Source organism: Pteropus medius, unplaced genomic scaffold (assembly GCF_902729225.1).
Source record: "Pteropus medius unplaced genomic scaffold, Ma_sr-lr_union100, whole genome shotgun sequence".
In the NCBI taxonomy this organism is placed as follows: domain Eukaryota; kingdom Metazoa; phylum Chordata; class Mammalia; order Chiroptera; family Pteropodidae; genus Pteropus; species Pteropus medius.
In genome coordinates, this window is record NW_024349797.1 from 1,714,979 (window position 1) to 1,786,279 (window position 71,301).

General features: G+C 43.3%; 3 protein-coding genes, 1 non-coding gene and 1 pseudogene across 11 annotated transcripts in view; 2 read left to right on the plus strand and 3 right to left on the minus strand.

The window, feature by feature from the left end:
- DPF3 (double PHD fingers 3) overlaps positions 1-2,800 on the minus strand; it is a 242,064-nt gene extending 239,264 nt beyond the window's left edge. For all 4 annotated transcript variants that reach the window (XM_039883702.1, XM_039883700.1, XM_039883703.1 and 1 more), the window contains exon 1: positions 2,759-2,800. In XM_039883702.1, coding sequence (XP_039739636.1) covers positions 2,759-2,790 — 32 coding nt within the window. In that variant the 5' untranslated portion in view covers positions 2,791-2,800. The remainder of the gene's footprint in view (positions 1-2,758) is intronic.
- A 3,845-nt stretch (positions 2,801-6,645) lies between these two features.
- LOC120619762 (protein FAM92A-like) lies at positions 6,646-34,216 on the plus strand (annotated as a pseudogene).
- Positions 17,853-17,971, minus strand: LOC120619986 (5S ribosomal RNA). Its single transcript, XR_005657705.1, has one exon. It is a non-coding gene; the product is annotated as a 5S ribosomal RNA (ribosomal RNA).
- Positions 30,432-52,138, plus strand: DCAF4 (DDB1 and CUL4 associated factor 4). Of its 3 annotated transcripts, none has more exons than XM_039883710.1 (14): positions 30,432-30,579; positions 35,922-36,018; positions 37,233-37,333; positions 37,758-37,915; positions 38,655-38,737; positions 40,042-40,144; positions 41,987-42,130; positions 43,014-43,063; positions 46,701-46,780; positions 48,057-48,155; positions 48,285-48,382; positions 49,209-49,382; positions 49,770-49,884; positions 51,129-52,138. In XM_039883710.1, the coding sequence occupies exons 2-14, from the start codon at positions 35,930-35,932 to the stop codon at positions 51,320-51,322; spliced, it is 1,488 nt and encodes a 495-aa protein (XP_039739644.1). In that variant the 5' UTR covers positions 30,432-30,579; positions 35,922-35,929; the 3' UTR covers positions 51,323-52,138. The 3 variants fall into 3 exon arrangements, with proteins under 3 accessions (XP_039739644.1, XP_039739647.1, XP_039739646.1); XM_039883713.1 differs by having other exon boundaries at positions 48,060-48,155; XM_039883712.1 differs by having other exon boundaries at positions 30,452-30,579; positions 35,925-36,018; positions 51,129-51,477.
- Positions 52,139-56,135: 3,997 nt separating this feature from the next.
- The window catches only part of ZFYVE1 (zinc finger FYVE-type containing 1), a 44,832-nt gene continuing 29,666 nt past the window's right edge, over positions 56,136-71,301 (minus strand). For all 3 annotated transcript variants that reach the window (XM_039883708.1, XM_039883707.1, XM_039883709.1), the window contains 8 exons: positions 65,745-65,851; positions 63,664-63,772; positions 63,019-63,116; positions 62,810-62,927; positions 60,865-61,035; positions 59,966-60,146; positions 59,347-59,460; positions 56,136-57,811 (listed from right to left, as the gene is read on the minus strand). In XM_039883708.1, the coding sequence (XP_039739642.1) occupies positions 57,579-57,811; positions 59,347-59,460; positions 59,966-60,146; positions 60,865-61,035; positions 62,810-62,927; positions 63,019-63,116; positions 63,664-63,772; positions 65,745-65,851 (1,131 nt within the window). In that variant the 3' untranslated portion in view covers positions 56,136-57,578. The remainder of the gene's footprint in view (positions 57,812-59,346; positions 59,461-59,965; positions 60,147-60,864; positions 61,036-62,809; positions 62,928-63,018; positions 63,117-63,663; positions 63,773-65,744; positions 65,852-71,301) is intronic.

A 71,301-nucleotide genomic window follows, 5' to 3' on the forward strand; every position in this document is an offset into this window, starting at 1 on the left:
TCCTAGAGGAAACCTTTGTGTGACCAGTTTCTATAGGGGGCGTCGGTGGTGTTGCCTTTTTTCTTTTTTAAGAGATGAGAAAGACTCAGAACCAGAACGCACACAGAGAAAATGCTAATGTCGTTCAGCTCCGTTTCATTGTCAGGAGGGACACATGAGGATAAAAACATAGCTCTGCAAACCATTCTCCGGGCTTCCCTCCTCCCAGCACCACCATCCATCCCTTTGGCTTGATGTGTCTCTGCGCTTTGTTCTAATTTATCCCATGCATAATTTATTCACGTGTGTATTGTTTCTTGATCAGCAACTTTTAAAAACAAATGAAAAAATAAGATATTTTATTAAACAAGTTGTTTTAAAAATAAAGGCAGATGGTGTAGGTCTTCCGATAACAACGTGTGTGCTCGTACCTTAGGAGTTTAAAAACCGTCCAGGACACAGGAGGCTCGGCTGGTCCCGGGTATTGTTTACACCCACCTTACCCCCAGGGAAAAGGGTTGGGGTGCAAAAAGGAGCAGCTAACTACAAAGGACCGCTCAACTTCCACCTAGAAAAAGCCGGCAAGAGTGTTGTGTGTATGCTAATGTGCGAGTGTATGGCGACACAGAACTACAAATACATCACATTGCAACTATTTCTAATTATACAAAGTACAAGTGTAAAAATTCAGAATTCCACTAACTAGACCGCCGCTCTGTCCCTTCCCCCACCTCTAACCCTACCTTACCACAGACACCCTCCCCAAACACGCACCCTCCTGCAGATCAAAAAACAAAAACAAAAACCTGGAGTGAGCAGGGGAACCCTGGAGCGTCGAGATATTGCGATATTGCGTCTGCCCGCGCGTAAGCTGGCTCCAGGGTAACCAGGGTAGCGCTTTCCCAGTAGGAAACAAACCTGGTGCACATGTGAGATTTCTTTAACTTGAGTTTACCAGGTCGCATCAGCCCGATTGTCTGATTTTGGATGGAAATGGGGAAACTGCAAATCAGCTATGGGTTCAGTAGAAACTCATGGCACCAGCTGTGTGGCAGCGCGAGCGGCCGGGAGCGAGGATGCGGCGAAGTTACGCCCATTTATTCTGCCATAAAACGTTTTCTTTCTTGGGTGAAAGACTGTGGCGTTCAAGTGCAGTGTATCCGAGACGCAGAGCGAGAACTGAGCTGGGAGCTGCTCTCTGATCAGCCTTAGCTTCAAATGTCCTCTTAACGGCAGCTCTAATATATGTATGTATATATTTAAAACTTCGAGACCTGTGACATTCTTACCCTATTACTGATGGGAGATAAGCTAACACAAACGCGTTCGATACTCTCGTGCGTTCCTTCGCTTTAGGAATCCTCCTGCGCCCCCCGGCGCGAACCTGGATTTCAACTCCAGGAGGAGCTGGGGGTGCTGACGCCGATGCGCAGAGTTGAAAGAATCTGGGTGGGTATCCGCCACGCACCCGCGAGAATTTGGCACGAAACGCCCCCACTCGCACCTCCCCCACCCCTCGCCCGCGGCTTCCAGCCCAGCTCTGAAGACCGGATTCCCCGGGCGCGGACCCCCACCCACGTCGCGCCGCGATCTGGAGGGAGCTCCCCACTGCCAACATTACTGCCAATAGTACCCCTTTTAAAGCGACGCTAGTTTTCCGAAGCCACCCCCGGCTTCGCGATCGCGAGCGGACTTGGCGGCTTAACAGTTCCACCGACTGGAAGGAAGGAAGGAAGCCAGGATGAAAAGGAGGAGGAAGGCAGGCAGGCAGGAATTGGCTGTCGGACCCAGGGACTGGCCCCCGCGTGTCCTCGCGCAGCCCGCCCCCCTCCGTCCCGGATCTGGGCGTCCGCTCAAAGTCTCCCGGCGGCGGCCAGAGGCACCTGCCCCTCGCTCTGGCCAGGAGCAGACGCTGCCCGCTCAGGGGGGGAGCCCCAAGCTGCCTCTCCGCCCGCCTCGGCTTTTCACCCAGAGGAGGCAAGAACACCATTGATAAGACCTGCAGCTTCCCTGCCTCCAAATCAACCCCAAGTTAACCCGAGTCGTTAATTTACTATACAGCCAGTTCGCCCACAAACGCACACGCAGACACACCGGCGACCGCCCGGAGCGCCGTCACGCTCCGGGGGCTGCCCCGGCAGGAAAGCCCCGGGCAACCACCTGGGCCCCAGGGCTCCGGGGACCCGCTGCTCCCCCTGCGATCCTCTCAACTCCGGAAGGTTTGCACAAACTCCCCGCCAGCCATCGGAAGGCGGAGAGCACCCTGCAAACTCCGGGGCTGCCGCGGTCCGCTCGCCCTGGCGGACTGAGCCGCTCCGCGGGGGCCGCGGGCTCTGAAGGTGCGGGGCTCAGCCAAGTGCACCCAGCCGGCCCCTGCCTCGCGCTCTTCCCGGGTTCGGCCACCCCCAGCACAGCCCTTGCCGCCCCGCGAGGCCGGGCACTCGGGGGACCGTGCTGTCCCCGAGCTGCCCATGACCCCCTCGCTGCAGAGCGCTCGAGCGCCAGGCTCCGCTGCCGATATCCTCTCTCTCTCTCTGTCCTCCAATTAAGCAGAACGCAAATGTAACAATTTTCTTCTTGTTAATTGCATCTCCTGACATTTCTGCGCGTTGAGGGGAAAAAAAGATGAAGAAGTAAGAGCTAAAAGAAAAGAGAGAAGCCCCGCCGCGGCTGCAGGCGCCTGCAAGCTCAGTGCATTGGCAGCGCTCCGCACGCAGAAGGCGCCTTTTTTTTCATATTGAAACCACGCGGAATATGTACATTTTTTAGTCTTACTTACGCTTTCAGGGGGTTGTGAATGACAGTCGCCATTTTGCTACAATGTAACAGAATATTGTCTGTCTCAGAGTTCTAAAGGTTCGCTCAGGGGAAGCGGCGAGCCAATCAGAGCACGGGATACCGGCCCGCCGGCCAATCGGCGCGACTGGTCGCCAGGTGGGCGGGGCCTGCACGGTGGTAGTTATTAGGAGAGCTGTCAAAGCCCAGAGGTCACTCCCTTTTGTAGAACCCGAGAGCGAGCAGGTCTTAAAGGGGCAGTACCGTGAGAGCAGCTCCTTTTTCGATTGGGGAAAGTGGAGTCGCACGGGAAAGTATTCTAATTTGGTTTGAGTCCCTACTTTCTAAATAACTGCAGAGAATTTGCTCTCCTAGACAAAAATGTTGAAGTATTTTTAACAAATCATTGAACTCCATTCATTAGCTTTTGACTTTGCTATTACGTTTTTAATTCCCCAAAGGGCAAATCCCGTTGTTCCCGTGCAAAAGTTGGAAGGCTGCCTTTTCGTCTAACAAACTACTACACGTGCCCAGCCGTTTGCTAATGTTCAGTCCTGCCGCTTCTTAATATTCTCATTCCCGAAGTGTTTTCTTTATCTCGGCCACCTTCCTCTCTCGGTTTCTTGGAACTGCCGTTGCCGTTCCTGGCGACTCCAGGACAGCAGTTCCCCACCCCCTGGAATGTCTCAATGTCAGGCCCCGTCCATCCTGCCGCCAGGGTTTTCGTTACGTAATGCGCGGTGATCACTCCGCGCGGTTTCCCACTACCACCTATTCTATTCCTCACACACACTCCAAAAACTTCTGCGGCAGTCAGATTCCGGGCAACTGGATAGTCGAATGGGACCTGGAGCTCTGACCTGGCTTAGGGTTAGGGGAGGTTTAAGGAAACTTTTGGAAACGTATTTTGCTACTAGGAATGCAAGTAACTAGACAGAAGTTGTAGAACCTAGACTGGGCGTTGCCAGAGCTTCTTTCGGTGTGTGGCATAGGCGATTCTGCCGTCAACTTTCACTACTTAGATAGAAAATGAAAAGAACTTGCTAATGAATAATATGATGTGATCTGAGGGGTTCAGAGTCTCTGCTTCAAGTCTGTGTGAACTCCTCACTGGCGAACCCCTGACAAAATTGGGAGGTTGCTGTGAAGCTAGGCTTCCACTGGGCAGTCGGGAAGCTCCGGGTGGTGAAATCGCACTAAATCCTGAATAGAGGCCTCGTTAGCATACAGAAATCTGGCTACCATCCCAAAGTTGTTTAATCAGGTCAAATAGCTAAGATAATGGGGGAGGGGTGGAAAGGAGGAGAAGAGAGGCCAAGTTACCAGTTCTTCAAAGCTGTGCCCTCTCACTTCCTTTCTCAGAGCTCCTCTCCAGGCAATAAATAAAATTAAAATTTAAAAAGTTCTAGAACTTTCAGAGTTTAACTCCATACACTATTAGAGTCGCAGATAAACAGAACAGGGCTGAATCGGTGTGTTTGTAAGACTCAAAATTTTTAACCCCTTCTCTCTGTCTAGTTTATAGCGGAATGAGCTTGTGTAGATTGCTTCGTAACTTCTGTGTACAGCATCTTGAAGTTTGAACAGTTATTCTCTTTTCTAAAATTAAAGTTTGAAAAATTCCTGTCAAGGACTGGTTCAAAAGTTAGTACCTTATCTGGAATGGGCCTCGACAACATTAAAAAGCAAGCACAGTATTCTGACACAAGAAGTATGAGTTTGAAGTATCAGTCAGAACTCCCACCAGCCTCTTTGCGATACCAAAATTACAGCAATTCAGATTGAAAGACAACAGCCTATTTTAATATATGCAATTTGATAAAGTAAGCAGATATGTAGAGCCTGCTCTGAACAAGGCTTACAATTTAATTGGAGAGGGGAAATAAATTTATATTACATATTAAAGAAAAAACATATACTCTAAGCCTGTGTAATCATTTATTGTGTTAAGGTCCAAATGTAGAAACTGGCATAATTTAGAACCATATGACACCCTGGAATATGGCAGACCAGGTCTGTCTTCACTTTCAGAAATTTTCATCTAGAACTTAAACATTAAAGTTACATTTTATAATGAGTGAACCGAAAAAATAATGACTTAAAGACAGCGTTTTTGGTTTTTTTTAAGTAGGATAGCCTCGCTTTTTATGATCTAATAGAATGTCATTTTAACTCTCTCAATACAGGTATTACTTTTAAATAAACAGGAATCGTGAATTCCTTTTATCAATTCTAAGACATATAAGGGTTATTATTTTAACTTTCGTTTTTTTATATCATAGATTAAGATTTTTTTCTAAGTAAAGCAGCTTCTATCTGTCAATTTACAGATGGTCTGACCCATTGCAATGAGACCAAACTTTGTGGATAAGCCTTAAAATGTATTGATCTCATCCCACAAAAACGCTTTTTTTTTTTTTTTTTTTGCCAGTATGCTCAAAAGCAAGGAGGCTTAGAGTACATGTTAAAAGGAGACAGGAACCTTGATCAGTTTGGAGGAATGTTAAATTTTACATTAATTTTGCAAGGAAATGCTATTTATGGTTAGCAGTGTAGGCTCTGAAATCCACCTGCCTGAGTTCACCATTCGCCAGCTGGGTAATTTTGGGTAAGTTTACTTAGCAACTTGAATGTCTGATATGTTTCCTCATCTGAAATATGGCAATAATCATAGAACCTATTTCATATGGTTCTTTTCAGGACTGAATGAGGTAGCATGTGTCAAATGTCTAGCACATAACAAGCTCTCGATACATGTTGATTATTTTTTATATAGACATTTAATTCTTTCCTGTTGGCATAAAAAATGTAGGAAGTCTAAATAAAATGACATATCAGAAAGTGAAATCATCTATCAGGTTTCATTTTTTAAAACTCGTTAATCCAAGAAAAATTAGCAAAAAACAACTTTGATGAGAACAAAATAATAATTATTTGTTTCAGCTAGAAGTCATATAACTACTTAAACTCCAAAAATGTTCTCTTGCTGATTATGATACCAAGACACTTTTAAAATACCATCCCTAAAGCTCTATAGATATCCATATATTTGAATAGGCTTCATTTCTCCCCGTCTCTTTTATCTTGATTGGATAGGCAGTTTACTTTAGAAGGCAGAGTGGGCCCAGAATAACCATTTCCTCATCCCACCTGGATATTTTAAAGCCGTGCTGTCCAACACGTTGAAATGACAGTATTTTTACTTATTGGGTTAAACATAGAAAGTTATTAAAACTAATTTCACCCGTTTCTTTTAACCTTTTCTTAAAATGGCTACTAGGAAATTAAAAATTGTGGCTCATGTTGTATTTCTATTGAACAGCATTTCTCTAGACAGTGTGCATGACCAGGGAAGGAAGGGCAAGAAATGGAAGGGTAAGGCATTTATCAATCATGTTAATCCATCTTATGCAGCCTTCAGTCTTGATAGCAATTAGCAAAACTTTCTGGTCCAGCTCAAGTAAGTGTTCAGTGCCACCCATCCAAAAGTATATTTGGAGTGTAACCAATGACCCAAGGACTTGAACCACAAGGGGCACCCACAACCGTTTACTTTTAAAAAGTCTGAAGGTTGATTGAGCAGACCATGAATCAGAGCTGTGAAAAGATCCCATCCAGAAGCAGAGAAGAGTGCCATTTCTGTAGCAAGTATCAGCCTTTCCAGATGACTTTTTTAAGACATGTCAAATAAGAGAGAGACAGGAAGGAGATACAGGCCTCACAAACAGCCAAAGTTCATATGAAAGAGAAAATGTGCCACGAAAGCCATCCAAAATAAATGCAGTTCTTAGTGGGCTCTGGGAACTGAAGGAGTTTTAAGCCCTGTGGGTATTTAAAAAACAGGAACAAGCTCCCCCTCAATTCCTCCATTCATCCACAGAACAACCAGCCATGGCCTTGGCAGCTGGTTGGCCATACTGGTTCCCTGAGATCCAGAACCAGTGCTGGTATGTTCTAGGCACTGAGCTGAAGAAGGAGCATCAAAACTGCAAGCTGGTTTTCTCTCTCCTTGAGGATGTGGGTGAATGGGTTCTTAATCCCTTCACAAAATCCCAAAGCGTAGGTGGGGGGAAATCAAACTCTGGGTATGTGAGATGCTCCTAGAGCCAGACCTCCGAAATCTCTTATATCAGGGTAGAATCAAGTAGAGAGCAATGTTTGCTGCCTCCCACTAACTCAGTTCATTCATTCACTCATTCATTGGAGGCTTTCCATGAGGGAGGCATTGTGCTAGGCACAGGTGGTGAAATAAAAATAAACCAGACGTGAAACAATCCTCAAAAAGCAATTCCCATCCATCTGGAGAGAGAATAAATATAGTAGGCCCAAACCTACAAGCAAGCAGAGTAATTAGTTGATATGTCCTGCCCAGCCAGTCTCTCCTTTTTCTGGCATGGTGCCTATAATCTCAATGAACAAATCCTTGGGTACTTACTGAGTACATTCACTCCTTTGGGTTTTCAAGGTTTCATGGTATTGAGATTTTCATAAATTGGTATAAAACAGGGGAGAAGTGATATATACTGAAGAACCTCAGCGGAGGGAGCAAGCATCCCTAGTGTTGGAGGAGGGCAAGTATTCTTGGAAGAGTTCATGTTTTATTTGGGCCTTGGTTGGGAAGATTTTAGAAATCAGCCCGGGAAGGCCTTTGGACACAAAACATAACCTAAGAACAGCTAATTCATACAGTCAATATTTGTAGATTCTGTACTCTGTGCCAGGAGTACCCAACCCCTGGTCCATACCAGTCCATGGACCATTAGGAACTGGGCCGCACAGCAGGAGATGAGCAGAGGGCAAGCAAGCAAAGCTTCATCTGTATTTGCAGCCCCTCCCAACGCTAGCATCACTGCCTCAGCTCCACCTCAGATCATCAGGCATTCGATTCTCATAGGAGCACCGGTCCCTGGTGCCAGAAAGGTTGGGGACCACTGCTCTATGCCACCATGCCTCCTGTCTCCTGGGCCTTGGGGTACAGAGAGAACTAAGACAGTTCTCATCTTTAAAGGACTAATTTTCGAAAGGTAGGGGAGGAGGAAGGTAGGCAGTGACAATGCAGAGCCATGAGGCCAAGGAACGCAGGGCACCATGGGATTGCATGACCACATCAACCAGACAGGAATGTCAGGGTTGTCTTCTTAGAAGAGGTGAGCCTAAGCTGAGTCTCAAATGACCTGTAGGAGGAAAAAATGGCCCCACGGAGGTGGCAGTACATATAAAAGCCTTTAGGGATGTGAGAGACGGCATCATGATTTCAGGGGATCCCTTCGGTAGGAAGGTAATTGCAAGGGGACAAGTGAGACAGGAAAGGCAAGGAGAGGCAAGGAGCAGGTGCCGGCGCTAAGAGATGTGGAGTTCTATCTGGAAGACTATCAGGCAACACTGAAAGATTTTAAGCTAGGGGTGAAAATGAAAAGATTGATGTTTTAGAAAGCTCATTTCAGCAGCAACGTGTCTGTGGATTGGAGAGAGGCTGAGCTGGAGGCCTGGGAATGTGCTAGGAGGCTACAGCATCAGGGTGGAGATAAGGGATAGAATTAGTGATTTTTAAGGAAGTAGAACCTGCAGACTTGGTGGCCAGCTTGCTGTGGGCTTAAGGAAGACAGGAGGGGCCCAGGATGATGCCAGGTTTCTGGTTGCTGAAAATGACATCAGTCAGCTCCACTCGACTGGAGACACATGAAGTCAAAGCCAAGATCTAAATGCTGGAAGCCAATGAAGCCCTGGGACATTCTATTGCGGGAACGGGGTTTGCCTTACTGGAAGACGTTGACCCTCGCAGCCCCCAATATTCCCCCATCATTGATCTAAATCCCTTTCCCTGGGGAAACGTGACCTAGACTGGAATTGTCTTAAGTACCCCCTCTTCTGGCTTTTCCTTTCTCCATGGATTCTATCTTCCATCAAGGGCCTCTTCCAAATCCCTTCCTGCTAATCCCCACTCTTTTGCTCAGGGCATGCCCTGAATTGGCTTAAAGGAGTCTCCCTCCTGGGTCGTTGCATCTTAAGAAGGGATTCTAGGACACCCCAAAACCTTCACAAGAAAGGGATCAAGAATGCATGAGATTCACAGCATGCGCACACGCGCGCGCACGCACACACACACACACACACACACACACACGGAGGCATGCAGAAGCAGTGGCTCGATTAGAATCTCAGGCACCAGGAGAGGCAGCAGATGGGGTATTTTTATACAGGAGCTTTCTCCACTCAGATCACACGGAGTAATCACACAGTCTACTCTGAGGTCTGGCCCCGGCCCCTTTTCTCCCTCACTAACGCTAGACAATCACAAGTAGGCCTTGGATCTTTTTCCTGATAGAGCCACAACTTATTGAGCTCTCAACATGTCTGTTTTTGTTTTTGTTTTTGTTTTTGTTTTTGTTTTTGTTTCGAAGATAGCTAACTCCTCTTTCATATCTTCCTTTACCTGCTGAGACCAAATTTTCCACATCCTCCCTTGGCACATCCACATGGACACCATATCTGAAAGCCTCATAGGTCCTACATCCTAAATCAAAACAACTGGCAAGGTCCTCCTGCAGAGAGGGACAGAATGGAGCAAAGAAGAAAAAACCTTCCACCATCACCACCATGGGGAGTGACTAGCACCATGATTGGACCAAGACATAAAAAAACAATTTTCCTTAAGACTGTATCCATGAGTACAGAAATAAATTCACCCCCTCAGCCGTATCCTGGGTAAAGAAACTTATTTTTATCTGCAAAAGTAGCTGCCCTGAGGGTCCCCAAAGAGGGCTTTCTGCAGGGTATTGCTCCAGCTATGGTGACACTCCAGGACACCCATTTCCCTCACTCACATCGTTTATATGACCTCAAGCTTCTACTCTAGGAGAAGCCAAAGAGCCAAGCACAGGAGGACAAATTATGTCTGGGTGTTCTACAGCTACTTACACCACCATATAAAAATAGGTGTCCACAAGCAGGAGAGATGGACAGAAGCCACAGTACCTAAAATGTCCCACACTCTGGCAAAGAGGAGGACAGAGCCTGAGATGAACTCTGGACTGCATAGCTGCAAAAAGACCTCAACTCCATGTCTATTCTACTCAAGAGGAAAAAGGAAGGTGAGAAAATGTTCCTGAAGCCCACAGAGGTCCCAGTGCTTTTTAAATGCATCTATGCCAACAGAGGCAGTCAGCCTAAGGGTAAATTTCTCTAATGCAGCATTAGGTGTACTGGGACAGAGGCACAGCCCAGAGCATCCGGGATCCCAAAGAAAGTAATGATAGAGGAATCAAGTAGGGGAAATGAGTGAGGTGGACTGCTGGGAGAAGAGACAGAATGTAAGACATTGGTTCTGGTAAAAAGGAAAAGCAAAAGTCCAAAGACATGGGATTATTAAGGTGTAGGCAAGAAACGAGGTTTATTTTGGTACCTGGATTTCCAAAGTCACCAGATGTTCTCTATTTTCACTAATCAACTTATTTTATCCCTGCACAACTGACACCGATTTGTATAGTTGCCATATTGCAATAGTTGGAACTCAATGACAATTCTGAAACCAGGGATATTTTCTAAACATGAGTGGGCTCATGAACAACAACTCTGAAAGCTGTCTTGTTTCTAGAAAGGCTTTTTATAAAGCTGGTATTAAATATTTTAATCTTACCCATTTAGTAGCTTGAATTTAAACTTATGTGAATTAAATGGATCTCAAATAAGTCACTTGCTACTTTTGGCTTTTGCAGAGTTCTATCCAAAGCTGTATTAAAATGCATGTATTTTGGCACATCTCATTTTCTTTTTCTCCACAAGATGTGGAGGGGCAGGTGTGGCACCTTTAAATTTCTAGAGCTTGGCCCAAGGCCTAGGAGATGGTTAATAATTAGTAGTTGAAAGAATAAATAAAAGCACAAATAACTATAGTGATATAAATCCCACGGTCTTAAATAAATCTCAGCTTTACACCCACTAGATGACTATGATCAAAAAGTCAAGTGACAACAAGTGTTGATGAGGATGAGGAGAAATCAGATCCCTCATACATTGCTAGTGGGATTGTAAAATGGTCCAGCTGCTTTGGAAAGCAATGTGGCAGTTCCACAAACAGTTAGACATAGGTTACCACACGACTCAGCAAGTCCACTCCTAGGCATACACCTAAGAGAAGTGAAAACATGTCCACACAGAAACTTGAACATGAATGTTTATAGCAGCATTATTCATACTAGCCAAAAGATAGAAACACTCAATGTCCATCACACAGGTAAATGGATAAACAATGGAATATTACTCAGGCATAAAAAAAGAATAAAGTATTGATACATGCCACAACATGGATGAAGCTTGAAAACATCATACTAAGTAAAAGAAGTTGGTTACAAAAGACATATTAGGATTCCATTCATATTAAGGTCCAGAATAGGGAAATCCATAGAGACAGAAAGTAGATTAGTGGTTACTGAGGACAGGAAGGGGAGGTATAGGGGAATGGGCAGCTGATAGCTGAAAGATACAGGATTTCTTCTAGAGAATGTTCAGAATTGACGGTGGTGCTGGTTACACATATCTGTGACTATACTAAGACCCATTCATTGTACACTTTAAATGGGTGAATTGTATGGCATGTGACTAATATCTCAATAAGGTGTTTTTTTTTAATCTCTACTCATAATAAATGCCAGAAGCCCACTAACTCTATGGCTATTTTCTCCTTTAGAACTGCATCAGACATATAGAAAATGTCTATTGGAGGAACTTCAGTTTTCGACTTGGTGATTCTATATTCATGTTATATTCATCAAGCCTCTTGCTTCATACCAAGTAACACAGAGAGAAATTCCTTACCCCCCCAAAATTTGAAATATTAGAACTATAACTATGACCAAACAAATGAGCTCATTAACAGAGATTCCGAAGGCCTTTGGGTTCCTAGGATGTCTTTCCATAAAGTCAACTCTAACTATTCTAATCTTGTGTATTAGCCACTCCGGGGTGACTTTGAAGGTGACATCTCATAATGCAAGGGCTGAACCAAGAACCTCTTTTACATAATGAACAAAGCTACTCCTATCACAGTTTGATTTCTTTTTAACTCTAAGATATAATGGGGGTAGGAGAGGTGATTTCATCAGAATTGAGGTCCATTTTCATTCTTATAATGCCTTCAGCTAGTTTTTATCATAAATTGTGATTCTCGGTTAAACTTTCATAAGGTAAAACCAAGGAACATGACAAGGAATGATACAACTGAAAACACTGATGACAATACTAAAGAGTCTGAAAGTCTCACTTAAGAAGGACAGTCCAGAAGAAAGCAAAATCAAAAAGCCTTAAAACTGAATCCTGGCTCAACTACTTACGAGATACACAACCTCTGGCAGGTGACTTAATCCTGAACGTCGGTTTATTCATCTGTTAAATGGGGATACTGATAACTTCCTAAAGGTTGTTGTGAGGAATACATGTGATAGTGTGACACCTCCTAAACACTCGAGAAGTGGTTCTCCTGTCTCCTTAGGTCAAGGATGAAAGATTGAGCACTGGTTGGTGCTTAAAAGGTACAAAGAAGGGAAAGAAGGGAAAGAACAGAAGATGAGGAATGGCAGAGTTAGGGGGAGCCAGAGGTTAATAGAATATGGTCCACTAAATGAGCCAAAGCCAGATAATCCTGAGCCAAAATGGGAGGCAAGACTTTCCTGTATTCAAGGGGAAAGGGCATTAGACAAAACAACAAAATGAGAGCCAAATTGGCCTATTGGTGAGTTCTTCGAGTTTATAAAGAAGTTAGTCTTTTCAAAAATTTCTTCTTGGGATGTAATGGAACTATACGTGGATCTGGTGGATGACAATAGGATGTGATTAAGTGTGATATCCAGGATGCACTGTTATTAGCAAGTTACTGTTAACAAGGATATTTCAAAAGCCTGAATTTCAGGGGAGAAAGCCTTAATGAAAACCAACATCTAGTCCACGTTAGAGTGTCTCCTCTTTTGATACCCCATTAGGAGGAGGATGGAGTTGTGCAACTGCTTTTTACTGAAAAAGAATAAAACCACTCTTGAACAAGTACAAAAAGTCCAAGTGCCCAAATTTGTTACTGGCAATTGAGCGCCCTCTAGTGTCAGTTAATGGGGAAGACACTCTTTGAAAGCTGCAAAATTGGGAAACCCCGCCAAATTCAAAGCTCTGGAAGAAACTGCCAAGCACAGCAATTTTTACATGGATACCTTAAAGGCAGAAAAACGTTGAAAAAGCATCACTATGATACAAATGAATCCTTTTGTCATTAAGTTATAGAACATAGTAGGTATTCCCAAGATTTGTGATGAACAGGTGAATGGCCTAGGTCCATGGCAATCTTGGATAAATGCCACATTGGAGCATTGACATGTCATAAATACCACACCTATCAAACCAATGCAGCAAAAGAAGACTTGACTGTTCAGGTTTTAGGATACTTTCTGAGTGACACAATTGAGTAGGTACCATGGCTAGGTCACCTAGTCGAAAAGAAGAAAATTGCTCTACTGGGTCAACCAAAATGTACATGTCATAAAAGCAAGTCATGTTTTCCTCTCTGAGCTTTGGCGAGTTTATCTGCAAAGTTGGGGTAGTGGGGAACATGGGTTGCCTCTGAGTAAAGATTACCCATGCTATTAAAGCAGTAAAACATACTTTATTTATTTATCACCCATGCTGACTCAGGTGGAAAAAAAATGCCCCATTCCATAGCCAAAGCTGTTTTAGCATCAGATCTGTTATTCACTGAGAGGGGAAGAAAAAATAAACCACACAGACTTACCTCAAATTGCTTGCCAGTCCAGTTTCTTTTGTTGCCAGAAACTTATATTCAGTGGATTCAAAAACATATGGATTAATTCCCTGGCTGTTCCAGTTTTACCTAGAAGGACTGCAAGACTCAAGAAGAAAAAAAAGCCAACCCCAGCAGCACTGATCCACTCTGATATGAGTGCCTGGATTGCTGGGATAGCCAGCCATGTGTTGGAACTTGTATTCACCCTGCTTTGAGAACATGGAGAGACACACCCTAGGTCACTTTAGTGCAAATGTATGACATACATCATGCTACTTTCTTTGCTTATAAAACGTACAACACCTTCCTGTTTTTCTCATGCAAATTCCATGTTGTATCTACAACCTATATTTATATCCCCTGAATGGTCGGTTACCTGAAATTGAACATCCAAGAGACTATCCTAAGGTACCCTGCCTTTTTGAAAAGCCCCCAAGGCCACACCTGCTGATGGTCGATGCTTCAGAGGACTATTCGTTTGACCTAGAAGTCACAGACAGATTTATGCGTCAGACACTGGAGAGAGGATCCCAGAGCCTAGACTGTGAAAACTCAAATTATCGTTCTCAGTCTTCTGTCCAGGACCAAGAGAATAAAGGGAGACCAGATGCCTTAAATGCATCAAGGCACATGGTGCTGCTGGGAAAAGAGTACAAATCTGTCCCCCAGACAAAGCCCCTTAGGAGAGGGTGCCAAAACAGCAACAACATTTCCAAAAGCAGGAAGGCAGGTGAGCACTGGGAGCTTTTAAAAACTCAGGCTACCAAATGGCCACCGCGGGCACTGGTTTCTATTTTAAGTAAGGACTACAAGGAATGAGGTTGGAGAGGGGCAGAGTCCTCCGCATTTGCTCTGCACTCACACAATTGTTCTCACACACCAGGGTGCTTTTAAAACCTGGCAGCCCTGCCGGGGGTTTCTTTTGCTGGCTCACTGCAAATGCAGAGGAACGAGGTCTTTTCTTCTCCTGCCTTCTTTTCAGGGCTCGTGATCTCCCACACCAGGAGTGCTCTCCCAGTGGGTGGGTCAAAATAGCTTATCCAGAACTCAGGGGAAGGTGAAGAAGGTACAGAGGGTTAGAAATGGCATTCGAAGACTCTTGCTCTCGAACTAGAGAAGAGGTCATCTAGGTAGTGGGACATTATAACAGGATGAAACAAAACACCAAACCCCAAAGCAAAACCCCTTAATTTATCCTCATCACATGATATTTTTAAAGGTTCTTTTTTTTAATTATTAGAAAAAGACATCTTTGATGAAAACTGCTAGATATCCCTAGGTATTCTATGTGTCCTATCCCAGAGAATCAGGAACACCTGATTTTTATTGAAAATCACATTTATTTAAAGAAATCAAAAGTATTTTTAATATCCTATTAAAACCCTAAGTCTCAGGTGACTATAAGTAACCATTGATTTAATTTTGTCATCAAATAGAATTTAGTGTCCCAAGTTCACAGTGTTGGGTGAAGTATCATAAGCAAAGTAATTCAGACAGTATCTCAGAATCTTAAACAACATCAATACTTTATATTAGAGGCCATTTCTCTCCCTAAATAAGTGTTTCCTGTGTACGCAGTCGAGCTCATCCGATGAGAAAAGATTAGTAATAATACAACACTTATATAGTGCTTTCCAAGATCAGACACTATCCTAAAATGCTTTATCTGTATGAGTCCGTTTAACACTTTCAACAACTCCTTTAAACTCTGAGGATCCTCATTTTACAGGCAAGAAAGATTTCCCTTGTTTCATCAGTCTGTAAAACAATAACTGAGTAAAAGAAAACCCACACTAACTAGAAGCCTCAACTTAAAACTAGATCAACAAATTTCCCAGTCTCTCAACTTCTGTCCAAACGACTCTTCTTTCAAGTCCAAAACACCAAAATAAATTTCACTCTCAGATTTAACATTTGCAGTGCTGGGCTTGTCATCTCACGTAATGTTATTTTCATTAGTTATCCGAAAAGCAAGGAGGAAACTTTCTCTTTTTCAAACATAAAACCACACACCTTCAAAGCAGCAGGCTGAGCCAGTGCCCCGCAACAGCTGGAGAGGTCTCCCCACCTTTTACTTATCTCATTCTTCTCACCCCGCCCCCATGGACTTCCCACCTCTCTAGGTTCTCCCATAAAGAAAAAACGAATACCGAAATATCAAACCTACTAAAAGTTTTTAAAAGTTTACAAAAGGCAGCAAATAATTCTGCTGATACAATGAAACCATCAAAAAGATATGCTGTAACAAATATATGTGGGACTTTAAACATTTTCCCAACTGCCTCATAATTTGCAACCGAGGTAATACTTCAGAGCAGTAAACATTTGCTTTGTTCATTCTTTTCCATCCCTTTTTCAAGTCCGGTCCCCTCAAGCCCACTACAAATAAGAATATGTGTGTGTTACTCAGTCGTATGAGTACTCTGAGTTTGGGGTTTATTTGTTTTTTGTTGTTATTTTATTTTCAAGATGAAAATAACTTCGAATTCTTCCTGGATATAAAAATAATACATGTCCATTATAAAGAATTGGAAACAATACATAAAGAAACAATCATGAAAATAAAAATCCCCTGAAATCTCACCATGCTAGTCAGTAACACTGATGGGAGCTTCCTTCCGTGCGCCTAGGTACACACATATGTATGTGCACACACACCTATGCACTGACACTCCCAGGATCATATCATATTTATTGTTTCATTGTGGGCAACAATCCTCCTCTTTTGCTCCCTCCCCCGACATTAACAACCTAGAGTGTATTCGTCTAGATTTCCTTTTGTTATTATACACGCACATATACATATTTATATATACACAAGAAGGTTTTTTGGTTCTGTTTTTTACAATAATGGAATCATATTGCACTCATTTTGCATCTTGCTTCCACTTAATGGCCATGTAATATTCTATGGAGTAATATATTTTAATTTTTCAGCCATTCCCTGATTAATGGCTATTCACCATGATTCCAGTTCTTGGCAACTACAAACAATGCTACAGTAAACATTCTCGCACACATGTCCTTACAAATTAGCACTTTTATTTTTATGTAATAGATTCCTAGGAGTAGGATTCCGGGGTCCAGGGGAATATGTATTTTTAATTTTAATAGATGTTGCCAGATTGCCTTCAAAAAAGACTGAACGCTTTATGATTCCAGTGTATGAGAGCACATTTTCCCCCACACCCTCGCTGGCAACAGGTATAGCTCTTTTTAAGTTTTTGCCAGTTTGATGGATATAAAGCAATATTGCATTACTAATTTTCATTTCTCTGATTCTGGACCACTGCATTCATTGTGCAGTTTGTGCACAATTTGATGGAGCTGAAATCCAGCCCCAAAATGGCTTGCAAAACCAAGCACCCTTAAATAATAATAAAATAATATTGAATGTCAATTTAATAATAATTATTTTATTATTAAAAATAAGATTTTAATTTTAAAAAAATAAAAATAAGCATCCTGACTCTGTTTAGTGCAGACGAAGGGCCCTGACCTTTTTACAAGAAGCTGGCAATGGCTGTATCCTGTCCACAAAGAAATTTGAGCATCCTTTTGTATGGCAGTTGGATATTTGGACTTGTTCTTCTGTGAATTTTCTCTTCATATCTGTTGCCCATTTTTCTATTGCATTAGTTAGTATTTTCTTGTCAACTTACAAGAATTGAAACTTGTAAAATTAATTTTATAGAAATTAATTTCTGACTACCATCTGTATCACAGATACTGTGTATCATTTACCCATTAACTTTGTTTATGGTACCATTTATAATATAATTGTTAAAATTTTTCTAGTCAGATATGTTCCTCTTTTCTTTTATAACTTCTGGGCTTCCAATCCTGGTTAAAAAGATCTCTTGGATCCTTAGAAAAATACATATAGGTCCCTACTTTATCTTATAAAATATTTATTTTATTTTTTACATTTATGTTTTTTCCATCTGGAATTTGTGTGTTTGAAGAAAGATAAGGGCTCAGATTTACTTTCTTCTAGCAGGATAACCTGTTGAATCAAAATCATTTAAAAAGTAGTTCATCCTTTATCTACTGAGTTCAAATGCTCACTTATTATATATTAACCTTTCACGTGTACCAATTCTGGATTCTCAGTTCTACTCCACCACTCTATCTAATGATTCCTATACCAATAAAATGTTCTGATAACCAATATCCTTTTTTCCATGGTATCTCAGTTATCCTTTGTGTAAAGTTTAAGATTATTTTATCCAATTAAGAAAAACTCTATGAGCACCCTAAGTGGAATTGCATTAAATGTATATATTATTGTGTAGAGAACTGAATTTTTTTTTAAAGCCTACAGCACCTGCTATTCCTAGGTGGCCTCCCATCCAAGTACTAACCAGGCCCAACCCTGCTCAGCTTCCAAGATCAGATGAGATTGGGAGTGTGCAGGGTGGCATGGCTGTAGACAGAATTGAAATTTTAAATATTGTCTCCATATCCAAGAATGTCGTACGCCTTTGCATTTAATCAGATCTTCATTTCTGGTTTTTTAATAATATTTGCAGTTTTCTTTATATAGGTCCTATGTCTTAGATTTTTATCTGAGTATTTTATGATTTTTGTTGTTATTGTGAGAAAAATAATACATATTTAAAATCTATCTCCACTATCAAATTATCTTATTAATTCTGGTAACTTCGTTGTTGTTTTTTTTTTTAGCTAGATTCTCTCGATTTTTCTAAATATGTAATCATATCATCGGGGGAGAAAAAAGATAGCTTTTCTCTTGCTTTCCAATTTGCCAGTCAAATTATAATGGTGATTTTAATGAAAATTGTTTTCATGTTTCACCACATAGGATAATATTTGCTATTGGTTTTCAATAAATAGCTTTTGACACATTTAAGTTGTTTCATTCTACTACTGGTTTTTATTAGAAATGAGATTAATTTTATTAAACACATTTTTAGCTTCTATTGATATGATCTTGTGGTTTTTCTCCTTTATTGAAATCGTGGATTTTATTGAGATATGTCATGATATTGAATCACCTCAATAAAGCTTTTCTAGGGCTGATATATGGGTGGGTGGAGATTGCTGGGTGTTTTGTCGTTGTTGTTTTGCTTGTGTATGTGTTTAATAGGCTATTTTTGCTAGGTTCTATTTGCTATTTTATTTAGAATTTTTGCAAATATATGTTCATTGGTGAGATTGGTCTATAATTCTCTATTTTTGTACTATCTTTATCAGATTTGGGGTTTTAAATTATGCTGGCCTTGTAAAACAAATGAAAAGATTTTGATTTTTTTTTTCTGTAGCTCGGAATATTTTAAATAACTTTGAAATCATTCATTTTTTAAAGGTTAGATAAAATTCCTCTTTGAATCTATCTGGCCCTCTTCTTTAATGATAGATTTCAAATCATTTTCTGATTTCTTCTATGGTAAGTAATCTCTTCTGGTTTTTTATCTCTCCTTGGGCCAAATTCGATAGTTTATATTTTGGCAGGAACTAATGCGTCTTCTCTAGAATTTCAAATTTGCCGTCATAGAGTTGTATGTTGCAGTTTCTCAAAATTCTTTTAACATTTTTCTGTTTTGTAGTATGGTTATGTATTCCTTCTCGTTCCCAGTTTGTTTGTTTTAATTTCTCTTTTTCCTTTCAAGCCCCTCAAGCCAAATGTATACAAGATTCAGGTTACGTGTTTATAGCAGGAATACTACAAAAATGATGCTGTGTTGTTCTCACTGCAACCAATCAGATGGAACCCAATCTAGATTTGTGTCATTACTGGTCATATTAACATTAGTCACCTGATTAAGGTGATGCCTGCCATGTTTCTCTACTGTATAATTACTCTTTCCCTCTTTGTAATTTGCTTTTAGGAGATATTTTGAAATTATGTGTATATCCTTACCTCATCAAACATTTGCCCTCTAGTTTCAGCATTCATTAATGTTTTTTTGCTGAATTAATTATTACTATACTGGCTGCCAAATCGTGATTTTTCTAACCCCATTATCCCTCTCTATTTAATTGTTGACATTCTACTATAAGAAAAACTTTTCTCTTTATTTAGTTAGTTATATCAGTATGAACTCAATGATTTCTACGCCTTGTTTTTTGACTTCCAGCCTCCAAAACTGTGAGAAAATAAATTTCTGTTGTTTAAAGCTACCCAGTCTGTTGTATTTTGTCATGGCAGTTCAAGCAGACTAATACAGATCAACTGCCACCCTCCTCCCCCACCCCTCCACCCCTATCCCAGTGCCTAACTATCAGTGCCCTGCACATCCTCCCAGCCCACCCCTCAACTGAGAACATATACTGCTCACTCCACTATGCTCCAGTACCCCACATGGGTTGACCCTTCTGCTACTAACATCGCTAACATCTCCTCATCCCGTATACACCATCCCCACTCTACTCTGGCTCTGACACTCCACACTGGACCACCACAGCCCCTGCTGCACCCATTCTGCTGTGCCTGTGCCTTTCTTGCCCCCTCAGGTTCTGACACCTGCTGCCAGGCTCCTGACACCCTCATTACACCCTCATTACCTTGCCTAGTCTTACCTAATGACTTTTGGGCTGAATCTCAGCTTCATTCTTACAGGGTATTTTTTTTTTTTTACCTTGTTCAGGCCAGCTTTCTCTAGGTAGCAATGTCAACTAGAAGAACAGGTGAGGCTGCAAGGATCTGTCCAATTTATTACCCATTTTGCCTAGTCTTGAGTCTTTAGGGCAGTCCCGCAGAAATCATTAAGTCCTCGAGCACACAGACCTGATTTCAGTATCTATACAATATAAAAGCCTGTGCTCCTTCTGCTTTCTCTTGCTCCACCCAGGTTCCTGCCTGGCACCACAGTCAGGGTGGTCTGACAGTCCTGGTTCCCTCCACTGTCGTGTTATTATAGTCAGGGGACCTGGATGTTTCTTCCTTCTTATGCCCTGGTGATGCCAATTACAGCCAAGGAGATCTAAATCTTTCTTTATTTTCCTTGAACTCTGGGTTCTACTTTTTTTTTTCTTGGCAGAGGCCTCCTCTCCTAGTTATATCTACTCATTTCTAAAACATAACTAGACCCTTTAGATTTTATTTTACTGCTCATCAGAGTGGGCACAAGGCTGCAGAGATCTGTGTCAAAGGGAATGAGCAGATATGCAGAGAGTAGCAGAGGTGAGAATTCATGAAGCTCTCAAGAGGCAGAGAGAAAGTGACCTGACATTCGGTTCCCAATTCCAGTGCCACCGCCTCCTAGATACCCGAACATAACCTAAAATCCTCCCGCTAAATTTTACTTTGGCTTGTGCCAGCCTGACTGGGTTTCTGGTGCTTTGCACAAAGAGGTGTGACTAGGACGTTCACTTACCTGCAAATCACAGTCCATCTAGCCAAAACATTCTCATCTAAAACCAGCACCTACAAATGCTTTGTGATGGATGGGCCAGCCTTCCATAAGTGACTTCTGAAAGGCGCCCATTTCTGTAGCAATCTCATGTTCATATAAGTTCATATGCTCTGCCATCCTACTGGTCATGTACTATCTCAGTGTATTTGTAAAGGCTGGTTTAGTTAAGGGATTTTGTCACAACATATATTCTGTGCATATTGCACTACAGAGGACCCTATTCATTCCGAAGATCTCCCCTATGGCTTAGCCAACCTGCAGCACTTGCAATGTATATTTACCAAGCATCTGATAGAGTAGGCCTCTACCAGTGAGTGAAATCTCTGACGAGCGAACCAACTCAGAGCTTGTTTTTTAATAGGGCATTGCTCAAATTGCTAACCCCTTAAGAAGTGTGCTTTCAGTTGCACTACCATATTACCTTAACTTATTCAAAATTTCAGAAACCTGAAAAACAACTCTAAATCATAGACCCCAATCCTTTATCTCACCCACTTTCATTCCTCTTGGAATTTATGCCCTGACTTTAAAAGTCTAAATTATTGCTCTAGCTGCCTGCACTGCATGAGCTGGTGGGGGCCGGAAGCACCAGCTGTACTTTTTCTGTCTCTGACACCTCCCCTGGCAATAAACAGAACTCTACCGGGGGCTTCCCTAATGGCTCCTGCAGCAACGGGCAACTCCGCGGCTCATTAGCAGTGACACTATCACCATGGTGCCAGTGGGAATGAATGTTTATTTGGCTCCAGAAAATGAGCCAACCCCACCGTTAGACATTGTCCACAGAGGTGTGCTGAGAGGAAGCCATTTATAGAAAGAAGCTTATTTTGCTGAACCCTCCACTGTAAGATGGAGTGGTTAAAGCTTCTGAAGCAGAAACCCACCATGGCTGACACTTAGCCTTTTCCAAGGAGCTGCCTCTTCAGTGGAGGGGTAAGAATTCACACTCAGGCCTCAGAATGGGAAGACAGATGCCTGGGACACCTCGCCTACAATTCTGGTTTACCTTCCCTGCTCTCTCAAGAGGATCCAGCTAAGATACTGGATTCTTGCTCTGTGGAAGAAGATTACAAAGCAATTTTTTGGGTTCAGTTGCACTGAGTTCTCGAGGGCTCACCATGGGTCAGGCAATGTTTCTAAGTGCTTTGTATGATCCGAGTGCATTTAACTCTCACATCGAGGTTGGTGCCCTTAAGATCCTCACTTTACAGTTGGGGAAACTGAGGCTCAGGGATGTCAAGTAACATGCCCAAGGTCCCACAGCTAAATTATGAAGGAATGGGAATTTGAACACAGGCCAGCTGGCTCCACAGTATAGTGTCTTAACCTCTAGGCTGTATTTCAGGTGATGGTTAAAAATAATAAGCAACATTATTTATAAACTGTCTTCTCTCCAATATACAAAATGCTTTCAAATATGTTCTCATTTATCCATAGTGTAATACTTTTCTAATCTGGAAAGGTGGAGTCACAGTACCTCAAATTACCTCTTTTAATGCATAACAGAGAACTAGGAAGTCAAATTTGGGACAGGACAAGGAAGAAATTAATTTCATGAAAGTGTATAGCTTTCAGTGCTGGTTTATCTGAGAGATAGGGAGGGGACATAATTTGGGGCCGAAGAGGTTCCTTAAATTAGCCTTCTTGGTTTATCTGATTTCCTACATATGTGATCCCAGAAAACTCAACAGAAGAGCTTAGTCCAGTCTCCGTGTCCTCTCCTGGGATCAGGAACAACATGCTTATCAGATTTTTTTAAAAAGCCTCCCCAGGCACGCGCATGTAAACACACACACACGTTTCTTGAGGAATTCAGTTCTGCTTCATCAAGTCCTACTACAGTTTCCCAAGGCTAAACTGAAGCTGAAATCTTCCCCACCCCCTTTGCTTACCTAAAACAAAAAGGCCAAAGTGAGAGACACCAAGTATTCATTTGAGATTCAAAAGAATAGCTATTTAGAAAGCACTGATTTGAGCAGAAATCTCAAGAGTGTTCCAATTAATGGGTGAAGGCAATGGGTTTTTATGAGAAAGAGAAGGGGAATGATAATTACATGAAGAGAAGGAACATACTCTGGTTGTTCTTTGAATAGTATAAATCTTTCGCCTTTTACATGAAGAGAAGGAAAGAATTTTTATTGGTGTTAATAAGTCAAGGAAGGAATTACTACAGGTGCAAATAAGTAAAGTTATTCTTTAGCTACGTGCAGTGGTGCTAATTCTAAAGAACGTCTTTAATCTTCAGTCAGAATGTCTGCTTTCCTATTAGCTTTGCAAACAGTTGTTTGGAATACAATGCTGCTTTAGGTCCAGTCCAAAGGTTATTTTGCCCAGTTCAAACATTCCAAAGGTTTGAGGAGTAAGATATGCAAGGAGGTTCCTCTGGGATGGCAGCTCAGACTTCATTTTGAAGTGGCTCCATTTATATCATTTGTTCACACCTTCCCCTAAAGGCAATCCTCCTATCAGTATTAAACAGATATTCAAATGCAGAAGAAACGGGGAGAGAGGAAGATTTGGAACAATTATATGTCTTAATTTTTTTTTCCTCCTATTATTCTGCAGGATATTTTTCCCTTCTCTCCATCTATAGCTTCTTATGTCTATAAAGCTGTTGACACTGATAAAGCCAGTCATGGGAAACAATGTACATCCTTTTAATGTTCTTCTGTCTTTCTGGGGAAATAACTAATGCTAGCAGAAGCTACAGCAAGGTACTCTTCCTGCAAGCTCTTTCTCATTCTCTAATCTACACCATTCCTGGGAGACAGACCCCCCAGGCTTATAAATGCTAAGCAGAGGGGAGAAAAGGTTTTAAAAATTATTTGAAGAATCTTCTAAATAGAAGCACAGTGCTGGCACCAAGTAGACAAGGTAGTAAAAGAAGGTGGACAAAACAAGATCCTGCAATAGCTTGTGTGTGCAAGGGCTCCTAATGGCTAAGACTCTTTCTTAGGGTGGGGAGTAGAGAAATGCACAGCCGAGGATGAAGCTTGATGAAGAAAATACAGCTCTGTATCATTCAGAAACCAAAAATGGCATTAGTAAGATAATCTGTATTCTGGGGGGTAGAGTCACAACAGGGTACCCCCTTGAAAGCACAGCACACACTAATTGGCCCTCAGGTCAGTGGCAAGACAAGAAGGAAATCTATTCTACATTCAATTCCATAAAGACAAGGCTGGCTAACGTTTTCCTTTTTTAACTGATCAGATTTAGTTTTTGAAAAATCACATTGTATAAGACCGTGGATGAACTTGAAAATAATGGTTCACAATAATTGTTTAAACAAAAAGAGTAATTTCCTCAAAGAGCCTTTTCCTGGAATAGAATGCAACTTGGGTGGTTCAAGAGACTTTAATGAAGGAATTATTAACAAAGGTATAATAAGCAGGGTAAAGGGAAACAAGACCGTTGGGTCACCAATATGTTAGCAACAGTGGGAAGCTATTACCACCTGGGGCTTGAAGGGGCAGGAGGAGGAAATGGAATTTCTGGAGCCTGTTGAGAACTGGACTTGCAGGAGGGGCCACTACCAAAATATACATCCCAAAGCAGGCAGGGATTTTTCTCTCCTCCCACCCACCTATCTCCTACTGTTTGAGCTCAATCAGAAGGCAGGCAGCAGAAGAGCCAGTGTTATGCATTGATATGCACAGAACAGGGCAAAGGAGAATGGGGGGTGGGGCATAAGGAGACTAATCAACATACCGTCAACCCACAGTAGCACCCCAGTCACTTCTTATCACATTATCTTGTTTTATTTTTTCATTGTACTTATCATCACCTGACGTTTCATTTTTATTTCTTTGTTACTCCTCCCCCACCATTAGCATATAAGTTCCTTGAAAGTGAGAATTTTGTCTGTGCAAAACTATATCCCACATGGAGTGTTGCAGCTCAAGAGGAATAAGAAAGACATCCTGTTTGGTGGGGGTGGAGAGTACGGCCCAGCACAGGGCATCTGCACTGAGGACGGGGTGGTGGTAGAGACTCCTGTATTATGGCTACATCTAGAGGGAATGATCAAATAAGTAAGTAAATTAAAGAAAATGGGAATTTTACTGTTGGAGAAGGGAGACACAGATATGGAAAGGGAGGAAAGTTGGATGAGCCCTATGATGATCAGTTAGAATTGGAGGTATTGGTGCGAACTCATGGTTTTCAAGATATTTAAATAGATAGATAGATAGATAGATAGATAGATAGATAGATAGATAGATAGATAGATAGATATTATATAATAGATGTACAAGTAAATATAGCTCTAAATGTGTATATGTGTCTACATTTGTGTGTTGTGTGTGAGAGTATGTGGGTTTATATTCCCAACCATGACCACTGATTGGGCCCTGGAACAGGGACACCCTAATAGCAATGAGTACATTTAGCACTCATATTTTGGTTTTTAAATACCAATCTCCACTAAATGCAACAAGGATTTCTTAGCGAAATGACTCCTTCGAGGCCTGGGACAGGGAAAGTACAAGATATACTTGGAACATCTTTTTCCAGAAAATAAGGAAATGATCAAAGAACGATGAGGACATAGCAAAAGGATCCAGAAATCAATGTGAAGAGGCTTCTACTAGCCAAACTGAAACTATTTGAATAGCAAAATAAATAACAGAGGAACCCAAGAGTCCATGCATTCATTCATTCATTGAATGTTTGATACAGAATGGGATATTTACATAGACTCACAAATACTAACCAAATTACAAAAAGAAAAAGAAAAATATCGAACTATGGTTATGTAAGATAGGAAGCTCAGTGAAGGATGCAGGGACTTCTCTACTAATTTTGCAACTTCCAGTGAGTCTATAATTATTTCAAAATAAAAAAATATATATTTTAATAAAAAAGGAAAAAGTAACTTTACATTGGAGAAGCCCAGCCAATGTCACCTTAATCAAGAAGTGAAAGTTAACATCACCCATAATGGGACAAATCAAGATCATGTGCCACCTGAGAGGCTGCAATGAGAAGAATGCAGTGTCGCTTCTCTGATCTTCTGCTGAAGATGCAGTCTGAATCGAACCATGGGAAAATATCAGACAGACCCAAATTGAGGGCCCAAATTGAGTGACATTCTACAAATTAACTGGCTTATAATCTTCAAATGTCAAGGTCATGAAAATTAAAGAAAGACTGAGGAACTGTTCTAGACTGAAGGAGACTCAAGAGACATAACTAAATACAACATGTGATTTGGAACTGGATCCTTTTGCCATAAAGAAAATTACTGAGACAATGGGTAACACTCGAGTGGGGCTGAGAATTAATTGGCAACGGTGTTATCAGTGTTGATTTCCTGATTCTGATAGTTATATTGTGGAAATGTAGAAGAATGCCCTTGTTTATGGAAAATATAAACTAAAAGTAATCCAATATGAAAGTTCTCTGCACTGTATTTGGAATTTTCTATTAGTTTGTGATTGTTTCAAATAATTTTATTATTATTTTAAAAATACAAATCCCCAGCACCTAGAACAGGAATAGCATTCTGAGTGCTCAGTAAATATTTGTTGAATGAATTAATAGACTATGTAAATAACTATAACAAACATCTGCTTAGAAATAGACATCCAGATATTAAAAGTGGTTTTTGGAGGAACGAATTTAGCAGAGGTAATTCAGGTAGCTGTTTTTTTACTTTTAACTTTTCTATTTCTTAAGTTTTCTGCATCAAGCGTGTATTATTAATTGTTCAATTGGTCAGCTGCTAACTAGCTAAGAATAATATTTTAGAGGTACCACAAGTCTTGTCCTTGAGTTTATGGGTTCCAACAATTGATTATATCAGTATACCCCAGGATATAGAATACCAATACTGTATAAGTTCATTATTACTGGGATATAGAACTTCCCGGCATCTAGAATATTCTTGCCCATTACCCAGGGACCTCTCCCTTCCAGAATCATGGTCACTAGGTAGTAGAATCAGTCATCAGCAGTGCAGTCAACATGTAATTGTACAAAGGGTTTTGGAGAGTTTTGCGGGATATTTAATTCACGTTAGAGAAGGGACTGGAGAATTTTCTGGATTCAGATTTCCAGTGAACAAGATATACGCATCCCTTGGATATTACTGAATAAACATTGACAAATTCTGATTAAAAGGATCCTTTTTCTGAGCTCTGGGTAGACTGTTATCGTATAATGGACATGCTAATTTGATTGTTTCTCTTGTATTGATTATATTTTGGATAATTGTCTCTATGATAGGATTTGACAGGCATCCTAGTTCCTTTAGCAACACATTTACAAAGTCACCTCTTAAAGTAGACAACCTCCGCAGTTGGTTGCTGTCCATAACATGTAGATTTGTTTTAATTAATATTTAAATTTTATATTTTAATAGGTAATATATGCACATAGTCAAAATGCAAAAGGTACAATGAAGTATATGGTGAAAATCTCCTTCATCCCTTTCTCCTAAGTACATGGATCCCCTCTCTAGAAGTAATCAATATTATCAGATTTTTTTATGTATCAGGAAGTTAGTTATACATGAGCATGCATGTCCCTATGTGCACACATACACATTTTTCACTCTATATAATATTTTACACATTGTTCTTCACCTTGATTTTTTTCACCAAGAATCCATCTTGGAGGTAATTTTATATCAGTATATAAAGAGCCTCCTCACTCTCTTTTTTTTTTTTTAGTGCATGATATTTTTATTGAATGAATGTACTATCATTTTCTGAAGTAGTCTCTTACTAATGGACATTAAGATGGCTTCCATATTTTCATTATTATACAATGTTCCATGCACATAAGTCATTTTGCACATAAGCAAATATATTTTTAGGATGAATTTCTAGCAGTATAATTGCTAGGTCAAAGGTACATATATTTTTGATAAATTTTGATATGTTGCCAAATTGCCTCTCTTAGAGATTGTATGAGAGCCTGAGTATTAATAAGTTTCTGGATTTTGCCTAACCAGTTATGAAAAAGGATAAGTCAGAGGAGTTTTAAACTACATTTTCCTTTAAGTGACTGAGGTCAAGCATCCTTTCATGTTTACTTCCTTTTCTGTATAGTTGGTATAGCCACTGCTCCTGTTTCTATTGAGTTTATTTGAAGGAGCACTTTATGTATTAGGAAAATTAGCCCTCTTCTGTGATGAATTATAGATATTTTTACCAAATTGAGTATGTATTTCGACTTTCATTTATGATAGTTTTTGCCTTGAGAGCACAAACTCTCAAAGCAGACTGCCTGGGTTTGAATCCTGGCTCTGCCACTCATCAGCCATGTGACCTTGAACAAGTTACTTAACCTCTCCACGACTCAATTCATCAGCGAAGTACTGATAGTAATAGTACCTACCTCACAGGGTTATAATTAAAAGAATAAATATATGGGAAAAAACTTTAAAAAATATGAGGCATGTGACAAGAACTATAAAAGTATTGCTTATTTTTTTATGTAGTCAAATGTAATGTTGATTCATTTTAGATACCATTTCAAAGAAAAATTTTTATTTGCCTTGCCCTCCAATTCTGGAAATGAAATGGAAAAAAAGGAATTATTTTAACTTTTGTGATAATATACACAATTTAGATATCAAGCCATCCTAGTAAGAGAGGGTGCTCAGTCGAAAGGAGTATAGACCAAGCAGTGAGGTGCTTTACAGTCATCACATTTACTCCTCAGACAATCTTATCATTATCCTCATTTTGCCTGTGAAGAAACTGAGGTTCAGAAATGCCAAAAAGATTTGCCTAAGATTCAACTTCCTTTGTGCATTGATTTGCAAATGTTCTTTTTCTCTCGGTGTGCCTGTTGTAGGTCCCCAAAGCATATCCGGTGCTTATTCCACTGTTCCCTCAATGGAAATTCAATAAGGCCCTGGCTGGCTGTTTGCCATTCATTCACTCAGTAAGCCCCCAGCCAACTCCTGACTTTCTCCAACGACCCTGGATCTTCAGCTTAGAATCCAGTTTGACTCTTCTCACAGAGTTCAAATCTTACAGATTTTCCCTTCACTGAAATGTGTCTCCCATCTACCCCTCCCATCCCAGCTGCCACCACTCTGGTTCAGGCTTGATCACTTTCCACAGGGACTGTTGCTGCAATAAGCTCCTGACAAGTCTCCTAGCTGACTTCCACAATATTTCCTCTCCAACCTTGTCTATAGTGCTGACCGGGTGATTTCCCCGACACTCAACGTTAGTCCCCAACTCTCAAACCTTCAGAGGCTCCCTCTGCCTGCTCCTTTCTCTAACATTTGACCCAACCTACCTTGCTGGTTTTGCTGCCAAGACTCTTATCCCATCCAAACGAACAAACAAACAAACAAACAAAAAGCCACATTATTCCTTGAACAGGCTTCCAATGGGGTTGTTTGTTCAGCTTAGGATTTCTGTCTGCCTTCCCTTTCAGGCTGCTCAAGCTTCATAAAGTTGTCTTTTATTCTGACTATACTCACTTCTCTCATTTCTAGCATCATCTCCCCCACTCCACACCTTGCATTTGTTTGTGAATTCCTGAAGAGTGGAAATCATACCTTTTTTGTTATTGATTAAAATGCTTTCACACACAGGTACAGTTGATAAACCCCACGACCTATTTTCCAGGTACAGTTGATAAACCCTACGACCTATTTTCCAATGGGTCCAGCCACTCACCAGACCTATTTGAGGCAAAAACCAATCCTGGCCTATTTGAACGCAGCTCTCTTCACAAAACTGTCACTTCTGGTCAAGTGCCCATCACAGGTTTCCATTCCCTTTTTAGATCTGATGGCTGTCAGCAGACACCTAAAACAGGCATAGCACATGGAGAATATTCTGGAAATATTGGTTGAATGAACAGACTGTGTGCTGGAAAAAACACCAGAATACTAGATTAACTTCTTTATTTCAACATAAAAAATCAAGGCACAGAAAGGGAAGTGACTTTCCCTAGGTCACACAGCTAGTAGGAAACAGAACTAGATCTAGAAGCAAGGCCTACTGACTGCAATTCTGGGCAAGCTGCTCTGCACCTTGGAGCCACGCAGTCCTAGAGTCAGCAGCCTCAGCTACCTGACGTCACTGTCGAAGACATCACCACCAGTTCACCTGTTTCTTTTTTTCTCCCTCATCTCAGAGCCATCTTTGTCATTCCCATAATACAATCTTTCCTCCTCCCCAAGTCTCGGTTTTGAAGACAGTAGCCCCGAGCGGCGAAAGAACTTCTACAGGTTGGATCAGTCGGCAGCGGATTCAGAAGATAGCCAGTGCTGGATGGGGCAGCCACCGTTTGGGAGGAGGGCGCCTGGGAGCTTCTGGGGTCAGAACGCGGCCTCCGGCCCGCCCCTTCCCCACCTCTTCCCCTCCCCTAGAGCTCCAGGCCACGCCCCCAAATGCGCCCGGCCCAAACACGCCTGCGGACACGCGGCCTTAACGCCAGGCCTGGGCGGAGCCGAAACTCCAAACCCCCGCCCTCTCCGCAAGATGCACCCTATTGGCGCAAATGGTCAGAAGCCGCTTCCAATGAGAAGGAAGGGGCGGCCGCCATGGCCCTATCCGTTGAGACAACACAAAAACGGACGCAGCTAACTGGCGGACGCTAGTTCAGGGTCTTTCCGGGTCCTTCCACGCTTCACCATTGCTTCTGCGGAGCCTGGGCCCGAGGGAGAGCCGGAGTGGACCCTCTAATAGAGTAAGTTTGTGCTAGCTGGGGTGACTATTGGCGTCAATCCGGGGGCTGCTGCTTCTTCCCCTACGGAGCTTGGGGTGGGACATGGGCGTGGGAGGAAGGGGCGGGGAGGGGCCGAGCACGTGTGTCGCCGGCCTGATCGTGGCGTGGGTGGGGGGCTGGGCCGGCGAGCTCCTGGTGTACCGGATTCTTAGGCGCTTGGAGTCCAGTTTGCGCTGTCGGGTCGGTTCTGCAGCCGCAGACACTGGGGGAGGGAAACTGAGTGTTGCTGCTCAGTGTCTGACCCGAAGGAGCGTTTTTTTCTAAACCCTGATGCAGAAGGTACCACTCAACACCTGCCAGTGGCTGGATTGCCGGCCTTTGGCGGCGGTTTCCCAGGAAGTTCAGGTTGTGATTGATTTTTTCAGACAGGTCAGCATAACAGCTAACACAGGTTGAGCGCTTACTGAGTGCTAGCCACTGTGCTATTGCTTTACGAGCATTAATTTTTCGCAGCACTAGCTCTATGAGATAGGTAGGAGATAGTACCTTTGTCAGACGCTGTAAGAGGTCCAGTGAGATTGTCATTTGCCCAAGGTAACGCAAGAACTAGTAAGTGGTGGGTCCTTGGGTTGAACCCAAGCTTTCCAAGTTAATTTCCACACCGAGTTGTGTTAGCCACCTTTTCCATACCAATAGTGGCGTGTCTTGGAAGCCTCTTCATGGTTTCAGAAGCAAAGCGTCTGCCCACTTTGCTTCTGAAACCATGATACCCCCTTCCCCTTGATGGGAGTGGAGTGGTCTGCGGACTTTAATTGTGAATCAAACAGCAAGGGAGAAAGAAAACTGATGCAACAACTTCCTTGAGGAAACAAAATTCCAAAGCCCCAAACTCTAGTTTTAAATAACAGTAGAAATTGTAGTTGAGGGTTGTCCCGTGTGGGTCAGAAAGCCCAGGGGCCAGAGCTGCACAGGTGGAATCCCCTAACCACCACTCATGTGTCTTTCTGGACAGGATGCTTAGCCATCTAAGCCTGTTTCCTCGTTTGTAGAGTTAAAAAATACCAATTCATGGTGGGCATGGCCAGCTCCTTGTAGAGGCCATTTTATATTCTGCTTTACAGTGGCATCAGCATTTTCCACAGTACAGTCTAGTAGTTTCTATAATCTTAATCTTCCTATTGTTGGGTATTTAAGATGTTTCTCACTTTAAATATTATAGTATTGCTGTAGTAAATCGTTTTTGTTTTTGAGATAGAATTCATCATCTTACCGTGTACAATTCGGTGAGTTTTATATTTGCAAGGTTATGCCATCACATGGTATCTCATACTCCAGAACATTTTCATCACCCCAAAAAGAAAACCCGTGGCCTCAATGCAGCTCAGGTGTCTTGGAGCGGCACCTTGTTGGGCTCCAGCCCAAGCCCCTGGCCCTGTGCTAGGCAGGATGTTAAGGACCAGCTGCCCCAGCCACCCATCCTAAGGGGTTGGATGGGGCAAGTGGAGCCTCTGGCCACAGTGAATTTCAGCCCTTGAGGGAGTTCTGGTTCTACTTCCCTGGGCTAAATAAATTAAAGGGACCAAGGAGAGCCTGAGGCTTGGAGGCTACCACCTAAGCTCCCATGCTCTCCCATGCTCTGAAGCCGGGAGGGAGGCTGCCTGCAACTCCCCTTAGCCCAGTGCAGCAGCCCCCACCCTACAAGCCTCTAGGCCTTTTCCTGATCTACACCTTCCTGACTGCTACCAGGTCAGGAATAGTGTCTTGGGGCAGGGGAAGGGCAGGTTATCTGAGAAACTGGAGGACACTCAAAACAAAAGCATTTTGGATATCAGAGCCAAATCTTTGCCGCCCAAACTGTCAGACTGTGAGGCAAAGCCAATCTCCTGGTGAATGAGATCCAGGAGTAGGTCTCTACAGAGACCCCAGATTTGAAGCAAATAATGCTCACGAGTTCCGAACTTCAGGATTATTGACAAGCGGAGGTCGAAAGATTTGCTGCTGAAGGAGTTAAACCTTAGAAAGCTCTTGGAACCATTGTAAAAGTGAAATGGGGTGACCTCAAAGCAACATTAATAGCAAAGAGTGGAGAAGCTAAGCAGCTACTTGAATTAGGAAGGACAAGCCAGCAAATTGACCGACATGTTATTTGATTGACTGAACCCAGTTACAGAGAGCTACAGTGGACGCTACCCAAACAATTCTCATCCAGAAGAAACTGTTGGCAGTTTTGAAAAGCATGAAATAAAGGACATAAAGACTATATTTTCAGAATTTTTCATTATTGAAATGCTATTCACAGCAAAGCTTCAGAGGTATACTCCACTGCCTGCCAAAATATATAAAAGATTGATGGACCAGGAAAAAGATTTAGATGTTTTCAGAACTCTTGGTGTCCAACAATATCAATTTCATTTAGATGTAAGAGCAAATTCAAAGTTGCCTTTTCAGAGAGTACTGTCAGCAAAGAGTGTATTTAGATCAGGACAAGTGTCCAGCTATCGACTAAGAAAAGATCAACAAGCAGGAGATGAAGAGTTTGATGATAAGAAGAAAATTAATTTTCCTCAGTTTACTTGTTTCCATTTTCATCTTGAAATGACTCAGAATCCAGGATTACTATACTGTACTGGCTTGCCGTGTTAAACCTCAAAATGAAATGCTATTGAAAATAGAGAAGAATATTAAAGGACATTTACGTTGACCCAAAATGAAGATTTTAAAAATACTACACACCCAGTCTTTCAACCTTCTTCTTAGTAATATGACCAACTCCCGCTTTTGGATTTTAAGGTATTTCATAGTAAGGTACTGCACCTGGCTGGGAGTGTGATAGAAGTAGTAAGTAGAGGAAGTAAATAACAAAACTAAAAGATCTACCAATTTCACTTAGCTTCTTTTAGGTTGACCCCAGAAAAGGATCTTATCTGTTATCTAGTCATTCTGATTAAATACAGAATGACTTCTGTATTTAAACTTCTGATTCATGAAGCTTTAAGTAAAAAGATAAGTTTTCCATTTTTAAACTTTTACTGAAACATAAAGTATCATCACTTGATCTGTAAATTTACCTTTCAACAAGCGTGTAACAAAACAGAATAAAAGAAATATGACACCGATGTGTATGTTTTACAAATGCATGAAGCATCAATTTTAGTTTAACCCTTTTCTTGTTTGCCTCGAGACTACTCACCGGCGGCACTTGTGGCCGCAGCATTTACCCTAAGATATCTCGTGGATTACAGTCCTAACCTCACCCCCAAAGTCTGCCATGAACTGTCTCGCTTTTATTATTACTTTTGCACTGCTCTAGTATATACATAGTCTTTGGAAACAAATGACATCATTCCGTTTTTAATAGTTCGATCGCTGAAAATGTCAAATCTTAGAAATGTAGCATTTCTATGCATGATGTTAAATAAACGCTGGCATCGAGCTGCACTTTTTTTACCTCAATGGGAAATGGGTTAAATAAAAGTTACATTCACCTGATTCTGGTTTTAAACAAAACTGTCATACTAAAGTATTGTATATGGTACTACAGCTTTTGGAAAGCTAGTAATTTGGTGGAATATTGCTTTCAAAAAAACTAGTCAATGTGGAACATCATAAATCATTTAAAAATTTTATAAAAATTTTACCAAACTGCCACTTAGTTAATGAAAAGGTATAATTAGTCACTCTTATTTCTGAAAATATAAAATAATTTAATCATAGCATTTATCAACTCATTTGGGATAACTGGAAAAAAAAACAATTCTTTAATACAGAAAAATAGACTTTCAAAAAGCTTAAAAAAAAAAAAGGACCCCTGTACCAATTAGTCACTCCTCAGTCTCTACCTCCTCTCGCCCCAGCCCCTGGAAAACACTCGTGTCTCTGTGTGTGTGCCTCTCCCTCTCCCCCTTTCTCTCTCTGGATTTGCCTTTTCTGGAGATTTCATATACACTTAATCATACAATTTTATGTCCAACTTCTTTCAGTTAGTGTAATATTTTCAAGGTTTATCCATATTGTAGCATGTATCTGCTCTTCATTCTTTGTATAGCTGAATACCATTCTCTATGGATGTGCCATGTTTTTATCCATTCATCAACTGATGGAAATACGAGTTGCTTCCACTTTTAGGCAAATATGAATAATGTTGCTATGAATGTTCCTGTTCAGATGTTTTGTATGGCCATATGTTTTCTGCAGGGTTTTGCTGGGTTGTATGGTGACTTGTGTGTTGAATGTTTTGAGGAACTGTGAAACTGTTTCCAAAGTGGCTGCAGCATTTTTCTGTTCCCACCAGCAAATCAAGAAGAATTTGTTATAGAATTTGTGAAATGTTTGGTTAAGTATTATACTCACTAAATTGCTCTTCCTTTTCTTTGTATTGAAGTAGCTTCAGCTCACCGTCTTATAGGTTGACGTGGAAGTGTTAAATAAATGCTCAATTCTGGAATGTAGGTCCAGACCGCTAGTGTTCATTCGATGCTAATTTGGATGTGGCATTCCACATCCAAGAGTGGAAGTTGGGAAATAAAGGCAAATAGATTTCTAATTTTTTCTTTGGTTGCATTCAGCCCTAGATTTTTTTTCTAATTTTGTTGTGGCATTTGAATGTGGTTTTCAAATGTATTTGGTAAGATGTCATTAGTGTCTCCAGTGAGTGGAGGGAAAAAAAATCACCAAGCGTTGAGAAAGCCTAAAACTCACAGCAACTGGTCCGTGGACCATAGTTCAGTCTTTTTAAGAACTGATGTGATTCCCAATGTTAAAACTTGTGATGTTTTGATGATTAAGTGATAGATTCAGGCTATACAAGATAAGATTTGAAAAAGCTACTCAAAATAGTTATTGCAAATCAGTGTCATTGAGAAGCGCTTTAATCTCATTCCTTATGTCAAAAAAACAGCACATGCACATCCTTTAATAGCTAGTGTACTTGAGGAAGCTAAAACGTTCTTTATAAAGCTAGATTGAAAGAAAAATTATTATATGTTCTGGTGTTATAAGGAACAGAAAGAAGAATAACCCAAGACAGTTCCTATGCCAAGCTCAAACTGCTGTCTTAAAGTAATTGTGAGTCCGTCAACACCTCATACAGTGACCCAGGGAATGGAGGTTAGCAGGTTGTCAGGCCAGGTGTCACCTGTGAGGTAAGAGACTGCATGCAGCCAGAGAAGTGGCTACAGACGCACTGGATTTTATCTGTCTCTACCTGAAGGCAGGCAGCCCTTCACAGGTGAGGCTTGGTTTGGCCACTTTGATAATAACCCAGAGTGGGCCAGCCTTTTGCCTACTTCTGAACATGAAGCAACTATCAAGAAGCAAATAGAAAAGTGCATACACATTTGTATGTAATGTTTTTTCTCTTATAGGAGCAGAAATGCATAAAACCAACTGGAAAAGTAGAAGGCCTGGGAGGAGGAGCCAGCGGCAAAACCCTTGGTTCAGACAACATGGCTCTAATGAGAGGCAAGTGCTTTTTCCCGGTGTCATTGTAGCATTGTCCAGCATCCTCACATGCACATGAGTCACTGGCGGCCTCGTCAAAATGCAGAGAGTGAGGTGGGGCCCGACGAGAGAGTCTGCATTCCTAACAGAGTCCCAGACTAGACCAGTATTGTGGAAAGATCAGGACAGTGTCCAGTGTTTGTATGTTTTGAAAGAACCATGGATAGTTCAGGGCCCCAGGCCTTCCCACGAGAGTACAACATGCAGCAAGGCGTGACCTGTGCAAGAAGAGTCTCAACTCAGCTTTGGCAGAGTTGTGTGGAAACGCGCTGGACAGCCACCTTCTGGGCTCTGCGCGGAGAGTGGGGCAGCAGTCCTTGGACTAGTAGTCCTTGGACCAGAAGCAGAGACATTTGTCATGACACTTAATCCTTCCTTTCTCCTGCTGCTGATCACAGATGAGCTACCACAGGAAGCTCTGGGCCATAAAAAGGGAGAATAAATTTTCTCTGAATACATGCATAGTATTTATAGACAAAAGAGGAAGTTTTTTTTTTTTTTATTTTTATTTTTTATTCCTTCAACCTAGTTTTGAAGTTTGTACTCCTTTTGGTGTGGGGAGAGGGAGGTTCTTGATTTTAAAGAGGATTTTTATCAGGATTCTAAAATTCAGTCTTTTGTTGTATCGTTACATCCTTTAGCCATATTTGCCACAGAAGCCACTTGTAGCTTTGTAAAATGAGTGTTTAAACAATGGCTCTACATCAGTATTACTGAGCAGATCACTTCTATGCCCCGACCCCAGTTTCTCTATCTGTAAGATTGGGTAAAATTTAAACTCTTTGTACTGCTGAATTCAATAAAGAATGAAATTCACTTAGCCTTATAACTGCTGTTGAACTGATAAATGAGCCCAGCTGGTAAAATTCTTATTGGCAAAGATTTCTGTTTTCTTTTTTATGAAATGCTTAAGTGAGGAGATAAGAAAAGGGAATTACTGTGACACGCATTCTCTTAAAGATGGGAAACCAAAACCTTGCCCTAACTTTGGTGTATTTGCAGTAGGTAAACTGCCTTCAAAGAAAAGAAGGGTTAGTTCTTCCTAAGTAATCAAAGGTCAAAGGGTCAGGGGTACAGGCTGTGGAACTACCTGACCCGCCCCCTGCCAGGACCCCACAAAGAATGACTGGGACTCAAGCCCTTCACTGCCAGTTACCATGACTGTGTGTCAACAGGTGCGACACGGAGGCACAGCAAAGCCCACAGGATTCCAGCCACAGCGACGAGGAGGCCCCATCGACCTCATCCAGCACAACCGGAAGTTCTTCTGTGCCAGGTAGGGCAGTCTGCTGGATAGGCCTCCTCTGGCCCTGCCTGTGGGGAAAGATGAAACCGACGCCTGCCTCATCATCATCTGGTTATGCCTGTTCTGGCTGCCCTTCCTCCTCAGTCCTTGGTGACTTCACTTGTACGTGGGTATACGCCACGTGTCACATCCCATTCCTGGCTTAGAGGAAATTCTGGGAGCCAGTTGAAACACTAAAGGGAGGAGCTGGATGCATCAAGAACGGTGATCCTGAGGCAAACAGCTCCCCCCAGGACGGAACTGGGCTCCAGATGGTGACCGACAGTGCTAGCCCACCTTCTGCCCCTCAGAAAAGACAGGCAGCTCTGAGGGGTGGTGGACAGGCCACTGGACTCCTTACCAGGTGGGTCAGTTCATAGTGTTTTAAGGTGGATTTTATTTCTTTTGACTAAAGATCTACCAGGGTATTACTTTGACCCTGAAAAGAATCGCTACTTCCGCTTGCTCCCGGGACATAACAACTGCAACCCCCTCACGAAGGAGAGCATCCAGCAGAAGGAAATGGAACACAAGAGGCTGCAGCTGCTAGAGGAGGAGGACAAGCAGAAAAAGGTGGGCTCCACTTTCCTGGGGGCCGCCCTGCCCCTGCACTCCCGCCAGCCTCCATCCACTGCTGAAAGCAGGTGCCAATTAAATGCCCCTCTCAGACTCAGCACAGTGCATTTTAAAGAATGTGGTGTTTTTCTTGACGGGAATCTGAAGAAGAGAATAAGAATATGCAAGAAATCTTCTCCCGCCCCACTTTTTCTATTTGCTAAGTTTCACCAGTAATTCTAACATTTTGTCCTTCTCTGGAGGAATCTTGAAAAGCAGCATGATACAGTTTTAGTAACTGTATATTTTAAATAGAAAATCAGGTCTATGTGGTTTGGATATGAGGGTTTCTTGTATCTCTTCTGGAGATCAGATGCCAGGACATTTTGATGGTTATGGGGGCAACAGAATGGAAAATCCCGGCTGCAGGGTCACCATAGGTTGAACAAAAAGCACGATGCAGATCTGGGCGTCCAGTGCCGTTCCTGCACTCACTAGTTTGGTGGCTTCATCTCCTCAGGTACAAATTGATGGGGGCCTTGGACAGAGGCACTGAGCAGACTTTATAGCTCACACATACTTCTTTGTGATATACTTTTTCTCTTGCCAACGAGAGGAGACAGTCAGATTTTTATGCATATAATTTCTGCCAACTTTGTACCTGTTTCTTCATTGCATCCTGTGGAACTAAAAACATTCTCCATTATCCCATACATAAAATGTCACTAAAACTATCCTTTTTTTTTTTTTAATTTAGAAAATAACCAGGATGGGATTTAATGCATCTTCCTTGATACAAAAAAGCAAGCTGGGTTTTCTCAATGTCACCAGTTATTGCCGGTAAGTCAGCGCCTCATTGTTTCCTTCATGAATGTTCTTTTCCTCTTTTTTATTCCCATGGCCCAAGAATCCAGTCAGGAAACCACATAGGTACTCTGTGAGGAGGAGTATGATTGCAGGACCCCAGCTCACAGTCTGCCTTCTGCTGCTGAAACCAGCCTGAGACAATCATTTGCCCTCTGGAGCAAGTGGGGAGACTCCTGTAGGGGACCAGGGGGAGAGGAGAGGGAATCTAGGCAGAGAAACTGGGCAGAAATTTCTCAGGATGTTCCCTCTGTTACTCATAAACTATGTTTACTTTAGTAGTAGGTCTTATAACTTCATTGCTGTGAGATTTCTGCCTCCTTTCCCCTTATCTAATGGGTTGTCACCAAAAATGGAGCATTAAATGGATGTATGTGTACTAAACTTTAAATACTTGTGATTCCTGATATAATTTTAGCTAAAACCCCGTGAGATAGGTTGATACTTCCCCCAGTTTCCAGAAGAAGAGACTGAGGCTCAGATTGGTGTGATTTTTCTCAAGGTAAAGTGAGAAAGGACGGGATCTGTCTGACTCCAACGCCTGAGCTCCTAACCCTGTGTTCTGTGGCCTCCTGCTATGTGGCGGCAGGTGAAGAAACAACATGAGTTTGGGTGGCTTATAGGTAGGGGACAGTTCTCATCAAGGAGCAGGGCCACGTTCAGGGTGGGCCAGCCATGCAGGAGGGATGAGTCAGGGCAGGTAGGGACATGTCTCTCCATTATTCCCCTAGAAGACTTGTAGGTCAATAATAGAAAATAATACTGAATGTCAACTCTAATTGAAAAATAAAAATATTTTTAAAAAAGAGTTAAAAGTCTGGTTTGAAAGATCTGTTCTTCACCCTTAAAGATGCTTTGTCCTTAGTGGAGCGATAGCATGATGTGGAGAGGGAATGGGCCAGGCAGATGGGCGGCTGCATGCCTCGGCTCTTCCCATTACCTCTGTGTCCTTCGGTGTGTTGTTTGATTTCTCAGGTACCTTCTCTTGGTCTCAAGAGAAAGAGTTGCACTAGATGATTCAAAAACAAATTCCTGTAGTTCTGACTTTCTTCGATCCTGTGAATGGGCTGATTTCTTTGCTTTAGTTTTCCTGAGTTCTAAAATTGAATTTTAGGGGGATCTTGCTCAATTTCATTGCTGAGAAATAATATGGAGAAAGCTGACTGGGGGAGATGGTCTCCAGGGTATGGGACAGGGTAGAACCCCACCCTGAACCTTCCTCGTGGGTATTTCGGTATGGCACCCATGCCCTCCCTGTCCCCTCTCTTTCCCCTCTGCAGTTTAGCCCATGAGCTTCGAGTGAGCTGCATGCAGAGGAAGAAGGTCCAAATTCACAGCTCAGATCCGTCCGCTTTGGCAAACGACCGATTTAACCTCATACTGGTGAGTGACAGGGATCTATCTGTGGGTGCCAGGGGTATGACTGCCATCCCCCGACACTTTGTGGCTTAGCATTGGCTTCCATCAAGCCTGGATGTGTAGATGCTAGTTGCATGATAGTAGATGGAGTCCTCTAGGTTCCATGGTTTTAACAAGCACCTGCTGGCTACCTATTGGCAGGTGCCAAGCTGGCAGGGCAGGCCATGGAGACCATCTTACCCCTACTGCAGCTCAGTCATTTGACATGAGAGCCAGGGCCCACCACACATTGACTGAGAGCTATCACAAAGTAACTTTCCCTCGGATGTGTTGTGTACACAATCGAAAGGGTACACAGTGGACGGGGCTTCTAATCCTTCTTATACTGGGCAGGATTTGGTGGCCAAACCTGAAGCTCCAGTGTCCTCAGTAGTAACAGCATGTTACTCCCTTGCTTGCTGTCCCTGACTTGAGTGGCAGGGGCCTGCAGGCCTGTGTCCCTGGGCCTGCACATTCATCACACCTTCATCACATCATTTGCAGGGAGCAGAATGTCTTCTCTGCTCTTGGTTAGACCCAGGCTGGAAGCCAGGGCCAACTGCTTGAGTCCCAGGGCCAGAGTAATGTTGGCAGAGGGTCCACTGTAAATAGAAGAAGCCGGACCACTCAGATAGACTGGGAACTCGAGGCCGTAGGAGAGCATGGCCTGCCTAGGAAGCCCTGTCCTTCCTAGAGGTCTAGAGAAAGCCGAGGAGGGTGAGAGAGAGACACAAAACAGAGAGCCTCGTTCTAGTCCACTGACAGGCCAGGGGCTGAAGCTACAGAATTAACCCTTACATTTTGCTCCAGGAGACCCTGACAGCATACAGGGAGTTGGGGGTCAGAACTCACCTTCTCTCCTATGGCTTTACTCTTCATATGTGTTTGGGGATGCAGTTTGACCTGAGTACTTTCTTGCTATGGGTTCCCCTCAGGAGCCCTTCCCTGGGCTCTTCGGTAAACTGGGGCACGGAGGTGGAGGTCAGTGTGCACGTGCTGCTTAATATAGGCCGAGCCCCTGGTCCTCACATGGTCTCACACAAGCTGTGGGCAGGCCCATGGAAGACCTTCTGCATCACCCAGAGTTACTGGCTGGCTGGTCTGACCAGAGGGTTGTGCAGGGCGGTTTGCTACCCAGGGATCAGTTTTTCAGATCTGACTCTAGTCTCTGGTAGTGATTCTTCAGGAACGTAACTGTTCTTGCCAAGTAAACTTGCAAAGTGAGTGCGGTTTTACTAGCATCAAAATCGATACGTATATGTGTGTGTATGTTTATAAATATATATAAAACACATATATAGTTTTTGCTTTGGAATAATTATTAACCACATTTTTAAAAGAAAAAAAAAATCTTAAAAATAACCCACAACCCAACACAGCCTTTTCTATTGTAAATTTTTTTTTAGTGCAATTTTTTTTTTTTTGTAATCATGGTGCCTGTGTAATGGGAATGCAATTTTGTATCTTCCTTTTACCCTTGACAATTTAACTGGCATCCACATTGCTGTGTGGCTTTCATGATGGTCACATGTTCTGTCACCACATTTCTCTGGGTGGACATTAGGACTCTTCCAAACCCAGTTCTAAGTGAGGTTCTGTGCAGACCTCTTGGCCACACCCCCCTTACTGCCATCCTCATCCCTGCTCCTGAATTGTGAGATCAGACGCCTGTGCCCAGCGATGGCTATACCAAGAAGGGGCAAGTTAGGTCATCTCCATGCTCCCTCACGGTCAGGAGCTCTCACCTGCGCAGAGCACAGGAGCTGGGAGAGATGGCGGATGGTCTTAGGCCCGGGAGGTCACCTACAATCCACTTTCCCCCTCCAGGCAGATACCAACAGTGACCGGCTCTTCACAGTGAACGATGTCAGAGTTGGAGGCTCCAAGTACGGCATCATCAGCCTGCGTGGGCTGAAGCCCCCCACATTCAGGGTGCATATGCATGAAAACCTCTACTTCACCAACCGAAAGGTACGGCTGCCTTCCCTTTAGCCTTGCAGCTGCTTTGCCTTGGATCTAGGGGCACGGCAGTGGTTGGCCAACTTCAGAGTAGAGGAGAGAAATTTGTGAAGAAGCCAATACTCAGTTACCTCATTTTCAAACCAAGGGGAAAATGGAGTTTTAGATCCTGAGAACCCAAAGGGGAAGAAAAAGGCCTCTAAAGTTTCTTATCTTGGAGGAGAAATGAATTTAGATGGGAGAAGCTTGAAGCAGTGGTTCTTTAACTGGTTGTAAGGACCTTCCCTTCAAGAGGATCGAGTTGATCCGAAGGAGCCCACACCAAGGCAGGTCATGGGAGGCGGGCAGCAGTAGCCTGAGTGGAGAGTCCTCCTGGTTCCTCAGGATGGTGTGTCAGTCACTCAGCCCATCTGTGGCTGACATTGAGCTTTACATAGTATGAGGAGCTTGCTGCCTAAGGGGCAACCTTTAAATGCAGTGGGGTGACAACTGGATTCCTAAGAAGCTGTGACTGTTTTGTTGAGCCACAGGATGGATACAGGTTGAAAATGATTTCTGGGTAAAGTGAGATACAGTTAGGTTTGTTTCTTGCCATTGCAGAAAAGTCATCCCTGCCCTGGAGGGTATACCCAGATGTCGCACTATGAGGCTCTTGCTGATAATGAAGGACCGAGGCCTGGGGGCTACTTCCTCCCTGTCCCTCTTTAAGACTGCCTAATGGGACCGGGAGCTTCCTTGTTTCAGAACGCTTATTCCAGTCCTTTAAAGGAGCGAGACCTAGAAAAAGGTCACGTCTATATCCCCACAAATTACTCTACAGGAAAGCATCTGTCTTTCTCTCCATGAGTTGGCAGTCAAACCAATCTTTCCGTCCTGCTGTGTGCTTCCTCACCAGGTGAACTCTGTTTGCTGGGCCTCGCTGAATCACTTGGATTCTCACATTCTGTATCTTTTGGCAGAGGAAGAGGTTTGGTGGGCAGGCCACACCCTGATGTGGATGGGCGTCTGCAGGATTTGCGAGGTGGCATCTTAGTGGTCAGAGGTCTGGGCCATTTTGTACCCTCTCTTAACCCTTTCACATAGATAGAAAACAAGAATTCCCATGGAGCATAGGGAAGTAGTTGTGCCCTGGGGTGATGTTATGTCACTGTGTGCTGGACACTGTTCTGGAACTTGAGAGTTGATGCTCTAGCAGAGCAATAAAGCAGAAAGGAGCAATAAAGCTTTGGGAAAGAATCCCAAATCCTCTTGAAGCAAAGGAGATACCAAGAGCTGCAGTGGTCCCGGGGTGGGATGGGCCTCCTAGGGGAGGCTGGCTGAGGGCAGGCACCAGAGAAGGGGGTGCCTTTGGCCTGGGACATGAGTCTGTGAACTCTGGGCCTAGGGTCGCTGCCAAAGGGGCCTTCTATAGAGCACTCTTCATTCTAGTCTCTTCCTTCCCAGAGAGCCATCAAGGCTTTTCTGTTGGGAGTAATATAGTGTCAGGGTAGCTGGGCCCTTTCTCTGGATCCCTGGGGCCTCTCGATTATGCACAGGGCAACTGTCCATCATGTGCTTCAGAGGAGAATATTCTTTGACCCAAAGCCAAAGCCACGTGTTCTTGGTTCATATAATAAGTGTGTTCATGAAGCCATGACCACTTGTACCAAACACCTACTTCGTGAGCTGTCACGAGGTTAACACTTAACATCTGTGAATGCACTTAGCACAGTGCTTGGCATGTCATGGGTCCTCAATCAAATGATAGCTGAATTGGAACCTGCTTTTTTTTTTTTAATTTATTCCACAACACTATTTCAAAGGTTTTAAAGCCTAAATTAGATATCTGATTATAAATTTTATGTCAGACAAACACAGAACTGTGTGTTCTGTAAGTTGAAAGTTTTACGAGGCTTCGTTTGGTGGGTTTCAGATGATGGGACGACCTGTTACTGATGATCTTGTCAGAGGACAGAAGAGACTAAGCCTTAAAAGAGAGAGAAAATAACTTCACTCTCGTTGCTGATCGGAAAACAGTATGGCATTTTTTCATTTTTCTGTGGGCTGAGAGGATAGAAATCTTTATAACTGGACTTAAAGAGTATGAAGGATATAGTCTATTGCAGGGGTTCCCAACCCCCAGGCAGCAACTTGTGCTGGTCTGTGGCATATTAGTAACCAGGCTGCACAACAGGAGGTGAGTGGCAGGCGGGTGGGCAAGTGAAGCTTCATCTGTATTTGCAGCCACTCCCCAGTGCTAGCATCACCGCCTCAGATCTGAGCTCTACCACAGATCATCAGGCATTAGATTCTCATGGGAGCACCAGTCCCTGGTGCTAAAAAGGTTTGGGACCGCTGGGCTATTGTAGCTTGATTGGTGGCTTGCCCTCTAGTGGTCATTTCAGGTAATCTTCAGGCTTTTGTGCAGCTGTTACTTCTGCTGAAGACCATGAAACTTTCTTCTTTACAAAAATGGAACCTTATTCAGACCAGACCTCCATTCTGTGTGTTTCTCCCAAAGAGTGGTGGAAGGTTAGACTGGATTCCACACTACTGGGCTCTTCGTTAACCTTTGGCCTATTAAAGGATTAAATCCTCAATACTGGACTGTAAATATCCATTTTGACTATAACCTGGGTTTCAGCTACAGTAATTGAAAGCATACCTGTGTAAAGACTTTCTCCCCACATCCTTGCTCTCCAAACCCAGATGCAAAAGAGATTTATTTAGGAAGGCATTGAGCTGCCCAGCTATAGTGTTCTCATTTATAGTTGTGGCAGCCTCTATGCTAGAGATATTTAACATGGGCTTACCACCCAAGGCAACATGACATGCACACATCACTCATTCAGATTGTCAAGAATGTTGCATGATTGCTTTGCAAATATTTACATTTTTCAGTGAGGGGTGTGTGTATCCATTCCACTCACATCTATTGAACGTATGTAATCCCTGTGCAAAGTGCTGGAGATGAGCAGCTCAACAGGTGATCAGTCTACGCAGTGATGTCTGTGGGGCAGTTCAATGCAAGAGGGATGCAGGGATTTGGGCAGCCTTCCTGGAAGTGATTCCCACATGAGAAGGAAGAGACAGAGCTCCCATCAGAAGGAAGAATCGAGACAGAGCTTGGCACATTGCATAGCATTAAGTAGGGCTTTGCAAGTCGGAGTCCTCAGGGATGTGGGATACCCCTAGAAGATTGTGGTCATGGAGTCATTTCTTATATAGCAATGCGGGTTATAGGCTGGCCAAGGGTGAGACCTCGGACGGAAGGCTAGTGCATGACCAAGTGGGCAGTGGAGAGGGAGCCAACGAACAGGAGGAGAGGAGAGATGTGAGTCTAAGAGGCCTGGAATCTAGACCAGGGAACTCCAAGAGAATGGTGTCGCGGAGGCCCAAGGAGTGTGTAGTTAGAAATTGTGCTGCATGACCACGGGCCAAGACTGGAAGGTGTTCATCAGATTTAGAAACTAAGGGCTCATTGGAGACCTTGGGGAAAACATGTCACTGAAAAGGTAAGTGTCATACCTGGATTTCAGTGGGCTGAAGAGTGAAAGAAAGGCAAGGAAGAGGGGTGGGGGCGGGGCACCAAATCAGTCAGAAGACAAGTCAATAGGAAAGTTGGCAAAGAATATAAAGAGACGGTTTAAAGGAAACCCAAATGACTTAAAAGTCTGATAATGCCAAGATTTGGCAAATGTGGAGAATGGGGAAAACTGCTGGTGTAAGTACGTTGATACAGCCACTTTAAGTTGAAGGTGCATGAACCTTACAACCCCACATTTCCACTCTGAGTATAAACATTGGAGCAGAGTTTTCAAACTTAAGTTGTGACCTGTTAGTGGGGGCCATAAATCAGTTTTTGAGCCATATTTTTAAAATGAAATAGACTAGAAAATATCAAGAGTTTCATACTTAGGAAGGGCAAATATTTTATAAAACTTTTGTTTCCAATATTTTGTGTGTATATAGCATAGTGTGTAAAATTAAATTCTTACCATGGGTTTAAGAAACACTGCCTAGAAAAGCCTCCCACACATGGGAGTGGGAGACAGGAAGGCGCTCATTCCAGCAGCAGAGCAAAAAAAAAGAAAAGAAAACCTAAGTGCCCATCAGCAGGAGACTGGATAAATAGTGATATATTCATACGAAAGAATGCTCCATGGCGAAAATGAAAGAACGGGCTGTAGATGTCAACATAGATGAATCTAGAAGATAGTGGAGATTGAAAAATTGTAAAAGATACTCCACATGATGCCATTTACATATGTTTTTAAAACATAAACAACTGTATTGCTCCTGGCCAAATATCATGTGGTGGAAATATTATAACATGGCCTAGAACTCAGACCAATTTTAGAATAGCTATTTTTTTTCTCTGCGGGGGAGAAGGGAGAATTGGGCTGGGGAGAGGTCAGAGGGCTTTTAACTGTATCTGCGACATTTTTTTCCTTTAAAAACATCTGAAACTAAATATGGAAAATGTAAATGTGTTAAATCTGGCCTTACGGGTGTTATTTTTATAATTTTTTGAAGGGTGCTAATGCCCATTCTCCTCCCCGAGGAGAGCCTTGTACTTGACTGTCCTTAACAGCTTTTCCAGATTGTGCCTCATGGGAATTGCAGAGACTCCAGGCTGCGCCACCCTGCTCCCAGCATCACTGTTCGTCAATAGTCATCCAGGTACCAGGCCCTTTTGCTTTGGATAAGGGGGTGCTCTGACAGGTGTCTGTCCTCTGCCTCCCAGCAGCCAACGACAGCTCTTGGGAGAAGGCTTGGAAAGGAGGGGTGGGAACCAAGGGCTGTGTGAACCCGGGTCACAGCTGGCAGGGGTGACAGTCTGCAGAAGCATCTGTGGGAGGATTCCTTGAACCTGACCCAGGATTCGTACTAGAAGCATGTGCATCTTTACACATGTCCTCCTTTTGGGTCATTTTAGCAGCCAGAACAGTTAAGTGCATGTAACCAATACAAAAGATGAGAATATATATTTGGGCTGCCTGTACAGCTTATTCACGAAAGTGGGACCAGTACTGTCGGGGATACTTACTTCTCTCTGGCTGAAGGCAGTTCAGGATTCTGGACTTCTCCTCCCTGGCAGCATTCTGGATATTAAGTTTCCAGTCTTTCAGAGACTTAGGATCAATTAGACAGGGGTGTTAGAGAAGAGTGCAGGCTTCAGGCAGATCTGGCATGAATCCCAACTTGAACAGACTGCTTAACCACTGTAAAGTGAAGATAATACCTATTCCGTCAAGTTAAACGAAGGATTAAATGAGCTCATGCACACTTAGCGCTGGCGTTTCGTCGTATAGCAAGCTTGTGAGGCAGGAGTACGTATTATCACCAGTTTACAGATGAGGAAACTGAGGCAAAGAGAAGTTCAGAATTTGCCTTAGAAAACTAAAAACTAATCTGTGGTATTGGAAGTCAGAACAGTGGTTCTCTTTGGGGAGGAGTGGGGTTGTAGCAATTGGGAGGGTACTAGAATGTTCTGTTTCTTAACCTGGGTGGTGGTTACGTGGCTATATTTACTTTGTGATAATTTATTAAATTGTATACTTATAATTTATGCCCTTTATGTATGTTTTGTCAATAAAGTTTTTTAAAAATGTTTTGCCTGAGATTACACAGCTAATGGTATGATCTGGGATTGAAACCGTTTAATTTGTAACACCATACTGCCTTCTCAGTAGCTGTTAATATTTTTAATACTTCTACTGGGACGTCAGGAACGATATGCATATTCACTCTCAGAATAACCACTTTTGCACCAGGCACCTCAGCTAAGTGTCTCTTTTTTGCTACCACAAAACCCAGAATAGGGGCCAAGGTATTCCTGAGCAGCTATTCTTGGAGGTTTCCCAAATCTGGTGATCACTGGCCTGGCAGGGTGAAGGGACAGTCTCCCTTCATGCCCTGTTGGGCAGCCAAGATTTACAATCAGTTTTCCTCTCAGCAGGAGACCGACCTGGCATGCTCTGCAGTTTTCGGATCCCCGGGGCCTGGTCTTGTGCGTGGTCCTTGAACATCCAGGCGAATAACTGCTTCAGTACAGGTGAGCCATGGCTGCCACCCTAGGTCACCAAAGTAAAGGATTTATCAGACCTTAAACTCCCGTCAAGCAGTCCCTTTCCCTGGACTGCAAGTAACTCTTGTCTCTCCGCCCCATCTGTGTCTCTGTCAGGCTTATCTCGGTGGGTCCTGGTGACCAACGTGGTGACGGGACACCGGCTGTCATTTGGGACCAGCAGTGATGTCTTGGCCCAGCAGTTTGCTCTTATGGTTGGTTGGATTGGGATGGGCATAATATAAAGTTATCCAAGAGTGGAAATTTTGCTGGATTGAAATTGGATTCTCATGTGGCATTTAGTTCTCCCCCTTTTACAGGGGAAAAAGGGCATTGTTAATGGTTACTCGGTGAATATGCATGCACTGAATGAAAGTTTGCTGATCCAGAAAGGCCTGGCTAAACTTGCTTTAAACAGCTTCCTGTTTAAATGAATTGTTAGCCATTTTTAAGTAGTAACTTTTTTAATATATAGGTTATGTCCCAAATCTTAGCACTTAAAAGTTTCATACACAGCTTTCAAGTTACACATTTTATAAATTTAAAAATCATTATTGCATTTCAAAGATTTGACCCACAGAAAATGCCATTTCTCTTTAAAAATGTAGAGAGGGGAGCGTGTTACCCTGCTTCCAGCAGTAAGCACAGAGTTCATTAATTCAGGTTTCTTCATCTTCCTTCTCTATTTGGGACCCCATGTCTTACCTGGACTGTTGATCTCTCTTCTCCATATTCATTACCCCAGCTTATCATGAATGACCTTGGTAGAGACAGAGTGCCATCACTTGGACTCCAGAGTGAGGCCTAAGGAGCAATGCAATCTTTGGGGAGGGTCCTGGAGGGACGCATGGGGTCCAGTTCTTTTCCTTTTTCATAAGGAACCCTTCCAACTCCACTGTGGTTCAAACCCTGACCAACCCATCTTCACCTGCCCCTGTAACCCAGAGGCTGGGATGGTGGGGGAGAGGCAGGGGTTGTGTTCAGGAGGGCACACCCCTCCCAGCCATAGAGGGAAGTACCAAGCAGTCCCTCTTTCTACAGGCTCCTTTACTGTTTAATGGCTGTCGTTCTGGAGAGATCTTTGCCATTGATCTGCGTTGTCGAAATCAGGGCAAGGGCTGGAAGGCCACGCGCTTATTCCACGACTCAGCAGTGACATCTGTGCAAATCCTCCAAGAAGAGCAATGCCTGATGGCATCCGACATGGCTGGAACGGTAGGGTAGCACTGACTTTCTCAAGCCAGTGGAGCTGGTGGCCCAGCAGAGGTCTGCCAGGTGGAGGGGCTCTGTTAGGGGAAGGGGCTCTGCAGAAGAGACCTGCATGCCAGACAGCAGCAGGGAAAGGCAGCTGGAGACCAGATGAGTTGTGAACTGTGCAAGGCAGCTGCTTTGTTGTCCCCTGGGAGCCAGTCTGGTCTAGACAGCCATGAAACTGGCTCTGGTGCTTTTGATGGACTCTAGGGCTCAGGAGTTTGAGGCTTAGATTTTCCTAACTGGAAGAGTTCTTTAGAGACCACCTCACCCTCCCTGGCTTCTATGCCTGGGTTTCACCAGTGTACCTGCTGGACCCTCCTTAATGGCCCTTTGTGCTTCTTCCCACAGATCAAGCTGTGGGACCTGAGGACCACGAAGTGTATAAGGCAGTATGAAGGTCATGTGAACGAGTACGCCCACTTGCCCCTGCACGTGCACGAGGAAGAAGGAATTGTGGTGGCAGGTACCTGGGGAAGGGGAGAGTCCATCCATCAAATACTATCCCTTAGGGCCCCCAGCATCCTAATCAGCAGAAGAGAACATCCACCAGTTAGACATCCCTTTGTTCTCACACCAGTGGGCAAACATCACTTCAGCAACAGTCAAATTAGGTGCAATAAAACACAGCAGCTTGGGAGACCTGAATGTAGGGTTTAAGCCTGTGCACTAGGTCAGCATTCATTATCTAGTCGTGCAACTGTTATGTTAAAAGCTTGCACTCCCTGTTCTTCATACTTGCATTTCCTCCAGAGAATGCTGAGAAAAGAAATTAAGGTCATTGTAAAGGAACTGATCCCTGGTCCTTTTAACACCATCCCTCTGTATCCACAGTCTGTAGAATAGGAGCAGAGCTGGCTAGCCACTAAACCCCCTGAAAGGAGTTACAAGATCATACTGTTTCTGGGCTATAGAATACTCTGATAGCGTGAAAGTTCAGTGGTTTGACAAATAAAATAGTAGGCCTTTGACACTAAAGACTATGTTCTCTGTCTTCACGATGTTCAGTGAACTGTGCTACTTGAATTCGTCCACAGCTGAGGTAGCACCTGTGGTCATGGTCACTCAGCTGGTCAAAAGCACAAACGTGAAATCCTTGAACACCTAAGATCTGCCCTTCTCTTTCCTCTGAAGATCTCTAGTAGCATATATCATGTGTCTGGGCTACTGTAACCAATGGTATTAGGTGTCACGTTCGTCACAACTCTAGCCCTGAAGACTATCTGCTCTTATGAACTGAGCCGTTAAACCAGAAAGAGCTCTGGGGAGAGTCGACACCTGGTGGGCTGCCAGGATGTGACAAAGTTATGAGATCGTCCTGGTTACTACTTGATAAAAAGGAAATCAATTGCATGTCATCTAGACCCAGTGGATTGGGCTGCCTCTTGACTAACCGTTGACACCAAGAGAAGCAGAATGCCCACCTGTTAGCCAGGATGCCCAGTGAACCATCCAGGGTGTCACACAGCCAGTGCATCTTGTCACTTTGAATACCTGCAACTAGTTATGGTTCTAGAGCACCAGAGTAACTAAAAACTTTGATTTTCAAAACCACGTTACCAGTAGAAAAAAGTTCCATCTATGACTTTGCGTTTTGGCTCACATGGAATCACGTTTAGCCCTTAGGAATCATGAGAAGCCATGTGTGCATGTCCGCAAGTTCTTGTCTGCATGCTCTCACTAACCTGCCACGTGTCTTCCCTCTCTTAGTGGGCCAGGACTGCTACACGAGAATCTGGAGCCTCCATGATGCCCACCTGCTCAGAACCATACCCTCTCCACACCCCACCTCCAGGACCAACGTTCCCAGCGTGGCCTTCTCTTCCCGGCTTGGGGGCTTCCGGGGAGCACCGGGGCTGCTCATGGCTGTCCAGCAGGACCTTTACTGTTTCTCCTACAGCTGATTCGGCAGGGTGCAGCCTGAAGGATGTGGAATTTACTTAAGGAAGTAAAGAGTAGCCATGGTTCTGCCATAACTGCTGTTTCCAATGAGCGCATTTTAAATGGATGCTCTACGAACACAGATCCTCATCCATCTAACTGCTGGGGAGAAGGTGCTATGTTTTATGTGGAGACACTTTAGTAAAGTTATTTCAGTTAAGTTGTGAGCTCAGAGAGCTTAAAAGTCCTTTTCATAAAAGGTACCTATTTCCTTTGGTTGAAGTCCTTAGAATAGTCCCTTCTTCTTTTTTAAACAATTTTTTCTAAGGGATGAAGATTGGCAATAACTAAATTAAAGCTACTTTCACCAAAAGCCCTTTCGTGAAGCCTAATGAGACTGGGTGAGACTTCAGGTAGTCGGTGCCTGAACCGCAGAAAGACATGTATCTATACTTGAGAAAGCCAGTCGAGAGAGAGAAAGAAGGCTTTTCTTTGAGTATCTAGAGGAAGGTTTACAGCTGGAGTTCAGAGTCATCGAACTAGCCACCTTATACTCCATATCAGTAGCAGGTCTCTGGGACTTTCCTTTTATTACCATTCAGAGGCATTAGAAGGAAAGATGGATCTTTTGAGGTGCTAGATGCCTTTGTCAAGGCACCTTCAGAATGTTAGGTGCAGCAGCTCTTATTTTTATCATGATGACTTGAACGTCAGATTCAAGGGCCCCGTCTCAAAGAAAACTGGCTTTGACTTTTTATAACCTATGGGAAACAATTTGTGAGATATTTATAGTGTTAAAGAACTTGTCTACCAAACAATAAACTAGAAAAAAACCATGGTATGGTGAGTTGATTTGAATGACTTAGAACATCATGATACTTGGCTGCTATAGCAACATACCAGCTGCAATAATGTCTACTTAAATCTTAGGTGAGAAAAATAGGTAGAGACTGAGACCAGCCTTCATGGCTTTGCCGAGGAGCTTCCATTTGCCTCTCTGGATCGACCTGTACCTTTGTCACCTGCTGTGTGTGTTCCAGGAAGCTGACCTCTATGGACTACCTCACTGGCTCTGTAGCCCCGGGGGTTCAGCTGGTGGGACATATAGCAGGAAAGGAGAGGGCAGAAGAGTTAGGTGGGATTGTTAATCCCTGGCCCCCCTCCTGCTGGGCTTTGCGGGGCTGTGGCCATGTTCCTCCACCCAAGGCCAGGGCTTCTGTTGGAACATAGCTCTCTCTGGGTTCCAGTAACTTCTCTCCATTTGCCCTTTTAGATCTAGCTGGTAATTGCACCTCACTGTTGCTAGCCCAGGATGCTTCACCAGTTAAACTCATCAGTTACCTCCTTGAACTTTACATCTGTTTCCTGCCAAAACTAGTACAACTTAATGTACAGGGAACCAAATCCAAAAAAAACCAAGAATGATTGGTCACCTCATAAATGAGCTATGCTATAATAAATATTTTTAGTGCCTCATTTTATAAAGAACTTTCCAGGACACAAATGTTTCACTCATCTTACTTGATCCTTATAACAGCCCATAAATGAAGCAGGACAGTAGTAGTAATATAAAAATTATTAACATTTTATAGGTAGAGAAGTCTGAGCAGAGATATTGAGTGACTTGGCCTCCAGTCAGTCACAGACCTTGTCATGTAGAGAGCTGGGACTTGGAACCAGAACACTTGAGGTCACCTCTAGTCACTGACAATATTTAAATATCACAACTAGTGCTATGGGGAAATCAGGAAGTGGCTCAGTGCAAGGGTAAACATGCGATGCTAATAACATTTCATGACAATCACCAGGTAAATTTTTCTGGCACCAATTTGTTAATTACCAAAGTTCTTATGTGTTTAATCATTCAAATCTTGTCCCTGTATCTATGTAACCCTGGCATACTGACTTGTACATTGGTCCCAGGAAACACTTATACGATGGAAGGGGCCAGGTGGCCAATTTCACTGGAGTCTTTGGGATTAACTTTGCTGACATGCCCCTGCTTGAGAGCAAAAAGCATAATAAATGCTGAGCCATGACCCTAACATCCACTCATACTCTTTATCACCTCAAGGTCTAAGTTATCACAATGTACAAGGTCATTCATGACAGTATCTGCAATTTGGAATCGCTGGTACTACACATCTAATGCAGCACTTTCTCCACAGTTCTGTACTATTTCAGTGGAGCCGAAAGCCCACAGTTGGCTACTCAACCCAACTTTGATCTCCCCAAACAGTGGAGACATTCTGACTACTCGAGAATACCAGGTGGGTTTGACATGTATGGCCCTCTCCCCATTTGCCTTCTTAACTCCAACTGTGCTTAAGTTTCTGGTTAGGAAAATACAGTTATCAAAAAATCATGTTAAATTTTCCTTAGGCTTTAAAGGTGGGGGGAGGGGCTTTCAAAACTTTTAATTTAAATTTAGCAATTTGTTCTTGGTCTCTGGTTAGCAGTCACTGCTCCTAACATTTGGTCTAGATTGTACAAAAAGTGGTTAAACTTAGCTAAGTTGATTTTAAACATTTTGGTCTGTTTGCTTATTAACACAGTGTTCCCAGAGATTATTAGTACGTTGCAGTGTCAAAGCATTTTTCACTTGCAGGTCTGTTGAGGCATTTTGTCCTGTCCCCCAGGTGACAGTGAAAGATAGAAAATGAGCAGGCAATGGTGGCAGCAGCACTGAGCTATGATAAACCTTTTGTTAAGTGGCCTGGTGTCTGCCTGCTTGTAGCCTTCTAAACAGATGAGAGAACAATGGCACATATTGGTTATCAAAAGTGCCCACAGATAAACACCTGCCTCACAATCCATCTTGCTGTGTAGCCACCCTAGAATTCAGCTGGCCAACATGCCCTGTTGGGGTAGTGAGCTTCCTCAGTGTCCCCCAAGAAGGGTCCCTGGAAGTGTCCTTTGAGACCAAGTAGGCCAAGTTAGCCCTGCTTACCTGTCAGCCCTAGATCTGTGCTGGTCTAAAACTCTCACATAATGGTCTCCGAAAACACCTGCAGGCTAAACTCAGTTTCTTCTTCCAATTCTTCATTTGTCTATGTTGCTAAAAGCCTCTGGGTCCACTCCTTTAAGTCTGCCTCTCTAGGTCTCCCCCTGCAGGGCCACTGCCACGGGAATAATCTTCCTAAAAGATCTGTGTTCCAGTGGTTTCTTGGTCACGTATAACATCCAGTTGCCCCATCTCCACCTGCCGCTAGGTGCTCTCAGGACACAAATGTTTCAAGTTCCTCCCTCATCAGATCTCTGCTCAAACTTTCCTTCACTCCTTTTCATCTGAAAAGTCCAACTGTTAAGTCTCAGCTTCACAAACCAGAGGAATTAAACCCAAGAGATGTGTAAGGACCCCACCGGGCCCCATTATTTAGGAGACCAATTAGTTCAACCACCAGCTTTACAGACCTAGCTCTCAGATATGTTCAATAACTCTCTCTTCCACCTATGAGCAAGTCTTTTAAACCATAAGGTTATTAAAGCCTCTGTGTAACACCTGCCTAAAAGGGTGAGGACTAATCTGTGCTATAAGCTGTCAGGATAGTGGGTACTCCCAGTTGGGGGAGGGACTAGTATTTCTGGGGTGCTGGTTGATTGTATGTTCAGTTTCAGTAAATTAATCAAGCTGAAATGTGAATGTATGATACAGATCAATGGTTTAAGCTTTTGTCTTCATCCTGTATTTAGCTGGCTTCCCCCCCATAGTTGAGGCTGGGACCGTATGTATAGGGTAAGGAGAACCTCCTGTTACTCTGACGCTGAGCTCCCTTCCTTCTGTTGGTCTGACTGGTGTAAGGAAGGAAGTTTCTAAGACTTCTGCCTCATTCCTGTGGTCGGGCAGACTCGAGCTCAGGGGTGCCCCTGCACAGCGACTGGACAAATGGCCAGGTCTGACGCGGCCCGCCACCACACACATCTCTCCTCAAATCCTCCCCATCCAGCCCTCTTACCCAAGAAACAGAAGATCAGGGCAAAAGCAACAGGCGCAAGAAAGAGAGACAAGGGAAAAGAAGATGGGGCAAAGGGAAGGGACAAAGACGAGAGTGTCAATGGCCACAAGAATGAGAGAGAGTAGAGAACAGACACAAGAGTTGAACAGACAAGGCAGGGCAGGGCAATGAAGACAGGAGTGACAGATACAAAGACAGAAAAAGTTTCCCCAGTGTTTCCACAGGTCACTAGTAACACCTGGTCTCTTCTGTGAGAGAAGATTCCCCGGGGACTGTGATCCCACAGCTACTGGAGTGAAACCCTGAGAACACAAGCTGTTAAGCAGCCGCTATCACAGCACCACGCAGCACCCAACACAGCTGCCCTACTCGGGGCCAGGCTGGCATCGCTCAGCCTGGGCTGCGACTCCATGCTCCGCCCCCCATGGCACCCCCACTCCACAACAGCCTCGTCTCACACCCTCTGTGGAAAGCTCTGGTGAACAGTCCAAGTACAAGAGAACAGCAGGGTCAGTGAGCACACGTGGAGCCCTCTAACCACTAGAAAGTGTTCTCTATCAGTTAACACTCAGTCAAGGAACATCCAGAGTTCCTGGTCCCAGGAGGCAAACTGAGCTGGGGCATGCTAGCTATCCAAAGCCTGGGGGAAACATCCTGTTGCAATGAGATTAAAACCCATGATAATGTTTTGTGGTATTTGGCAGAGCTTTTTGAATTCTTGTTAAGAGTAATAAACTGAGGTATTTACAGGTAAAATATGACCACCCTAGAAACATGCCTCACTTGTATTCTGCTTTGAAAGCCACCAGCTACTTTCCCATCAATTAGAAAGAGGGAGCAAGACTTACTGGTGGAATTAAAGGAAAGAGCACAGTCCACATTCAGAAGGAAGATTCCTTTATAATGGCGAATTTGATGATACACAGTACGAGAGTGGGCCTCCGTCACTGGGCCACAGGAGGCAGTAAGGGGGCAGGTCTGAGGACCAACACATTCCAGGGCTCACGTCACACTGACACGCCAGGAATGACTGCCACGTACCTCCCTGCAGCTCAGCGCCCCCAACAGTTCAGTCAAGAACTATGTTGCTTTTAATTCTTCTGTTTTGGCCATTGAAGATAAAATCCACCATGATGATAGGATTTCAGCACAATAGTCTCTTTCCAGTCATGATAGATACAGATGTCCCAGCTCTTGATGAGAAGCAAAAGTTCGTTTAACTTCTCTTGCAAGGACCAGAGAGAATTTTTTCTTAATGATTTGTTGAAATATTTATATATACTTAAAAAAAAAAAAAAAAAACTAACAGTCCATTCTGTGCTCTGTTTCCCTGGAAGATTTCTCATGATCACCCCTCCAATAGCTAGAAGAGTCATGTGTCTGGGAACAAAGAATTAAGACACTTCAAAACAAGCAATAAAAATCCTAGTGCAACACTCAGAAGCAGATGGTGGGCTCAGGGGTCGGAGGGGGAGGGAAGCAGGTGCTCTATTTGGGAGCAGGGTACAGCCTTCGGGAAAGCCAAGTGGATGCACAGACAGAAGCAGCAACAAGCAGAAAACACTGCCGGAGAAGGCCCATTTCCTTCTGAGCTCTCCCCAGGAACGAGGATGTCACATCACCTGCACTTTGACCTCTCAGGGCCGAGGACCCTATCCCTCACCCTCCACCACTCCGGTGACCTGCACACTAAGCTGAGTGGTCTCCAACTATAACGGGCTTAGGCCAAGAACTGGAATCCAGCTCTGGTGGGCCCAGGTAGATCCCCTTCAGGCTATTCCAAGCAAGCACCTAGGAAGCTCACTGCCCCAGGCAGCCAAGAGGCATAAAGGGAAAAGGCAAGGAAAAAGAGGTTTCAAAGGCTTGGAAAGAAGGTGACCAGCAATGCAGTGGCTTTGGACATGGCTCGGTTTTGGGGAAGACCTGCTGCCACTGCCACCTTATCCCTGTGCTGGGGACAGACTTACGGTAAGTCCTCATAACCAGCAGCAGCCTGAATATACTCCACATTCCTTTCGTATGTCTATATGGGCATATATTTATTATTTTTAACTGAAATAAATGCAATGGATTCGGGTTCATTCCCCTTTGCTATAAGCTGCTCAGTCTCCTGCCCTCAGGGGTTTATGCCTTCGGGCCTGCCGCCAGGCTCACCCCAGCTTGCCATCTGCCCTTCCCCACACCATGGGGAAGCAGCCCCAGGATGAGCAGAGAGGATACACACCACAACAGGTGACCAGTAGGAGGGCCTACCTCAATGAGACTTCTGTTTCTAACCCTGAGAACCTAAGGAATTGTGAAGGACTTGGAGAGGGAGCTGGGGTTAAAGGTCACCGGGCTTTTTATTGCAGTTAAAGCAGACTCGGACAGGATGGTCCCAGCCTCGAGAAGGGACAGCCCGGCGGTCATGGGAGCACTCGTCACAGAATCCCTGTCCACAGGCCCGGCAGTGGTGTTTGGAAAGCTTGATGCTGAACTCCTTCCGACAGTTGTGGCAGTGCAGGATCTCGTGGTCAGGCACCCAGTACGCCGGCCTGGCCGCATCCTTTACTAGACCTGCGGCAGAGAAGGAAACATGTTGGGCGGGGCACACAGAACCCAACACCCCAAGACCCACCGGGCAGGAAGGCATCCATCCTCAGACACTCCACTGGCTCACAATCCAACTGCACACAGAATCACCTATGGGCCTTTAAAACGTGCAGACACCTGGTCTTCACCCCATGCCACCCAGGCCAGAATCTTTGGGGCTGAAATTTGTGTCTCTATTAAGCTTTCCAGGTGACCCTAAAGTGCAGCTGCATTAAGAGCTGCTGGAATAACGGTAAAAAGTCTGACTTTGGAGTCAGGATGTATCTTCATTCAAATCCTAGTTCCACTGAGCACGAGTTAATTGGCAGCTGCAGGATTAAGAGAGGTGACTTCTCAGGGCCTTGGCTTCCTTCCACCCTTCAAGCGTAGTTATGGGGATTACAAGAAATAATGTGTCTAATGCACTGGCCTGGGAAGCAACAGCAGATGAGCACTGGTGAACATAGTTGGTGGGCTCTCTGTGCCAAGGACAGCCCCTGCCTCTCCCATTACCTGTGAGAGCAGATGCAACCTGAGCTTCTAGCCTGGGTAGATCTATCTATTCCTATACCCTGGGGTCAAAAGCTTATCATCTATTCATTTTATGAGCTCCAGTGATTCTGTTAGAAGCAATTTTCATCACCACCAACCCAGGAGTCCTTGGGCTCTCCCCTACAAAGGGAGACACCCCAGCCCAGATGCCCCTGCCTAAGCCATCCGCACACTGGTGCATTTCCCTTCCTCTCCTTCTTCTCCTCCAGGTTACAAGTATCCCTCAGAACCAGAAGTGAGTCGCTATCTCAAATCCTAAATAAATAAAAGCTTGGCCGGTGTGGTGGATTAGACAGCCACGAATTCTGACACTCCCGCCCCTCCCTCGAATCTAGGCAGGCTCTGTGCCTACCGGGAACTTCGGCAGAACTGACCATTTCCAGGCCCAGGCCTTATAAGACTGGAAGCTTCTACCTCTTGTCTTTTGAAACATTAGCTGTTAGAGCCCTGAGCCGCCACGTAAAGAAGTCCAACTGCCACTGGAAAAGCCACATTGGAGAGATGTGATGAATACACGGAGACAGTCGGGAGCTCTCCTGAACCCAGACCTCCAGGCATCCCTGCCAAAGCCCAGCATGTAACTGAGGTTGGCTTGGCACCTTGAGACTAGTCCAGCTGCCACACTGGAATGTCAGGTAATAATACCAGGCAATGCCACCTGTAGCAGAATAACGACCCTTCCTTCCTGACTTAAAGTTGTGAGACATGATGAAATGGTGGTTGTTTTAAGCCTTTACATTTTCAGGTAGTTTGTTATGCAGCAATAGGTGCATGAGGACGGCCTCCACAGATACACACAAAACCCCTGAGGTAAGTGTAAGTAAGCAAATATCCATCAGGTTTCAGTCAACTCCCTGCTGCCCAACTCAATCTAGGTCTGCAAGGCTTTGACAAAATGACAGCTTGGGGCACTCCTAAACCTTTCATCCCACATACACTACACCCAAGAGAAGCACTGCCAGGCCCACCTAGTGGTATGTCAATGGCTGTCACCACGGCTCCCAAAGTGTTCTGCACGGCCTCGCCCACCTTCCGAGCAATCAGCGTCCCGCCTTCATCGTCTGCCTGTGCCTCAGTAACATCTGTAGACAATGATAAAGGAAAAGCCATTGGCTCTTAGTCATTTTCCAAATGGAAAACTCAGGGCAACAGCAGAGCACGTCTGGATTCTCCTCCCAGGGTACCACTGTACTGTCCTGCAATGGGCACAAGGGTCCGGGCTGCGGGCCAGGCCAGCCCAGACCCTGAAACTGGAGGACTAACGTCCTTTACCTCAACCCTCTGGAGCTATTATATAACTTTCCTTTAAAGTAAGCCAGAAAGGTTCGAGAAGCATAACCTAGAACCTTCTCTAAGGAAACCTGTTCTGGTAAACAGGACAGGTTTAACCTCCTTGAGGAATAGCACCCCCGGGACTCTGTAAATGCAGAGCTCAGAGAATGACTGGCCAAGACCAAGGGAGCAACTGCTCTCAGAAGAGTGATGCAGTCAGGAACACGGTTAAGCATATGGGAGCCCAGTTCCCAATACCCAGTGCCCAGAAGAGAGGTTCCCCCCTACTCCTGCAGCTCCTGGGCCCCGTGTTACCTAATTGGAAGTTCCTGGCTTCATAACAGTTGTCACACACCCGCACAGGTGCAGGGCCCCAGCCCCGCTCGGGCACCGGCCGCGTCTTGGATGAACAGCCATCACAGAAGCCCTCCCCACAGGCCCGGCAGTGATGCTTGGTGTCGTTATCTTTAAAGGATGTAGCACACTTGCTGCAGCTCTGTTCCAAGCCCAAAACAAAAAAAGGCAGGTATTGTTCATGTCTGCTCAGCTGAGAAAGTCAGTGAGACCCAGGGGGAGGACCACAGGACCATTTTGGAATGGCAGGACCCCGACGGTCCTAATGGAGGGGCCCTAAAACCTCCAGTCACACGGAATGCCCCCAATGAAGCACAGCTGTGATTATCATTTTCTTCCAAGAAGAGCCTGGAAAAGCACTCAGATCATTTGGCTGAGTCATAGGGTTCTCAGAAGGGCTAATTCTAGCCAGAAGAGCAATGAGAAATCATTTTTTTCACAGCTTCTGAAAAAAGCCTCTGGGAAATTGGTGAAGAGAAAGTTTCCTTTCACAAAGTATTTGGGCCAAAGCTGGGTGCTCCTTTGCTGTGGGTGCTGTAGAGATGTATCAAGCTGAATATGACCCTAAGTGACCTCTAAAGACTCTTTTCCTCCAGATTCTATGATCTTAGACATCTGACCAATAAGAACTGTCTGTAGGTAAGGAAACTAAAATCCACCATAAATAAAATACTTGCAGAATAACATAAAAGGAAATCGGTGGGGAAAGGCGACACTGGCTGCCTCAGTGTATCCCACATTTCCAATACTCTGGGAGAGAAACTGCACGCCTCCCTCACAGAACAAGCTTAGGGCACAGTGAAGTGGCACAAGGCAAACAAGTCATGCCAGGGATACCAGACTGCCCTGCCACACCATACCAGGATCTGGGAGTTGGGCTTCCAGTAGGCTGGCGCGATCTGGTCTGTCAGCCAGGATGTCACAGCCTTGGTGGGCCCAAGGCTAAGCTCAGACACAGACTGAGCCATGAAGTTCATCCCGTCTAAGAGGCGCTGGGCAGCATTGTTGTTGTCCTTCAGAAAGCCATCAGTCTGAAATAAAAATACAGGCTCCCGTCATGCTCTGAGCACAAGGAGTCGGAGGTCTCGGGTAAGTTGCACACGCATTATGGCCGACTCAGAACCACAAACCCCCTGGCAGAGAAAAAATGGGTCAAACCAGGAATCCCTCTGGTTTCTAGGCAATTTCACACAAACCACTCATTACTGATATACTCTCTTCAAGGTGACTGTAAAACCTGGTGCACAACTGTTCAATTCAGGACTGACTTTGCCCATATGAAAACTACAATCCAAGAGACACTTGTGTAAAGACAACACCACCTGTGTAGGAAGCCCCCCCACCCGAGGCTGGGTTAGAAGCCCTTCCTCTCAGTTCCTCTAACATTTGTGCATCTCCAGGAATCCTATCTCCATGTGTTTATGTCTTTGACTCCCTAGTAGATTGTGAATTCTGAGTACAAAAGTCGATCTTTTTCATGTTTTGGATTTTTGTAAGTATCTAGTTCAATTATGAGCACACAATACTCAACATGTGCTGAAATGATGAATGAATGAGTGAGTGAGTGAACAGAAGAGGAGGAGCCTGTATTCCCTAATCCCCAGGACGATCAGGAGTACAGCCTCACAGTAAACTACAGTATCACTGTTTTCTTGGAATATAAACTGTTTTCTTGGAATATAAACTACCTAGCTGTAAAGACGATAGCTTTTACAAAAAAGAATTAATGCAGATCAAAAAACAGAAGACATTAGTCATTAAAAAGCCTTGTGAGAAAGTTATACTAGTTTGAAGCTATATGAAATCCTTGGAACAGGATGGCCTGGACCATCATGCCAAGGGGGTGGGCTCCAAACACAAGAGCACACTGTAGTAACAAATTTCAGCGGGGCTGGAAACTGGAAAGAAGAGGAATGAAATAAGGAAATCGTCAGTTTTCTGGTACCTGAAGGATCCAGGAAAGCTCAAAGGTGGATGTGCAGGTAGGCCTCTTTGGCCTACCAGTGGCTTTAGGAATCACCCAGCCAGAGGAACATCACCAAGTAAGTCCTTTAGAGAAAACTGTGTATCATTTTCATGAAGGGAAAAGGTCTTGAATGTGTTGTAATTTATGGGTTATTCCAAGTGTGAATTGTGGTTTAATACAGAATGAAAGCAATATATCAATGCCTCATAAAGAGATTTGTTTTTCTAACATCTTGAATTCAAAAGTCAAATTTAAAAAATAGAGTCTACAGTAAGCCCATTTCTTAGAATGTACTTCAAGAAAATTCCCCCTCCCCTCGTGAAAAAGGCTTTCTTATATAAAGATGGTCACTATAAGCATTTTCTTTGATTTAAAAAAAAATCTTATAAACAGCATGAATGCTTAAAAAGGGAACGGGGAATCAAACTATTACACAAGACAGAATATTACAAAGTCACTACATAGGAGAATCATGAAGAGGGGAAGCAACGTGGAAATAAAATTGTGGTGTAAGAAAAATGCAGATAAACGGCACATAAATTATAATTACAAGCATGCATATGGAAAATAAGAGAATGTGAAAAACTGAAGTTTCATTTGCTGAGACAGTTTAACTATAGATCAATTTTTATTCATTTTATTTTAAGTTGTGTTTCTAATACTTATGCAAAAAGAATGAAAGTAATTAATGATCTAGAACAAGAAGGTTCTCTGGATCATGCCTTCCTAAACCACCAACATACTGAAATTCATGGTTAACCTTGATTCTAAACAAGTTCCACTTTTCCACACACGTGAACAAGTGAACGACACAAGAGAATGAATAAAACTGCTCTTACTCCAGGCCACACATGCACAATCTCTGTCCGCACCACCGTATCCACAGGATCTTGGTTCCCAAACCAGTATTGCCGGCTACGGTAGACCACGCCGCAGTTAGGACATTCGATCACATACCTACAAGGAATGTAAATAGATACTATTACCCAGCCAGGCACCTGGGAGACGAACACAACAAACAACCCTTAGCTATGTCATTTAAACTCACCCAGACCAGGCATATTTTGCAAGACCCATCCAGGGGGAGTCGGTGGAAGCAGATGTCTTGGGCACTACGCTGACTTCCTTGCCTCTCTCATAGCAGGCCTGAAACATGGAGCACTCTGCCAGCTTCTTCTCTGTACACCAGACCCCCTGGCCTCTTCATGTCCCTGTCCAGCCCCACTCCCCACAAACCATACCAGCGGAGAGTTTACAGACCCCAAGGTTAGCACATCAGAAGAAAGCTCATTTCTCTAAAGAAGCCAGTACCCTGAATGGTCATGAATTGAATGTGTACCCATCCTGAGCCCCAAAACCGAGCTGGAAATTACACCCCTGTCACAGACAGGAGAAATCAATCAAAACCAGATTCATGAAGAGCATTTCTATTCTTAAGAAGGACAAATAATCAATGTATAGGACTCTTGCATATAAGCTCAACAGAATAAGGGAAAAAATAAGCTTTAAGGGCGGGGCGGGCAGAGCAACAGATATGAGTTCTTTTGGCTAGAACTGAGAAGTTCCAGAGATATTCAATTTGAATATCAAATACTTTGAGATGCAGCAAAGGTGGCCCCAAGCCAGTCTTTCCAAAAGGAGAGTGCGACCAGCAAGCCAGCTGCTAGAGCAGGGAGAACCTCAGAAGACTCACCTTGCAGGTATAAACTCGGTTGTCATACTGGTGGGAGTAACTGCAGCGGCTCTTGGCTTCATGAGGTACTCCTTCTTTCCCATGATTCATGCTGTTCTTACATCCAGCCCTGAGTGAAGCCCAAAAGCTGACAGTGAGGCAGCTAAAGGAGCCAATGCCACTTACGCAGAAGAATCTGATTCTGAGCCAGACACAGGGCCCAAACCAGACCTTGGTTATTAACTAGGCCCCAAATATTGAGCACAGACAGGACAGTTTGTATCAAGAACCCACATGACTCTCTTATACTTGCAATCAACATCTCTACAGAGGTAAAGGAATTATTACGAGGAGAAAAAGAGAAAGAAAGAAACAGAAAAACTACCTGGCCCCTCAGTAGGAAGAGAGGAACAAGAAGATAATACCTTGACAAGAGGTAAATCCTGAACGGCTCTCAAGAAACTCAAAATTCCAAACAGCATAAAATAAGTTTCACCAGAACAGGCTGCTAAGATGCCAAACAAAAACTAAGCCCCAATATTTGGCAATGCATTAAGAGAAGCCTTAAGCCAGACAAAAAACCTTCCTAATGAACAGTGAGCTCTGTCATCCCGATAACACAAAAACAGAGGTCAGGACTTTAGAATTTCACTATGATAGAAAGGAAAGTTCTGGAAACCCTGGTGAGGCTCAGTTAGAATGGAAAAGTGATGATCCAACAGAGCCTGAACCCCTCATGCTGGGCTGATGGGGAAAGCAAAAAGGAAGCTAAGCCACAATGGCAACTAATATCCCTCTGTCCAAGACAATCCTTAGTTCTCCAGAGCCCAGACTATAATAATCCCAGAGCCAAAGTGGTTCAGTGCCCAGCACATGGCCTACAGGGTTCCACAAAAAAAGGCCATTCATAATAGAAAAGGCTCAGGTTTCCTGTAGATGTGCAAATGTGGAGGACACAGGCAGTGGTCCCGATGTGAGGAAAAAATTTAGTGGTGAAGGGGTGGGTCAGGAATGTCTACACAACAGGAAGACTGCAATCTGACTGTGACACACTGCATTTAAATCCCCTGGGCTCCATCAGACAAGTCACCAAACTGTGATTTCATAGCCATCAACAGCTCAAATTAATCTAGTGATCCTCGAAGTAGAGTCTCCAATCAGCAACATCAGGATCACCTGGAGACTTATCAGAAATGCAAGTTCTAAGGCCCTACGCCAACCAGACTTGCTAACTCAAACTGTGGGGGTGAGGCCCAACAATTTGTTTTAACATATCCTTCATGTTTTTCTGATACATGCTCAAATTTGAGAATCACTGCTCTGATCCCTGATACCAAACTATGTGGTCCACAGACCACCAGCATAGGCATCACCCAGGAGCTTGTTAGAAATGCAGAATCCCACTGACCAGCCTATCCATAATCTGCATTTTAACAAGATCCCAAGTAATGCAAACACAGATTGAAATTTGAGAAGCACTGCTCTAACACAATGTTCTCAACTCAGGCTACACAGTAGAATCATCTGAGGAGCCTTTTAAACACACCAATGCCAAGGCCCCACCCCAGATCCATTAAATCAGGCTCACTGGAGGTGGGGCCCAGGCCTGCATAATTCTGAAAGCTCCCAGGATGATTCTAATGTGCTCTAAGCGTTTGCTCTCATAGTGAATCAACTAGGATTGACACCACAGTTCTTTGCACACATTGGACTAGCTATCAAATATTAGTTGAATAAATGGAATAACTATAATTGAAAGCCCTGACAGGAGAAACATAGAAAAATAGGCAACTTAAAGTTTTCTGTAGTAAAAACTGACCAAACCAGAAGCCAGTCAATTTCACATCTAAACCATGTTGGAATCTTCAGGAGAATTCTTTATAACCACATGTCTGGAATCCCCTCAACCTCAAAGTGTGGTCCCGCAACTTCCAGGATCACCTGGGAACTTGAAAATCACCATCTCAGGTCCCACCACCCCACCCTTAAGTCAGAACGCATAATTTCACCAGATCCCAGATGATTTGCATTCCCACTGAAGTCTGAGAAGCACCATTCTAAGTCTCTTTTCCCAGGGTGGGGAGACAGTTGCCCTCACTTACCCACAGCTGAGGCACAAGGAGGAGCAGGTGAAGTACTCATCCGGAAAAAAGGAGCTGTGCGCCATCTGGTCATCGGGGATCTCACCGCTGAAGCGGTCGCTCAATGCCTGCCGAGGAGGGAAGGTGACATGAAGGCACTCAGCAGAGAGCCTTGTGCTTTGGCCCTTCCATTACTTGCCTTTCTAAGGTTCTCTCACTGCTGGCTTATTTCTTACAGGTTCCATGGAAGGAAGAGGGAACCCAATGACTTCAACCTTCTTGGCCCAACTTGCACCAATCCTCACCACAGGAAACCTCAGAAAGAACCAGCCCATTTTCTGAGGGGTCAGAAATAAGCAAAGTGACTGTTCTCTCCTAATACCTTGGAGCTTATAAACACCTCACACACTCAGTCTTTCATTTAAAACCATCACGGATATTGACTAATCGCCACTTCATCCTTGTGAAGCTGAGACCAAAAAACCAAGACTCAAGAAGGTGTTTCATGTTTAAGCCAGAGGCAGAGCTGAGCAGTGAGCTGGGAGTTTCCTGGGCTTCTATCCCAGTTCTAACCACAGGCACGCATCTGGAGTTTACTAGGCCACAGAACTATCTCAGTATAGAAAAAAATGTCATCAGCCGAAAAACAAGGAAGAATTATTGTAGCGTTTGGCAGCTTTTAATCAACTACAATAACCTAAAAGACAGCAAAGGGCCAAAATAAATGCCAAGAAGAAAGATAAAGTATTGGCAGAGGCAAACTGAAAATTTTATGTTGAAAGGCGCTTTCGTTTCTAATCCTCTGTTTTCACTCATTACTTTATATTGAAAGTATTCCTCAGCTGATTTTTTCCTGTCAGGCCCTTAGTCATATGCAGTGGAAAAAGTTATATAAATTAAACAGAAATGGGCTTTCTGGGCTTTAAAAAATCATTAAATACACGTAGTATATTTCAATCTCTTGAAATATTAAAATCATTAAATACACGTAGTATATTTCAATCTCTTGAAATATTAAAATCATTAAATACACATAGTATATTTCAATCTCTTCTAACTTTCAATCTCCCATGCTGAGGCAGCCAGGCACTATTCACAGGAAGGGAAGGAAAAGTAGTCTAAAACAACAGGATAAAATGTTACTTTGGTAAAAAGGCAAAAGAAATTTTAGGATGAGTTGTGGAAAAGAAGCAGATTAGGTTTTAAACTAAGGTTCTCAAGCTCTGAAGGTAATTTCTTTTAATGAGAACTTATTTGTTAAAATTCCTTTCCCTTTTTTCAATGAAGTCTTAACACCATGAATTGCAAACTCAAGTTTGCAAGTGATACCAATGTCAAGTCAGGTCAGGTGTAAGACAAGAGTAGTGACAAGGAATCTGTCAGACTGAGGGTGCATGACTCACCTAAAGGCATTGAAATTCAGCTTCTGCAAGGAAAACACACAGGCCCATCTGCCAGTGATGGCCAACCAAGTGGCAATCCTTGACTCAGACCAAAAAAACAAAGGTCTGATAAATAATAATATATATAAGTCCTCTCGTCTTGAGGGTAATTTTGTAAAGAGTAACTTAGGGAAAATATTAAGACTTTGAGAGAGAATATAAATGAATATGGATATTAATGAGCATAAATGAGAAGGCAAGTAGAATCGCTCACTAGCCTACACTGTCCTCTCTCTTTCTTAATGTGTTCCACTCTTTGTGGATCTTTTTGGTCTCACCTCTTCCATGAAGACTTCCCACCAACCAACTTTAGGCACACACTATGCTCTGTCTTCTCTAAAAGTCTGTTGTTTCAAAACTGAACTAGATGTTGAGTAATTAGCAATGATGCAAAGTTAAGGGCCTGCTGTATGTATCTCATCTCCCAGACTAGAAGTTTTCTACCTATGTATCCTCCTCTAACTCCTAGCAAAGGTCTAACAGGAACTCAACCAGGACCTCTGGAATGAAAAGCCCCAGCACCAAGCGCACACTCCAACCCCTGCCCACTCCTCCTCACCTTGGCTCTGCTGCTGAGCCAGACTTCCTCCTAGGCCACAGACACTCTCAAATTTAAGGCTAACTACTCCCTGATTGGCCAAATTACTGGTAGCTCTTAAGGCTGTATTTCTCAAACAGGTGTGTGCCTAACTCTAGGGCAAGGTGGTGAGAAACAGAGCATTATCTTTCTAAGGCATCAATTTACTGAAAGATTTGGGAAGAAAGTTATTTTTATATAAAAAACAAACATGGATAGAGTATGAAACTGAATGGAAAATTTGCAGAAATTAAACATGAGACTCCCCCTCCCCCAGAATCACTTCGGCTTGTAGTTGGCAGCTTCACACTCTGTGCCTGTTTCCTTATCCATAAAATGGGGATGCTAGTAGTGTCTTCCTCAATAGGGGTCGTCACTGAGGATCAAATGAAGTTACCTATGAGAGCACTTGGCATAGACTGAGAGCTCAGAAAACATTAGCTGCTATTATTGCCATTTTTATTGTTTTGTATGCTGAGAATTTTCTTATTTTCTTCCTTAGATACTCTCACTACCTAATCCAGGTAACACAGGAGATATAAGAATTTCTCTCCTTCCCAAGATAGTTCATTAGTATTCATGGCTGCTTGTATGTGTGGGTGAATACAGTAATTCCTCACTTAACGTCTTTGATTAGGTCTGTGACTTCAAGCTAAACGATGTATAACGAACCCAATTTTACCATAGGCTAACTGATATAAACAAGAGTTAAGATCCTAAGGCATCTCACCAATATTATAACAAAATGACATTGAAGGAAACTATGTTATTCAAGTACCTGCTGTATTTAGCTGCAAAAAGATGCTTATTGAGAAAGAAAAAAAGAGATAACAAAGGAATGTAGAAGCTATGAAAGAGGTAGAGAGAAGGAAAAGTAGAGAGGAGTATATTTAGCCCAGAGTGTTTCCTTTTAAACAGGTAACTAAATGAATAACCTAAGTACTACTTTGTCGTAGGGAAAATAATCATATTCAGCATGAGTTCAACAGCTGGGTTGAATTCGGGGCGGGGGGGGGGGATGCACTCCCCAGGAAATAGAAAATTACAGCCCAATAATAGTGACATCACAAAGTTTTTTCCGTTCCAAAACTCAAGTGGCCTGGTTCACTTCTCTGAAAAATACGGGTGTATTTCTAAGAATCTCGAGGGTTGGCTTGAAACAATCTGCAGCCTGATTCCCATGGAACATGTGCTATAGAAGACGTCATCACTGCCTGCCCTAGACAAATTAACTGTTGGCTTATGCTGGCCAAGGCAACAGTAACCTCTTATGACATCAGAAAGAGAACTCTTACAATAACCAGCCTCATCACTTCAGACGCTGGTGACCCATCCTCTGAAATGCTGGTTAACACAAAGAACATCTCATTTCCCTCACAAGTCACCGAAGAGCTGGCAGTTAGTAATGAATCAGACCTTGACGAGCTTCAGGAGGACGCTCAAGAGTAAGAGAATATAACAGTAACCAATTTTTTAAAAACCTGATGTTAGTGTTTTAGATACAAAGGCAAGGAGAAATTGTCCTTCTTCCTCTATAACCTGATTGTTCCTTTTCAGCATGGATACCATCAACCTAATCATATACTTTGTCTTTCAAAAATTCCAAACCTCACATCATTCCAGGGTTTCTTGGGCTCTCCTCCTCCTGAGGTCCCAAAGCTATAAGAGATAGCCAGGGAAGGACCTCTCCTGAAAAAGCTTGGGAAAGCATTTGAGGTAAGTCTGGAAAAGGTTGCCTGGAGACCAGATCATCTTGAACTTTAGTTGTCTTGGTAACAGTATAGCTTTCTGTTGAACCTGAAAGGTTAGTCCCAGTCATCAAGGGCTAGCAGTGCATTTTCTGATTCAAAATGGAGACTCTTATGTAATCACTGATGCCACTCCCAACAAAATATAACTTTATAAATACTTAAGAGATGCTTCCTGATGTGACAGAATTAGAAAGTCAGTTTTTACATTTAGAGATCAGAGGCTAAAGAAGGTATTGTATAAAACCTATACAAATTCAACTTTAAAATGGTCCTCTCGATTATCTGGAAATGTAAATACAGCCAACAGTAATTCAATATTCAATTGCCTTATTCACAGGGATCTGGGCATCTCTTTAAACAGATTTCCTGCTCATTGAGGGTATACTCTGTTTGTAGATATCTGGGTTGTTACTACCATGGAACCTGAGCAAAGGAGTGAGTGGTCAAGAAGTAGGAAATAACGCAGCTGGAAAAAAGGGGCTGGGCCTGGACCATAATGTGGCTGAATGGCAGAAGAGTGATCAGGTCAGCAGGATTAATCGGGACACATACAGCAAGCCACTAGAGCAGAAAGTGACTGCAGATCGATCTCTCTCTCTCTCTCTCTCTCTCTCTCTCTCTCACACACAGACACACACAGACACACACAGACACACACACTACAAACTCTTTGACTTTTCTCATTAATCGCATTTCTTGTTCAATAATGAATGTGAAAAGTAGCACTTAGGCTCCCTTTTAATCCAATAGTGCTATATCAATCAGGTGGAATCTCATAGATAAGATACAACTAATAACTTTTTAAAAGTTTACCAATGGCATTAAAAAGAATGAGGTATGTATATTGTGTACTAATATAGAAAGATAATCAAGATGCATAATTAAGTGGAAAAAAGCCAGTTAGAACAGTATGAATGGTATGATCCCATGTATGAAGAGAAAAGTGTATGTGTGTATATGTGTGTATACATGTATTTATATAGCATTGAAAATTTCTGGAAGCATGTATAAGAAACTACTTAGAATGGTTATCTGCAAAATGAGAAGAGAATATGGGGAAGGAGAAAAGGACTTAATTCTCTATGATCCCATTTATTAGGGAGAAAAATATATACATTATATATATGCACACATGTAGCACTGAAAACTTCTAGAAGCATACACAAGAAAATATTAACAATGATTATCACAGAGTAAGGGAGGAGTGGAGAAAAAGGGACTTAACTCATAACTGTACACATTTCTGTAGTATTTGGATTGTTTATCACGAACATACATTGCTTTTAAATTCAAAAAATGACTTTTTTTCCAATTAAAATAACCAAACATTCAAATACAACTTATGGGAATGCTCTTTCTAAAGGCAGTTAGCAATATGTATCAGAAACCTTTACAGATGACCACATCCTCTGACCTTCTTAGAAGTGAAATAACTATTGAGAAGGAATATAGCACAGAGTTAAAAGCACAGACCTGGGACCCAGACTAACTGGTTACATTCTCCACCACTGAGTAGATAAGTCATTTCAGGCAAATTAATTACCTCTCAGTGCCTCCATTTCTTTACCTCACAGAGTTGGTATGAGGGTTCAATGAATTAATACATGTGCAGTGCAGAGCACAGTACATGGCATCTAGAAAGCAATCCATACAGGTTGGCCAGCAGTAGTAGTGGGAGTTGTTATAATCTACCCTAAGGAAAGAGGTAGAATGTGGACAATACCTTTAAATACATGGAAAATATAATAAGGAAAAATGGAAACCACTATTAAAATAAAGGCAGAATTACTACATGTAAAAAATGATCC

Coding starts and splice junctions, on each gene's coding strand:
- DCAF4 (XM_039883710.1), top strand. CDS start 35,930: ATGCATAAAACCAACTGGAAAAGTAGAAGGCCTGGGAGGAGGAGCCAG. Junction 46,781..48,056: donor GTTCGTCAATAGTCATCCAG/GTACCAGGCCCT, acceptor TTTTCCTCTCAG/CAGGAGACCGACCTGGCATG. Junction 49,885..51,128: donor AGAAGGAATTGTGGTGGCAG/GTACCTGGGGAA, acceptor TCCCTCTCTTAG/TGGGCCAGGACTGCTACACG.